The sequence below is a fragment of the Lissotriton helveticus genome, chromosome 9, assembly GCF_964261635.1.
Source record: "Lissotriton helveticus chromosome 9, aLisHel1.1, whole genome shotgun sequence".
Classification (NCBI taxonomy): Eukaryota; Metazoa; Chordata; class Amphibia; order Caudata; family Salamandridae; genus Lissotriton; species Lissotriton helveticus.
The window spans coordinates 983,506,710-983,578,798 of record NC_136070.1 but is presented as its reverse complement, the minus strand read 5'-3'; positions in this window follow the sequence as shown (position 1 = coordinate 983,578,798).

The window sequence follows — 72,089 nt, the reverse complement described above, 5'->3', positions numbered from 1 at the left end:
GTAGGAGTCACCCACCGCAGCATAGACGATCTGAAGAAGAAGTGGTATGACCTCAGGAAAAGGGCAAATGAAAGGATTGCAGAAAGGGTGAAGGATGCAGCTGGCACAGGAGGGGAAACATCCAACGCAGCCCTCGAGGACCTTGTTGAGGCTACCATTGAGCCTGAAGCTGTTGCGGGGGTCACGCAATTGGACACTTCCGGCGCTGCGGCAGGAGGACAAGGTAAGATGCATGCCAGTGCAGATACGCAGCGTGTTGTCTACCCCTGCCCATTCCCCTAGTCCAAACACAGTGCACATGTATCCATGCCTAACGCATATACCCTCACCAGATGAGTGTTGCATCATGGGAGTTGTAGTCATATCATGAAAGTATGCATGTCTGATCCCTGATGTAAATGAAATGAGACCAGCAGCACAGGGCCAATTGTCAGTCCAAATATGTCCTTTATGTAGATGAAAGTATGCAACACAGATACATCTTGACAAAATAATAACAATGCACTGTTTCACACACAGATGCATCACCCCTGGATTCAGATGACAGCAGACGCCTCATAATCTCTGAAACCCCAGTAGTGACCGAACTGAGACTCCGCAGGGACGTCAACCCACGACACCACCAACACCATCACCACCACCACCATCACAACCAGCGCGGACAACCCCACCACCACCACCGCCGACAACAACACCAACACCACCACCACAGCGGACAACAACACCAAGCCGCAGGGCAAATGTCCCCTCCCTGCAGGTGATGGAGAGCAGAGGCCAGCAGCCACAAATATTCCACGGCAGTCAGTTGTCACTCCGCCAGCTCAAACACCAGCACGTGTCTGAGTCTGACAGCGGGGCAGGCCCCTGGGTAGAGCTGCAGAGAGATCTGAGGATCCAACACACGGCTACGGTGTGGTTGGGACATGGATGCTGCGGGTACAGTGCCTGCAGGGGAGACACATGGGTGCTATCAACATTAATATATCAAAATTGGCAAACAAAATTGGCACCATGACTGACGCTGTGTGTGAGATGACCACAGCTGTTGCTGAGGGTAACAGAGACATGAAACTGTGCCTGCAGGATCTCACACGTGCTGCCATAGCAGGGCAACAGAGCGAGCGCAGGAGGCATCGGCAGAACATGCTCCGTTCCAATGCCTCCATTAGGGCCATAACAAAGCTGTGCAACAGCACAGCTGTACTATCACGCAGATCTGTGTCCCTGCAGGTCGACTTGGGCTATTACTGTGGAGATGTGGCAAAGTCCTTAGAAAAAGTGACCACTGCAGTGGAGCATCTGCAGTCTGGGACTTTTAGTGCCAGCAGTTTGGGAGTGGAGGAGGGGAGTGAGGCTGCTTCAAGCGTCAGCAGCGTCTCTGTGCCGGAGGCCAGCGAGAGGAGGCGCAGTGCGCGCAGCTCCACAGCCACTGAGACACATCGTGGTGATGTGGAGGAGTCACGGGACAGGAGGCTGGGGGTACGTGGGAAACGCAAATAGCCATGTTCCATTGGCTCCCTGGCCATGGTGACATAACCATGGGCCACCTACACTACCACAAGATACTCCCGTGATGACAACGGACATGTATCCCAACCTATTTTTTGAATCTGCATCATGTTGGCTTCTCATTTATATGCACCTGACAAGTGCTCATGTGCATTAAACATTTGCAAACAAGATCATGTTGTGTTGGCTCATTCATCCCTGTCTCAGAAGTGATGTTGTGTGATGTATCTCCACCTCCTTTGGCCTTTAGCTGTGTTAGGTACGTGTGCCTGTTGGTGTTGGGGGGGTTGCTGTGCACGTAAGTCGTCCTCTCCTTCCACCTCTATTGGTATCCCCCTTCTTATGGCAATGTTGTGCAGCATGGCACAGACCGCTATTATCCGGCAGCAGGTCACTGGGTCATACTGCAAGGCACCTCCTGTCTTGTGTAGTATCCGGAAGCGACTCTTGAGGATGCCAAAGGTTCGCTCTACCACATTCCTGGTGCTGATGTGTGCTGCTTTGTAGCGCAGCTCCTGAGGTGTAGCTAGGTTGAGGTAGGGAGTGAGGAGATATTCCCGCAAGGCGTAGGCGCTGTCACCTGCAGGGTGGGGAGCTAAGGGTTAGCAGCATGAATACAATTATATATGTGAGGATGGAGTTAATGATGAGGCATTAGTATGTACCTAGTAGGTGTCCCTCTCCAAATTCACCGTTGATCAGATGCCTGTGGATGCCACTGTGTCGGAATATGTATGCGTTGTGTGTGCTTCCTGGAAATTGGGCTACAATGTCCGTTATGATGTGCTTGGCATTGCACACGACCTGCACGTTGATGGAATGATATGACTTCCTGTTGCGGAAGATGTATTCGTTGGCTGAGGGGGGACAGATGGGGACATGCGTGCAGTCAACACATCCTATCACATGGGGAAATTGTGCCACCTGGTAGAACTCCTGTTTGGTGCGGTTCAACTGCTGTCGGGTTGTGGGGAAGGTGATGTGGTGATGTATCAATGTCAGCATGGCATCTACGAATTTGTGGAAGAAGCATGAAAGTGCGCTTTGCGACATGCCTCCGGCTTCTGCTATGACCCCCTGGAAGCTTCCAGACGCCAGCAGGTGCAGGCTGCATAGGACCTGGACATGGGCTGGGATGGCGTTGGTCCTATGGGTCTGGTGCTGAGGTAGTGGTTCAAGGTCAGCAATGAAGCGCATGATCATAGCTCGGTTCAGCCTGTACTTGTCGTAAATGTAATGTAAATGTAATGTAAATGTAAATTGATACTTATATAGCGCACTACTCACCCGCAAGGGTCTCAAGGCGCTTGTACGAATACCGCTGTGGAACCCATCCTGGCTTTCCCTGTGAGGCACCCCCAAGGTGGAGGCCAGGCATCCTTAGCGTTGTGGGGGCCGTTGTGGAGATTGAGCAAGCTATTGCCCAGAGTTGCAGAGTGGGACTCCATGATTGGAATAGGCACCGAGGCGAGAATTATCAGGCCCGTGGAATTTTTGAGCCCAAGACCCGCCGAGGCGGGGAATTGAACCCTGGTCCCGGGTTAGACCTCTGCATCAGGGTCTGCCGCTCTAACCATTGAGCCACACTTCTCCACACTCGTCGTAGATCAGTTCCTCTGTCTGGCCCAGCAATGTGATGCGCACCCTGAAAACCCTGTCCTGGATCATCCTCCTGCGCTGTGCAAGAGCGTTGATTCCCCTCCTCCTAGCAAGCACGTAGGGGGCAGCCATTGTGGTAGTCATACAGGGTCTCCAGAGGCATATTTGAAGGGTTTCTGATTGTATGCACCTGTATTCTTTTTTTTTTTTAATTTCTTCCTTCCAACAACTTTACCTCCAGTTAGAGATTCCCCTTATTTTGCTCATGCAAAACAGAGATTTTGGGCATTTTCCCTATTTGCGAGTTTTGATGCATTTCGTTGCAATTTTTTAATAGCGATTCGGTATTTCCGGGGGCTGATTTCTTTCTGGGTATTACCGATTGGCTAATTTGCGATTCGGTAATTTACCGCGGGGGTTATTTTGCGATTCTTTATTTTTTTGAGAATTGGGGTTGATGCATTGGGTTTTCAGGTTTTGCGTTCGGTAACGGCCTGTTTTACCGATTCGCTATTTTACCGGGAACTATTTTGTTTGATGCATCTGCCAGTTTGTGTCTTATTTAGAGTGTCACTGATGGGGTACTCTGTCACACATGAGGCGAATATTCAATCCACAGTATTACCATATTACAGAACATTACGGACTATCACATTTGCACTACAGAGGACCGGATATAAATGAGAATGGTGATATGTGTTTTATTTACAAACTTAAAATGCAAAGACTCATTAGAGTGATATTTAATATTAAAGGAGGACATATGAAGTATCTGATCTGCTTCTTTGCTATCCTTGCGCTTCCAGATGCCATGCTCCTTTTTAGGTCTCGCCTGTCGATGCGCATGCGCATCGAGCTTGCGAGCCTATTGCGGCTTAAACAACGTTTAACTAAGAAGCAAGGAATCGTGGCAATTCCTTGCAGTGCCCGTGACTTTTAAGCTCAATGCGCATGTGCATTGAGCTTAAAAGCGCGTGCACATCAGTTCCCTCAGCCGCACTCCAGGCCCCTGCTGTTTTCACACCCCCTCCCCGCTCCGCCCCCTCCCCTGCCCGCCGTGTCGCATTTCTCCTCCCCCCTCCCCTTCTCTGCCTTCCCTCCGTCTTGTCTCTTCACTTCGCCGTGCCTCCCCTACTCTCCTCCCCCTCCTCCTCCTACTCTCCTCCCCCCTCCTCCACCTACTCTCCTCCCCACTCTCTCTCTCCCAGCACAACCTTGTTTGCGCTTCTTCCCCGTCATTTGGCCTCATGTGTAGTCAGACTTCTCTTCCTTTTACAGAGAAGCACGTTGTTTAAATGTGAGGAAGAAATGGAAAGGGCAATTGCATTTCCCCATTCATATTTTGATCCTCCAAAATACAAACAAATGAACTATAGATGAGAGCCTGCAGCGTTTCCCTTTTCAAGCACGTTTTGAGGCTTCGGGGTTGTCGTGCGCTCACAGCACGCACCCCCTCCCCGCCCTCCATTGCACGGGCAGTGCGTGCTGTATAAACACAGTCAGCAACAGTGGTAACATCTCTTGTTTATTTTCTCTTCCTTGTTTGTTATATCTTCCTCCGCATTGCTGGCTCGCCCCTCCCCCTCCACAGCGGCCCTTATTGTCACCTCGGCTTACACTCACCCCTCCTTTCTCCCCTTTAGGCTGCTTTCGGATGCTTTGTTCGCAGCTTGTCATTTACTTTTGCATTGTGGGCGTATTATGATTATATTTCTTAGGGAAGGGTAGTGCTAGTCCAAGGTACATTGCGCGCTCCCACCTTTCTCTGGCCTCGTCTTAATTTGTCTCTGTAAATAATTAAAATTTAGCATCTGAGGTATTGCGGGTTACCTGTAAATGTGAAGCGATCTAATTTTAATTTCTGATTTGACGTTTCTGAATTTAAACGTTTGTTTTCTTTTATCTGAACAAACCTTTTACTGGCACAGTTGTAACTGTTCTCACTGTGGATACAATCATGTTTGCAAGCGCTGCTTCTAGTTCGAACCTTTGTAGACAGGGCCTATACTGAGCGTGTTCTTGTGCTAGGGCTTAATTTCAGCCGGGGTTTACCGGTGCGCACATTGGCGTTTAATTCCTGGCGCTTACTCTGGGCATGTTGTAATACATATTACTTAAGGAATATGCTGTTTCCGTTTTTTAACACCCAAAAGTGTAAGTTATCTGTGTTCTGCTTATTATGTTATTCATCCTAGGTGTCTGGGCCACGGCAACATTTGTGCTCTTGTGCTGCCCACACAGGAAGCACACCAGCCCCCTCACTGTAATAGGAGGCAGACCCAGCACCTCTCCCATACTTCTAACAAACAGCTCTACAGTAAACAGTCTGTGTACTGCTTCTTATCACTGCAATCTATCTCCGTTCACTGGCTCCTCACCCGCCCCCTTCACTCCTCTCTAAACATTCCTTCCCATGGCGTTTGGATCTCGGGAGAGAGCAGTGGCACACAGCTGCATTCCTCCCCTGTTGTTGAAGATTTTACCACTAATTAACACAGTGCAGTCGAGGTCGCTTTCACTTTTGTGTCCGCGCTTCTTTTACTGGTGAATTTCATGCCTATCTGTGCTCCTCACATTCACGCATAATAAAGTGTAATTCATAAAGCACATTCGGTACCCCTCACTGTGCAGGTCGCAATAACTGACTTACTTTAATAATTGGGTGGCAATAGAAATATCCAACACTCCAACATGTATCACAGTGAGCTGAGCACGTTGTTATAACTACTTCCCTTTTGACAAACTGCGATACACACTGTGACAAAGGCACACTTCCACGTCTCTCTGGCCTTCTTTTTTTGTGCCTCTGTAAATAATTAACATTGGCACCTGGTGGATTGCGGGTTACCTGTAAATGTGAAGGATGTAAATTCATTTTCTGTTTTCACGTTTCTGAATTTTAAAGTTGTTTTCATTTATCTAAACAAACCTTTAACGGGCACAGGTGGAACTGTTCAAACAAATAGATACAATAATGTTTGTAAGCGCTGCTTCTACTTAGAACCTTTGTAGGCAGCGCCCAGAATGAGCGCGTTCTTGGGCTGGGGGCTTAATTTCAGCAGGAGTCTACTGGTGTGACCGTTGGCACTTAATCATTAACACTTGCATTTTGTGTGTATTATGAAACATATTTCTTATTTAATCTTCTGGATACTGTTGGACTGCTGTAGTAGAGGTAAGATGTGTAGCTACCTCAGCAGTTCATAGTCTTCTAGCTGCCATTGGTAGGGCCCATAACTATACCTTTTTATATTGTAGTATGCTACATTTAGTTTGTCTTGATGAAGACACATGAAAAGGTGTTGCAAGGGGTCAAAACGCTTATGCTTCCACTGATACCGTTTGCAAATAATTCTATGCATTGCAGCCTTCACATTGGGTGAAGTCTGTGCCCTTGCAAATAATTTATTGTAGAAGCCAAAAAAGAGACGTTGTTTCTCTTTTTAATTAACTTTCTCCATGCACCTAATACTTGTTCACTTGCACTGTGCTGCGACTTGGAGCACATTTTGATGAACTATAGTTTTTGTGTAGTTGTGACAAATCTATATATAGCTTATTTTGAATTTTATACAAGTGTTTACTCTATATCAATTTTTTCTCAGCACTTCGTCGGAGACCATTTGCTTTCTTGCTCCCTCGTTTGTATACCGCTTCCCACTCACAACCACCAGTATTTTAATTTATTTTTATTAACATGCTTTCCTCACTCACCCTCACTCACCCTCACCCTCACTCACCCTCACTCACCCTCACTCACCCTCACCCTCACTCACCCTCACTCACCCTCACCCTCACTCACCCTCACCCACACTCACCCTCACCCTCACTCACCCTCAACGCCTCACCCTCACTCACCCTCAACCCCTCAACCCCTCACCCTCACTCACCCTCAACCCCTCACCCTCACCCACCCTCAACCCTTCACCCTCAACCCACCACTCACCCTCACTCTCACTCACCCTCACTCACCCTCAACCCCTCAGCCTCACCCTCACTCACCCTCAACCCCTCACCCTCAACCCCTCACCCTCACTCACCCTCAACCCCTCACACTCACTCACCTTCACCCTCACTCACCCTCAACCCCTCACCCTCACTCACCCTCACTCACCCTCACTCACCCTCACTCACCCTCAACCCCTCACCCTCACCCACCCTCACTCACCCTCACTCACCCTCAACCCCTCACCCTCACTCACCCTCACCCTCACTCACCCTCACCCTCACTCACCCTCAACACCTCACCCTCACCCACCCTCACCCACCCTAACCCACCCTCACTCACTCTCAACCCCTCACTCTCAACCCCTCACCCTCAACCCCTCACCCTCACTCACCCTCAACCCCTCACCCTCACTCACCCTCAACCCCTCACCCTCACTCACCCTCAACCCCTCACCCTCCCTCACCCTCAACCCCTCACCCTCACTCACCCTCAACCCCTCACCCTCACTCACCCTCACCCTCACTCACCCTCAACCCCTCACCCTCAACCCCTCACCCTCAACCCCTCACCCTCACTCACCCTCACAACACATATTGTGTTACAATAGGTGTCACATTTGCGAAAGATAAAACTATCTAGAGATGTAGCATAACGACCAGAGCTGCCATATAAGTCACGTAAATACAAAACATGTTGCATTCCAAATGCTATAGGTGTCACATTCGCAAAAGTTATAACTATTGGCATTGTAAATGACAAAGCCATCAATTTAGCAATTTTAACAACGAAAAAATAAATAAATTATGTCATTTACAAGACCAATAACTACAACTTTTCTAATGCGAAACCTATTGCATTCCAACCCCACTCACCCACGCAACGCCACTCACACACGCAACGCTACTCACACACGCAACGCCACTCACACACGCAACGCCACTCACACACGCAACGCCACTCACACACGGAACGCCACTCACACACGCAACGCCACTCTCACACGCAACGCCACTCTCACACGCCACTCATCCACGCAACGCCACTCATCCACGCAACCCCACTCATCCACGCAACGCCACTCATCCACGCAACGCCACTCATCCACGCAACGCCACTCATCCATTTGCAAAACGAAAAAAGTTAAACTCTTCTATTGCGAGACCTATTGCATTTTCAATGCTTGTTCTCCTGTGTTGTCTTAAGCGCCTTCTGTGCTGCAAAGATGATTTGCATTCTGCTTCCCATCTTGCTGTTGCCACCTATGAACTATGACTTCATTTCAGGGTTCTCAGATAGTGGTGTTGACTGTAACTTAACTTTGGAATCTGCTTTTGTCTGGATTTGCAGGCAGTGTACAGGTATACATGTGAGGTATGATTGCACCACCTGCATGGCCTGATACACATTGTGGCGCTATGTCATATATCCTAGTTTTTGGGCTTTGCCTGACTTTGCATGCCGCCTATCCTTTACCCCACAAACCTCTCTGCCAAGTTATGTGAGCCTGCTTTCAAGTTTAATTTAACAGTGAGCATCCTCACCCTTTGCCCATTGGCTCTGTCTATTGCAACATTGCTCCTGTGCCTGTCACCATGTGTACTGTGTCTAATTCTTATGTTATTGTGAGCAAGCATTGCACCTTGAAATGTTGGCAGAAAACGATGTTGTGATCTGTTACCTTCATCTGCAAGGAGAATCTGTGTGCAAGTCCATTCGACTTGTTGTTGGACTTGTTGTTGAGCATCTCCCCAGTTGCCTGTTCTCCAGTTCCTTCACCACATTGTGAACAATTATTGCTTGGTGTGTGCTTTTCCTTCCAAATGCATCACAATTCTGGGAGCAGTTACTGCCTTTGTGTTTGCAAATTCACTTATCTGGAAGAAAGGGATGCCAGTAGTGGTGATCGATGAGTAGATGACATCACAGAAATAATCAAGCAACATTACGATATTTTCAAAGGCGCTGCCAATATGTGTATTAGAGATCAATAAAATGGGACAGAGGTCCTAAGTAGGGCCTGTCTTTGTATTTGTGACTGATAGCTGCTCAGGAAGGCTGTGACAGTCAGGTGCAGAGCTCTCATGCTTTATTGTGTCCTTATGTTTGATACTCCTGGATGGAGCCAGCACTATTGCTACTTCTGTGAGAGACATCTCATAGCATAAAGGCAGTGTCTGAATGGGTGGGGGAGGAAAAAAGCAGTAATTGAAGGAGACCACCAGAACAACCAGCAGAAAGAAAAAAGTAGTTCCATAAAAATGAAAGAAGAGGAGGGACAGTCATAGCACAAGATTCAACCAAATGAGATTAACACGAAAGCCAATCAATGGCAAGCAATGAGATGACCCACAGACCACTGCGACTATTGATATTGATATTGTCCACAATAGACCTTCCACGGTTAAGCACTGCCTTTAGGGAGACATACAAATTAACTCAGTTTGCTAAATATTAAGCTTGTATTTTTTTTTACAAAAATCTCCCTGTTGCTTTCCACACCACTCTCTCCTCTGTTGGCCACTGTCCCCCCACACCCACTCCCAAAAATGTTTGGGGACAGAACAAAGCAGCAAATTGCTGCTGGCCCCGCCGCCTTAAAAAGTGCGTTTGCTGTATGTGTTTGTGATAATTCTTTTAATTTTTTTTCACCTATCCAGCTCAATCAATAAATAATTAAAGGTGCTCCCTTAATGACTCATTCGTATTCCATTATGCGTGGACACACCTACACAATAACGCAGCCGCGAAGTCAATGGGTCCTGAAGATGAGATCTATTGACCTTACAAATGGTGTTTACTATTGTAACTTCTCTGGCTGCTTATTACCGTACCAGGCTTGTTAGGATACTGATTGTCTTCCAAGAAAAAGGCCTTAACTTATCTGCAGGGCATCTTAGAGTATTGCAAAAGGAGTTCTGATAAAAGTCCATGGATGGAGCGGACAAACTTTCACATAGCTCATAAGCAGAGGGCTGGGGCAGCACTCAGGTACCCAGCCTACGTCCTGAGGGCTGGCATAGGGATTCCATAAAAAAAGTCCCAAGTGTTTTCAACACCCCTACAGAGAAGGTCACACTGTTTCTGACTTTCGGTGAGTATGTCATCTTGTTTTATCATGCAAGCATACTCTGCTTTTACAAGTGACTTGATGGCTAAATCAATCCAGGATGTTCCTGAAATTGACAGATCTAAATATAAATGGCCCTTTATGGACTGCAGTGAGGTTTGTTTCCCAGCATTAAGTGGTTAACTTTTAATATTGTCCAACTCTCAGATATGGGTCTCTGCTAAGCATCACACTAAATTCAGTGTAGTTGTGTCCACCTCTCTCCTTTCAGAAACAACACAGAAAGGTAACACCTATATAGGTGACAAGTACTGCTGCAGGCTTTGAAGACTTAGGGGCCCATCATGATGTCGGGCAGATTGCCCCCGCCAGGCTGGCGGTAGCCACCGCCGGCCTGGCGGAGGCAATCCGCCCGACATCCTCTCCAGAATTCCCCCCGCCATATTAGAATGGCGGGGGGGACCGCGGCGGACGGAAAGACCGTCCGCCGCTTTTACGCCCTGGTCGCCTTGCGGCCGTGGCGGAAAATGTTTAATATGGTGGCGGTGTCTATTAGCCATGGAAAGGCATGTCTGAAATGGGCTTTCAGACATGCCTTTCCGTGGCGACAATGCCCCACGGAAAAGCATGCGGTCTTCAATCTGGGGGCCCCCTGCGGGCCCCCAGAGTGAAGGAGGGGTGGGGGTTGCACACGGGGGGGGGTACCTGTGGTACCCCCCTTCATTTGCATAAACAGAGCGGCAGGCACCACGCGATGCCTGCCGCTTTGTTTATGCAAATGCTGTAATGCATTTTTAGCATTGTGGTGGGCGGTGCTCTCAGCACCGCCCGCCACAATGCTAAAAATGCAGGATGTGCCCACCACTGTGGCGGGCACATCCTAATACCCCCCACGGGACCCCCGCCCTCATAGCGGGTGGTCCCGAATTCCGACCCCTTTAGCCTTATGCCCAAAATCCCTCCTCCATCTCTCCTTCCTCAAGAAGCACTGTGATCAATGCATCACCCGATCTTCTATCTATGAACATCTGCTAGACCCAAATACTTTGATGATCATCACTGAGCAAAATAATATTTCACTGCATCGCCCAGTCATGACCAGGAGCTTTGGGGCTGAACATTGATAAGGTGACAATAAGAGGAAGAAGAAACAAACCTAGATAATCAATTACACTTCTTTAAATAGGCTATCTTTTTTTAGACATTCTACACGAGGGATATTAAATCGAACCAATAGTGCGTGTGATCTGTTTTATATATTGGTAATAATCGAGGGTGTTGTTTGGGTACTAAAACCAGTTCCGATTAAGCCAGCTCGAATATGACACCTGAACTTAGACTAATAAATGTGGCCTTATAGGTATAATATGTGTTACATTTTCCTGTTGCCCTCGTACTTAAAATACAGTACTGAATAACCAGAGGAATAGCTAGGTGCATTAAACCCTATCAATTGTTAATAATGTAACAGAAAGCATCTATGTTATTGGAGTCCAACCCGAGCAATTGTGCATTGAATTTTATATAGTAGAAAGAATCTCAAAAAAGAGCAAATGTTGTGTTAGGGATTTTATAAACCTGTCACACACAGGAGTGTCTGGTGACCTTTTAAAAGGGTGGGCGAGCGAAATGCCCCCACCGCCTCTAAAAACACACACTAACACATTTTTTCTCCCTACAAAAGTCCATAGTAAAAAAAACCTCCCTCAAAAGCCCAAAAACAACCACTCCCTCCAAAATAAAATAAACAGTAAAGTATTACACATTACATTAATTAATTAAAAATAAATTGTACTTACTCACCGGACTCCGCGTCCTCCTCACTGTCCTTCTGAAGCCTCTTGAATGAAGAACCCCCCTAACCATTCCAGGCACTGCTCTCATGCTACATGAGAGCAGCGGCAGGATTGGATGGAGTTAGTTGGTCTAACGCTCCTTCGGGCACTAGAGGCATGTGTTGGGTCTCCACACAGCTGTCTAAGACAGCTGAGTGGAGAGCTTCAAAGTGAACATGTCACTTTGGCCGGTACAAGACCGCTGGCCAAAGTGACATGCACACTTTGAAGTGCATGTCCTCCACAACTCCAGTCCTCCTGCCAGTCGACAGCAGAGGACAGTTAGGACACACCCTCCTGTTATGTTATGTTATGTTAAAATTTGTTTTATATAGAGCTCAGCTACTCCGAGGAATGTCCCGGCGCTAGAAAAACCCAAAGCGGTGTGGAGCGGGAGAGCCAGGCAGAAAAGAAACTACTGAACAAACAGCCATGATTTGAGATTCTTCCTAAATGCCAAAAGGTTGACATTAGTCCTCAGAGACAGAGGCAGAGCATTCCACACCGGGCCCGCCTGATAGCTGGAACAGCGGCCAAGGCCAGAGAAGCTGACCTGAGTGCCCTAGATGGCTGGTAGAACTCCATCCGTTTGCTGATGTACTGGGCGCCAGTGCCTTGAAAGCCAAAGTGAGCACTTTGAAGGTAATGCGCTTTCTGATTGGCAGCCAGTGCAGGGATTTTAAAAGGTCACTGGCACTCGATCTCCTATGGAGGCCAAATATTGCACGCGCTGCAGAATTTTGGATAATTTGCAGACGCGTTAGGAGGAAGTCCGGGAGGCCAAGGTAAAGCACGTTGGCATAGTCCAACCGTGAGCCTATCAGTGCCTGTACAGTAATTCTTCTGTGGTCCAGAGACAGAAGGGGCAGGAATTTCCTGAGCATTTTCAGTAGGCCAAAGCATTTACTCACTAGGCCAAGCACCTGTGGTTTCAGGGAAAGATCAGTGTCAACCTGCACTCCCAAATTCTTGGCTACCGTTGAGGCTACGGAGGGGGGAAACATGTCCGCCGGCCACCAAGACTTCCAATTCGGGTCCGGGGGACACCAAAAGAAAAGCACCTCCGACTTGTCGGAATTGCACTTTAGGCTGTTCTGTTGTAACCATTGGAATACAGCCTCAAGACAACCACCGATGCGCTCCCCATCAAAGTCCGAGTTTCTGTCACAAGCGAAGAGGAGCTGGGTGTCGTCAGCGTATGACACGATCCGGGCTCCATAGGACTCTACCAGTGCTGCCAGAGGGGCCATATAGATGTTAAAAAGAGTCGGGCTCAAAATTGAGCCCTGGGGAACTCCTACCTCCAATGACGGCACTGTGGCTGAGAAAGGTGGGGCCCAGACCATTTGTTGGCGGTCAGCTAAAAAAGACTCAAACCAACTATACACCGTCCCCCTAAGACCAATCTCCCGGAGTCTTAGAAGGAGACGGCCGTGGGGGACGGTGTCAAAAGTTGCTTACAGATCTAACATGACCAGCATTGTCTTGCCCCCAGAGTCCAAGATTTCTTTGATGGACTCCGTGACTTCCAGCAACGCCGTCTCAGTACTCATATTGGACCTGAAGCCCGGCTGTGACTGGTGCAGGAGGTTATTAGCCTCTAGGAAATTTGAAAGAGTCCGGTGAGCGTGTTTCTCCGCAATCTTTGCGAAAGCCGGCAAAAGGGAGATAGGCCTATAGTTGGCATGGGCCGTGGGGTCCAGATTGGGCTTCTTCAGGAGTGGCACGATAAGGGCCTGTTTCCAGGACTGAGGGACCACCCCTGTACTAAGGGATAGGTTAAGCACCGGGTTAACTAAGGGGTTGATTACTTGTGGGACTTTGGCGCAGAATTTCGCCGGACAAGGATCCAAAGGGGAACCAGATTTTAGTTGCGTGAGGAGATTCAAAGAGGCTTGTGGGGAGAGGGGAGGGAAACATGAGAGAGTCGGGTTCTCCTCAATTGGAATCGGTGGGGGCAGCACCGCATCCTGAGCAGCCACCGCACCCAGTGATGAGAAGGAGGCCTGGATGGTTTTTATTTTGCTTGCGAAAAAGTCCGCTAGCTCAGAAACCCAGCTTTCAGAGTGAGAGCTCTTCGGCATACACAGAGAAGGAGAGGAAATTCCTTAACTATCAGGAAAATTTCTTTACAAGAGTTAGTCGCTTCCTCGATTCTTCTTGCGAAATAGGATTTTTTTTCCAAGATGATATTGCGATGGTATTCCTTGATGGATTCCCTATATTCCTCCTTAGAAGCCAGATCGTAGTGTCGACGCCACGCTCTTTCAACTTTTTTGCACTGCCGCTGCTTCTCCGCCAAGGCAGGAGAAAACCAAGGGGCAGATGCCCGAGACGAGTTCTTATGGTCCGCACGGACCGAGGCAAGTTCGTCTAATCGTTGAGCAAGCCATGTCTGCAGATGTTTCAGATCAGTCTCAAGTGAACCTGACCGCTGGCAGGGATAAGTAAATAGAGCTTGTGCCAGCATGTCAGGAGAGACCAGGTGGAGAGCTCTGGAGTTCTGCCCCTGACGAAACAACCCACTCCGAGGTGCCCTATCAACGTGGGTGATTTGAAAATTCACTTAGAAGTGTTCAGACCACAGAACAGGTAAGGGAGGGGAGGTGTCTAGTGGAACAGTAGAGAACACTTGGTCAAGCATATGGCCCTTAATGTGGGTAGGGGCAGCAAGACACGGAGAGAGTCCCAGCGACGTGGTAGTATCACTGAGTTTAATTGTGTCTGCCTCCTCTTCCCTATCCATATGGATATTAAAATCACCTAGAAGCAGACAATGCTGTGTTCTAACGCATAGAGCGGAGACCACTGAGTGGAGCTCTTCATGGAAACGACCTATGGGACCTGGAGGTCGGTAGACCAAAAACCCCGAGCAAGATTGATAAGGGGACAGTGTCAGCGAAAAGCCCAGGGTTTCGTGCCCCTGAATGTCGTCGGTGGGAGTGATAGAGCACGCAAAGCGCTTACTCACTACCAACGCAACACCCCTGCCCCTGCCTTTGGTTCTGTCCTTCCTCAAGATCACATAGTCAGGAGGGAGAGCCGAGGCTATATCAGGGCCCGAACATTCCCCTAGCCACGTCTCAGTCAGGAAAAGACAGGTGGGCTTGATGTCAGACAGCAGGCTGTAGATGTCTAGAGCATGCTTTCCTAGAGACCTAGTATTTAGGAGTAAACAAGTACTGTTGTTGGGAATAGATTTAGGAGTGGAAATGGAGCCCTTACTTGGTAGCCATCCACAGTTAGGACAACGCCCTTTGACCCTACGATATTTGGGAAATACAATACAACAATCTTTCCCCTTGCCCCTAAGCGCCAAGAGTTCATCCCGGGTGTATATTAACATTTTCCCCCCGGACAAGATCGCCTCACCCGACCTCGTCTGCTCCCGTCCGCCTCCGGGACGCTGACGGGCGCAGACGGGCTTTCCTTTGGTGCTCCTTAGGCGCGTCCGCTGCTCGCGTCCGCTGCGCGGAGATGACGGGACCTAGTTTTAAGGCGTCGCCGGCGCAGGCAGCAACACTAGTCTGCCGCCCAGCGCGCCTGCCTCCCCCCAAGATAGCCGCAACAGTGCGGGGTCTCCAAGTCCCAGAACACCCTTCAGCACCTATTCGTCTGAGTGGGTGACGGACAATGAAGGCTGAGCAGCGCGGCAGAGGTAGTAGGGATGCGAAGGGTTAATGGAAGATGGAAATGCTAATAGTGAGAGGGAGTCCTAGAGTCACCCGGCTTTCCGCCTCAGGTGACTCGAAAGAGCGAGAGGAGCGTGAAATATAGCAGTAGAACAAAACACAGTTAAAACGCTAGTAGTCAGCGACAGCAAACAACACTATTTTTTTTTAAATCAGCTGATGTTCAGCGCAATTTCACACACTCGCCCGCACCCGGCTTCCGTCTCGGGTTTAGTGGGAGGGATGAGGATCAGAGGCAGGCGGCGGCTTTGACGCACCTTGGCTAAAATTAAAATGGCAATGAAATAATTTCATTGCCATTTTATTTTTAACACCACGCAGCTCGCATCGGGCAGGGGGGCAACGCTCGCCTGCCCTCATAAAGATACAGCCACTAGTCACACACCAAAAGTTTCTTGACACTAAGAATGCTGAGAGTAGAGGTCCTTCAGCTTCAAAGTCTTCTGCCTTTTGTCCTGCTGGTAAATAACCAAGTCCAGAGCTATTTACTGAAATACCTACAATGTTCAGGGGTAGATGTTTCCTCTCTTTTTCTTTTTCTGGCACTTTGCAGCCTGGTGGCTAAGACATACAGTCTTAGTTATGAGGAGAATCTTTGAAGATCCTCTTAATTCATACCAATGGAAGTTGGAGGCTACAAAATAGTAGATTCCGAAATCTTTCAGTGATAGCTAAGCCAGTGCAGTACAACAACGGCCAATGAGACCTGATCAAACTTTTATAACACTCACAGTAGTTTGAATTTGGCATTTTGCACTACAAACAGAATGGTGTGCATCCTAAATATCAAAATCACAATGTCAATGGGACATAATAATGAGGATATGATATTGAAAATAAAATATTGACAGGTAAGTAAACTAGACTATCTATGCCAAGCTCCATATATGTTCTTATGCAGTACATATATCTTCAAGATACGTACATGTGGAGTTAGGGATAATGAATCTATACTTCCCAGTCAATGTCAATGTCAAACATTCTTGTATAGCACGCAACTCACCGTGAGGTCTCATGGCGCTAGCAGCGAAAGAAATGGTAGACCAGACAGCAATCCAAGACTAGTAGGCTACTGAGGGAAAAGCCAAGTTTTAAGTTTTTACGGAAACATTTGTGATCAATTGTGGATGAAATGTGTTCGGGTAGTTTATTCTATAACAAGGGGGTATGCACATACCTTTCGATATTTTGTCCCTAAATATTCTGTTCTGGATATTATTCTATCTCGATATTGTTGGTGTCAATATTCAGTCGTACAATCCTATGGAAGAACTATGACAAAGAGAATGAAATCCTGTGGCAGCTTCACAGGCTACCCGTATCACAACATATTTCAACCAATCAATCAGGGGGTTATATAGCGTGGCTGCTCACCCATGAGTCTGAAGGCACTATTTGGTGGAGGGCTCTGTGTTTCACCTATACTGACTTTAACCAATTAGATCCCCCCTTTTCTGATTGCCAGGCTCAGGCCAGACACCCCTCATTATTACTCCACCCAGCATCAGTGGGATGATGAAACTTGAAGGGGCCCCAATGCAAAGTACTTGGAGGGGCCCTACTTCGTACCCAGAGAGGAGCTCACAGGCCAGGGTACTGTGCAGAGGGGGCCCCCTGAAGCTCCCCCCCCCCCCCCGCACGACAGGAGCTGTCGGGGCCTATGTACGCCACTGCTCAGCACCCGGCCATTTACTCCCACTTCCGGGTTACTATGACACCACACCTTTTCTGAGGCTGGTGTCGGACTGATGTTGGTGTGGAACTTATGCCAAATACATACCTGCACAGGGCCTAGCCAATCATAAGGCTACATGCACAACACGTGGCTGTGGTCTAATGCTATTTAGCTCCTTTCAACCTTGGGTCTAAGAAGCCATTTGATGCTGAGAACCACTGAGAGCTAAGGGGTGAAATACTCACAGGCCTGCAGTGCGGTTGAAGGAGCTGGACTCAGAGTGGACGTTTAGAAGTATGCGGAGATGTTTATGAAAAGAAACGAGAAATGGCTGTGGAAGAAACTTCAAAAGAAGATCACCACAGAACTCCAGCTGTTCAAGTGATAAAACATCTGCGAAAGCAGTGAGGCCAGGGGAGCATGTCTCCGGGAGAGCCAGTCTGCTTTTGAAGTCTGTGCCTTGTCTCTCCCTGATACAGGTGTGCTGCTGACGTGTCTTTCCTCAGGTCGATGGAATGCAAGCCTCTGCTTCGATCAAAGAATCTTTCTCTTTTACAAATGGGCCTACCAAAAATAAGAAACCTTTACACAAATGCTTACGAAATATCAAGCAGTTTTCACAATTTTCATTGGAAAACAATGGGGCAAAATTAGGGTAGGAGTTTATGTGCATTGAACAGGTGAAAATATAAGTTGTAAGTTTCAGTCACGAGAGAAGTACTTCCGGAAATTCCAGTGACCTGCACTCCCACACGCCTGCATTATCCAACCTCCACTTTGCACGTACTCTTGAACTGTAGTGACACACACAAGGCACTTTGTGAATGTAGTTTGCGCACTTGCAGCTCTGCATTTTCTAAGGTGCATATTTATCAAGGTTTTTGCGTCGCTTTTGCGTCATGCAAGGGAGCGCAGACTGACACAAAACATATAGGGCCAGATGTAGGTAGCCAAATACTGGCCGTTACCGACCGGTATTTGGCTTTTGAGATGTAGGTGGGTCGTTATTTACAGAATCGGTATATTTACCGATTCGGTAAATTTACCACTTCGGTATTTTACCGAATCGGTAAATATACCGATTCTGTAAATCCATATGTAGCTGACACTCCTAAGAGTGCCACAGGCCCTTAAGAGTCGGTATTTTACCACACAATCCGATTGTGTGGTAAAATACTGAATTCAGGTGTGCATGCACATTTGTGCATGCACACCTGTGCAATGTGACACACAGACATGCCCTTAGGGCATGTATGTGTGCCACATGTCACATAAGCCTGTACTTGGGGTGCTAGAGGGTGTCAAAGTGACACCCCCTGCACCCTTGCAGGATTCGGTATTTACCGATTCTGTAAATACCGAATCTGTATTTGCCATTGATTCCTATGGGCTTCAAGGCCCATAGGAATCAATGTGAAATACCGATTCGGTATTTACAGAATTGGTAAATACCGAATCTTACCGAATCGGTAATTGGAAAATAAGATGTACCTGCATATGCCTCCTTCCTATTTACCTACTCTTAAATACCGAATCGGTATGATTCGGTATTTAAGAGTCGGTAAATAGGAATTACCTACATCTGGCCCTTAATGATATTTACCAAGTTACGCAAGGCCACATTGGTAAATCTTGAGAAACGTAAGACTGTACAAGTCGCTGCCTTGTGTTACTCTGTCCCAGGGAGGTGTTCCATGGGTGGAGGGTGGGTGTTGCCACACATCCACCAATGCATTCCCAGGTTTACCAATAGTGGTAGACATGGAAATGCGTCAGAATGCTACACCTTCCCAGGGGAGGCTTAATGAAGAGAAACATCTTGATTTCTCCTGATATTTTCCTCTTTCTACGTGTGCTGCATTTCGCAGAACACATAGAAAGAGGAAAAGGGCTCTGTGGATTGTGTTTGGGAAGAAAGGTGTCCCTTCCTGTACAAAAATATCCTGCTTCTAACGCAGGAAACCTTGCACCATGGGGCAAGGGTGCCTGCATTAGCGCTATGTAGCAGTTTGTGCGCCAGCACAAGCGGAGAGCAGGAATGCGCCATATCTTGATAGATATGGTCCATTCTTGCCCTTTCACGCAGTGCAGTGCAGCAAGGTGTCTTGCTGAATTGCGTTGCGTGAAATTATGATAAATATGGTGCTAAATTAATAGATAGTGGTATAGCAAGGATGTCATGGCAACACACAAGCAAGACAAATAGGTCCCCAGCTTTGGTTGAATAGAAAAATGCAAATATAATTGAGGTGCAGTGGGCGCCTCACACTCCTGCGGCATGGTACCACTACACCTGCAGCACTATTAATAGTAGGCCTGGGTGGTGAACCCCACTCCTTTTGCAGAGTTTTCGGAGTGCAGAAAACGCTTCTCAGCGTAGTGCAGCTGAGTTTTTTCCCCGCTTGCACTCCCCAACGGTAAGCTAGGGAGCGCGAGCTGAAGATTGGGTACAATTTCTACTCAAGTGGCGGGAAGACCAGCACGAGCGGCAGTTTGCACTGCACTCCGCCACTTGCGGAACTCCACAGAGTTTTTTTGTGACTTTGCGGTGTTCCACAGAACTCTGCGAACTCTGCTCAGGCCTAATTAATAGTCTCACCATTATACTTCTCTCGGTTTTCGCAGGCATACTTTCTTACAGCTTTAGCTATGGTTTAAAGCCATGACACCCTTACGAATGGGAGCCCTTAACCACATTCTGCGGAATTGGCAATTTTTGTACAGAAGTCAGTCATTGTTCTGATTCAGATGGCATGATATTATGATAGAGTTCTTTTGTTGACCCTCCATCTTTTCTTTTTGATAATCGAGTTCTGCCATTCATCATCTTTTTGGGGGGACCCAGGGGCATCCAGAAGCCACTAGGCTGCATTTTTTATCAAATAAGGTTGTTTACCTCTGATGTACAGGGCCGCTTTACTTTTGTCACCCTAAATTAAAATCACACAAGCGCTCCTCTTCAACACTTGACTCCCAGGATAGTGACCTCAGAGCCGTCCAAAGATCCCACGGGGAGGTGCTGCAGGGTGGAGACTCTAAACTCAATAGCAAACATAATAACACTCAATGAATCATTGTCCAGTCAGTGTTTTTTCTTTAAAAAACGAAAAGTACTACACAGAGGATCACAGATTTATTCAAAGTATGCAGTTGGCAAAATAGTATATCAAACTGTAATCATAAAGAGAGCAGGAATAGTGTTTTGAAATCACTCACAAAGCGGACATTGTAGGTAACCACTGTTAAGTTAAGGTGAGGTTAGCTCACAGTCAATAATGAAGGCCTATTGCCTTTGGCAAGACATATGACATGTTAAAACATACGCCAATTGAAGTTACTAGTAATATATTTGCATAACGTATCAAAAGCCACACCCATGGCTTTTCCTCTCTATCTGGCACTCGCCTCCCTGAAGCTTTGAAGAGAAGTGACTCGATCCTGCTCACCTGCTGTGGATGCAGGGAGCAGAGAAAAGACAGAGAAATTGTTTTCTTCATGTTTAAACCCTCTGCATCAGAGTACCATTCTGTACAGGCCCGGGAGGCTCTTTGAATTGTATGAGTTTTATGAAGATTGCACCCCCCCTGTAAAGGGAGTATTTGAAAGAGCAATGTGACGGTTCTGAGACCCACCCACTATCTCACGGGTTGTCCTCGGGTATAAAATAAATGCGGCTTGGGATTTAATGACTCAGTCGGCCCCTGCTGCAGCCAGGGCCGGACTGGCCGTAATGGGCACCGAGCGTTTCCCCGTGGGCCAGAAGGGTAGGGGCTGGTTTTGTACCGGTGGGTGACGGTTGTTTTGCTGGGGGCCGGTGTTGTGCCAGTGCTGCAAACTCATCGTCCCCTTGTAACAAAAGCGCAGCAGCAGTGGTCCAGCCCTGGCAATTACATACAACCCCACCCGGGCCAGTTGGACATAATTGCCAGGGCTGGTTCACAAACCCAGTCCGGCCCTGGCTACAACAGTGAAGATGTAATTAATGAGCAGCTATTTCTTTGTAGAATATCGTTGTTCTCATGAAGCGATTTGCACATGGCTTTTAGCCTTTTGCTCATGGTGGTGGGCTCTATGTACCAGCTGCACCTTCCCGGGAGCATCTGGTTCTCAGTATCAGTTAGCCTTCCTTTTTTTGTCTGTCATGCTCAGCTTGGCTAGCCTTTCCTAGACAGTGTGTCCTTAAGGACACTCTGGCAGCAACCTTGTCCGCAGTGAGCTAACCTCTTCCCTCAAGGCAGATTCATATCCTCTAACAGGTTTAGGGCTGAAGTTTGTTGCACAACTCCTTAGTCACTAGGAAGCTAGGCTGAAGACTTATCTAGGCAGACTTCTCCTCAAGAGGAGTTCCACAATCCTCTTTCTCTGGCAGGCAGTCTTCCTTTTCTCCATGTAGTCTGCACATCCCCTAGTATGGGTCTTTCCTGCATTGTCTCCACCTGGAAGGAAGCCAGCAATGAGAGATCCTGGCTCCTGCACTCAAGTAAGGCCCATCCACCTATCTGGGTGGATACTGTCACTGGTCCATCAGAATACTGAGACACTGACCTAGGTTTCCACCCAGTTTGTACCTGAGGTTTACAAACAGCGTGTTTTCCCCTGATTCAACTCTAGCATCGGTTTAAGGCAGTTCCAGACATTTTGTGTGTCCATTCCAGACTGATCAAGCAACAGTTTTTGGCCTCTACTGTCGTAGCTGAGGGGTCCGCCCCGGGAAGCACTTTTTTGGGGGCGGCGAGCTCAAGGTAAGTTTTCTTTTTTTGCTTATTTTATTCTACCTCATCGTCTGTCGCCTCCCCGCTCGTCATCATCTATCGACCCCCCCTTACCTGCAACTGCCATCACTGGGTGGCAAACTCAGGGATCGCCCCTGGCTGCTAAAGATCTAGGCATCCCACTGGTACGCAGGAAGGAGGAGAAGGGCTCGGATCTCTCGCAGGCAAACCCAAACATAGACATAAAAGAGAGAGCTTTTCTCCCTCATCTTTCTCTCAACTTGTTGGGTGTAAACCTTCCGAGGAAGAAAAAAACAGGAGTGGGCAAGACAACACTTCAAAACAGCATGTGTTTCCATTCTTCCTTTCACAGGAGCATGGTCCATTCCAAAGAGCTTTAGAAGTGTTACACAATCTAAACCCTTGTCCAGCAGGTTCTCTCTATTGTCAATCTTATGTACCATTCCCACACAGGGGTTCCAGGATGGGTTTCTTTCCCCTTACAGTTAAACACAACAGGCGCTTTTCAGAGTTCACACAACATCTACAGGATAAACTTACTCTCCATACATGTCCCCTTCAAACTATCCAGAGCCCTCTCACACAGATGCCCACAATCAGTGGGTCTTAAAAAGTAGACACTACTGGTGATTGCTCACAGTGCAATTTAAACAGATTTTACAGCATGCAAGACCCTATTTGGTAAGATCACTACACTGCAGAGGTCCATATACAATTGTACTACTGAATATCAAGGCTATGAATATCGTGATAAAAGAATATCATGGCCGTAATGTCGCAGACCATAATATTGAAAGGTAAGTGCATATAGAGGAGGAATAGTTTTACTATGTCTAACTCCACATCTCTTTACTTTGATGATATATATATTGTCAAGGTACATAAATGTGAAGTTAGATATAGGAACTGTGGGGAAAAATATAACATTTCATCTGTTTCGGAGCTCTGCCTGCTGTCTGCATTTTCTTTGCATCACTCTGAAGAGTGTTATTCTTTCTTGCAGTTTCATATAGCACAAATACGACCCGAAGGTATTGGAGCACCTTACATGAGCACCAGTTACATTACACAAGGATACATTAATTTTTGGTAGGCACAGGGAGATTAAGTGGTTTGTCCAGAGTCATAAGATGTTGAGCCGACGTTATGAATGTATGACGTTACAATTCATACGTTTACAACGCATGCCTTTACAACGCAGTTTTGACACCGCAACATCCTTTACAACGCATACATTTACATCGCTTGCCATTACAACGAATTTTTTAAAACTACATTTACAACACATTCCATTACATTGCATTATACCTTTACAATGCATACCACTACAACGCCCACCATTCCATTGCATTTAAGGTAAGTGTTGGATAGTGTAGGGGTAAAATTTACTATTCTAACTCCAGGGAGTGCAACAGTAGGTAAGTGTTGGATAGTGCAGGGGTAAACATTTCTATTCTAACTCCAGGTGGAGCAAAAGTAGGGTAAGTGTTGGATAGAGTAGGGGTACTATGCATTGTAATGGTATGCGTTGTAATGACAAGCAATGTAATGCCTGCGTTGTAGTGACATGCATTGTAGTATCATGCGTTGTAGTGACATGCAATGTAACAGCTGCGTTGTAGTGACATGCGTTGTAAAGGATGTTGCGATGTAATTACTGTGTTGTAAATTTAGTGCAATGTGATGAATGCGTTGTAAAGGTTGTTTCCCGACGTTATGCCACATCCTCTGTTGGAAGCTTTATTTCCCTAACAGGAACTTAGTTTCCTTTAGATATTTTGGATTCAATATTTGTCCATGATACTTGCATACCTCTATATTCTACGTTGATGTTCAAGGGGCAGACACAAACTACCTGAGGTCAGAAAGTGAAAAGGGATGAATTTCCACAGGTTAGACCGCATTTTACTGACAGTTCTTCAGCAACAGTGAAAATGAACTCAATATAAGGCATAACAATTACCTCTAACTCAAAGAGGTGAAGTTTGTGGTGATCAATGATTATATGTTATTTTATGGTATGTTATATGAAGTCATGATAATTTTTATAGTGCATTGTCTGCCATTAGCAAAGTCTTAGAGCGCCATCATACTCCTGTTACCTTTCCATTTCAACCCAATGGTTCTACAGCAGACCAAAGTCGTCTGAGACTCATATGATATAATGCTTATAACACTAAAGAAGAGATGTGACAGATCCCTGATAAGAAATATACAAGACTTTTTTTTTATTCCTGATTTCAAAAACAGTAATGCTGTGCATGGAGATCTCTGGTTAGGTAGATAAGGCAGACAAGGTAGACAAGACAATGCTGGTAAAATTGTGTTACTTGCTCAAGGCAAAATAATAGAGGGTAATTAACATTTTGAAAAGGAACTGCTAAAGTAGTATTTATTTTATTTAACGATTCGTGAACCACGACTGCTGCCCTTGGAAGTGTGCCCTGTGGCTGAGACACAAAACCAATATAAGACAGGGAAGGCCACAGATTTTACAGTTCTGAAACTGCAGAGTTTTAAAAGATTTCCTGAGTGTGGCAAAATCAGCAATGTTCCTAAGGTGCATATATTTATTTCTGAAGAGATATACTTTCTGTAGCATTGACATTCCCTTTGTATCAACACAAGTGTGTCAAAGTAGCCAAACAATAATGATACAAAATGTAGCACATAATTCCTCTGTAGTGCAAAATATGCTGCATATTCTGGCTGTAATTGATAATATTTGGCGTAATTTGGCTTTTTTTCCTGTCATTATTTATCGTTCTTTATCGCACTGTCTCGTGAAACGTACTGTATAGTGTGTCCTTCCATTGCCGCACAAATCCATTCGACCTGATTCAAACAAAAAACAGAGGGGTATGGGTCTGAATGTAACATACCAACTAGAAGTGTACAAATATTTCTAAATGCAGGATATAGAAATGTATGTGAATACATCTGGTCATAACACAAAATTTCAGTTTTGTAATCTCTCAGTGCAAAACACAGATGAGACGTATGTGGAGTTAGTTGTCTGATCACACCACCAAGAGCCCAATTATGGATGCCCCAGATTTGGCTGACAAGGATACAGAGTTACCAGGAAATACATGTGGAATTCTGTCCCCCTGAGAAATGAGGCATTCCAGGGGGGTCAGAGTCAGTAATTTTGGGTACCAATGCCTCTGCTAATTCCTCTTTGCCCCCCAGAGTGCCACCGGAGATTTCAGCTACTTTAAGCAGCCACAATCATCGAGTGAACCAAATTTATTTCAGGTTGTTCCCACAAACTCTGAAATTCAGATTAGACCACTAACTCCAATTACCAGCCCATTGGAATTAATAGATCTCTCATAAAGTTGGCCTAAGCATCTTTGAATATCCGTGGTAAGCAAGAGTCAGTGGATGGCTTAACTACTGTTGGCTAACTTAGACCCTTTAGACCAACCAATATCCAGGCACTCCCGCTCGGCTTTTCCTACAACCCTGAAACGGTCTGTCAACCCTTGTGGAACCAGGTTCAGCTGGGGCAGGTTCCCGGGGGCAGACACCTGCTGGTGTCCCCAGCTCTGTGCTTATCAAACAGATTTTCCTCCTTGAGTAATATCGAGTCTTGTGATGTGATTGCTATCCCTGATTCATCCCTCTCATGTATTAGGTACACATCTCTCACCCCAGGGACATCCTGACTAGCAACTAGGGAGACCTGAAGTTGTTATCCTGGAACATTAAGGGTTTGTCGGCCAATTTCAATGATTGCAGTTGGGCAGGTTATATCAAGTCACTCGCTTGCAAGAATATTGAGAAAAGAAAAATACCTTCTTTCTTGAAGGATATAAAACCTATTTCTCCCTTGCAGTGACATCAGTGGCGGGGAGGGCTAAAGGGGTACTGGTTATTTTTGTTGCAGTGCAGTTATGTGGGTAGGTGGAGGATGTTGAATGGGACTCACATTTGTTGCAGGTGTTGAAACTATCCGTCCCTAGTTTCACACCGCTAGAATTAATTTATATAATGCGAAAGCTGGACCGGGCGAGGTATCCAACCTTCCTTGTCTATGCTCCGCTACTGAATCCCTGACAGGGCATGGCTCTGGGAGGGAGAAGCTCATATTAGTGGGTGATTTTAACTGTCACTTGTGTGATTGTACCTTAGATCCTGGTACGATTAAACCGAAAAATATATGTTGGTTGGAGGGCTTCACACGGTTCACACAAAAGAGGGCTCAGAGCGTAATACAATCTTATTCATCTACAAACTCGTCTTGGCTATGGAGAAGTTAGTAAACTCTTCTAAGCCACATATTCTCCCGATGTTCAGAGGGAGGGGTTGTGCATCTATTATAGATGCTATATTTCTATCAGCTCCTTTGTTTTTGGTTATTTCTAATTTTTATATAGTTCACAGCCCTTTGAATGATCACAACACTCTGGGTCTGATTCTGATGCGGTTAGGAAAGCATTCCCACCTAGGGCCTGATTCTGATACGGTTAGGAAGGCCTCCTAATGACATTTGCTCCTTCCAAATCGGAACGAGAATGTGTCCTTCCGACCCAGGGCCCAATAATGATGTGGTTAGGAACATATGCTCCCATTGAAGTCAATGGGAGCCCAACCAAATTGTATCTGGAAGCATCCGGATGCATCGTACTCTGTCAGTCGTACTCTCCTGATCCGAGTGGGTCGGAAACCATTTCCAAAACGATTTGGTTGGGAAGCTTTCCAACTCGCATCAGAATCAGGCCCTCTGTCTCTAGCCATCGGTGGGGTAACCTCTATTAGCCCCCTGGTTGAGGTACAAAGTGGGCTCTCGCTCTCTGCCATCGTAGGTGACTCAAATGTTCTCAGGTGAACCCTATGCAATTTAACAAGTGTCCCTTTTTGCAGGCTGCTAGCAGGAGATATCTACAGGCCTCGATCTAAGCTCTTTGGATGTGGCCATCTTGTCAGCATTTGTGAGTATTGTCCAGAAAGTGTTAGCACTACTAAGGGTCACAAATATTAGTTTGCAGGACCCTAAATGGTTTGATTGTGACTGCTCTAAGAGCCTTCGCTACTTGAAGGCTGCCTTAAACGACACTCCCAGAAATAAGGATCATGTAGTCTCCTGTCAGAGGGTATACAAAAAGGCTTTAGCTAATCGTAAACTTATTTTACTCAAAAATCAGTGCGAGGTGCGAGCTCAGATTTGTGGGACCAGAGATGGTTCTCTCTTTTGGAGGGTGATAAATAGGCCTTTTTTTACTGATGTAACTGGACCAGTCATATGTCACAATATCTCAGAGCAACAATGGATTGAACACTTTGAAGGGATTTACAATTTATAGATTAGCGGATGTGAAGTGGACAGGGTTCAATTAGCGAGGGGTCGTGCCAACATTGTTTTCACAATACATGAACTATCCCAGGGTATTTGGGCTTTATCTCGCTATAAGGCTCCTGACCTGATGGGATACCCCTGACTTGTTTTTGGACAATATTGAGATCTGGGGCCCAACCTTGATGTTGATTTTAAATGATGCAGTAAAGGAGGATGCACCCCCCTCATTGTCCACAGTTGTAATTGTTCAGGTCTTCAAGAACTGTAATAAGGACAGCACCCAGTGCTATCACCTGATATCATTGCTCTATGCAGCAGTGAAGGTTCTGGAGAGGGTACTTCTAAACAGGCTGAAGGGGTGGGCTTATGTGAACAACATATTTTCAGAGGTTCAATATGGCTTTAGGCCAGGCAGGTCAACATCTGACCAATGTTTGAATCTATATTTAATTATTAACAAGTATACTGTTGCCCGACTCGAATCACTTCACCTGGTATTTATGGACCTCACGTCCACCTTTGAATGGGTTAATTGAAGAAAAATGTGGGGGTGGACCCGAATAGTGTGTCCCTCTTATCAGCTCTTTATGCTAACACCGCAGGATTGCTACAGTACCCCCAAGGTGCAAATTGTATCCAATTGTTTACTACCAGCAGGGGAGTCCTATCAGTGATGCATTCTCACCCTCTATATCAATTGTCTGGAACAAGTTCTTCTCTCTCTACAGGCAGATTGCCCCAGGGTAGGAAAGAGATTGCTTCCAGTTTTATTATATGCCAATGTGGGTCTGTAGTCAGTACTGAACAAGTTTGTTGTCTTTATGGGCATCTTGGACCTAGCAGTAAACTTTACGAAATCATATGTCATGGTAGTTGGTCGGCGGTCCACCAGCTCTAAAACCTCCAAGGTAGCTAACCACACTTTGGCCAAAGTCCTGGCTTTTCCTTTCCTTAGGGTGGTGTTTGATGTGAACAGAAATCGGAAGCCCTTGATTGAGGGGAGGATGTATGAGATTGCTAAGGCTACGAGGCAGTGGCTAGTTTTGCCCAGAGGTTGGGCTCCCGTTCACCACATACTCTGCTTAAGATCTATCAGGCTGAATGTGTCTCAGGTTTTATATGGCAGTGAGATATGGGGGTACACAAAGATTGATCAAATTCAGACCGCCAAAAATCTGTTCTTAAGACGCCTGGTGCAGGTCCCTAAAAGTACCCTGGCCTTCTCTGTCCATGAGGAGCTTGGAATTCAATATATAATTGACATAGTTGCTCTTAGACCTTTGATATGCTGGATTAAGATCTGGCCTGGGAAGGGACTCAAGCTGAACAGACAGATCCTCTCTGATTGCCTGTCCCTTGAGTATGGGAACAAAATCCCTTGTATTGCCTATGTGAAGGCAGCTCTTGTCAGCTTGGGCAGGGAGGGCCTATTTCATAACCCCCATTCCCTGTGCCCATTAGAAGTGAAATGGGTAAGGGATCTGTTTTTAGAATGCAGATCATTACAAAGAGGCCAAGCTAAGCTGATGAAACCCATGGTCCAGGGGCATAGGCTCTTGAAAAAAGTCAAGGATATGGAGCCATATTTAATTAATGTATTCAATGTGAGGATTAGATTTGTTTTGTCAAGATTCAGGTTTGAACTGTTGCACCATCTTCTGGCCTCACCGGATGTATGACGTTACAACGCATACTTTCACAACGCATACCATTACAATTAAACTTTTACAATGCAGGATCCATTACAACGCATGCCATTACAACGTAAGTATGGGTAAGTATTTTTTTTTTTTAAATAATGGGAATGTAATAGTAGTGTAAGTGTTGGATAGTGTAGGGGTTAAAATTACTATTCTAACTCCAGGGGGGAGTAATAGGAGGGAAAGTGTTGGATAGTGAAGGGGGTTAAAATTACTATTCTAACTCCATGGGGTCGTAATTGTAGGGTAAGTGTTGGATGGTGTAGGGGTTAAAATTAATTTAAATACTTACCCATACTTGCGTTGTAATGGCATGGGTTGTAATAGCAGCTGCGTTGTAATGGCATGCATTGTAATGGATCCTGCGTTGTAAAAGTTTCATTGTAATGGTAGTGCGATGTTTTAGTTGCGTTGTAAAGGATCTTTCCCGGCCTCACCCAGAGGATGGTGGCAACCTGGCGCTTTGGCACTCTGTGGCTGCAACAATATGTCTCTGCAGTACGCCTTACATTTTATATTGTCCTGCAAATATTTTAGTGTGCCCAGAAAATTGTTTATCATCCTGTTATTGAAATCCCTGAATTTTATGCAAACTCGTCCGACGCTCATGTTTTTGCAGCTGCTCCCTAATGAACATGTTTTATTTGCTGTCTACTGTTTCTTACTAGCTGCGTTGAGATCGAGGCATTCCAGACCTGACTGATTAATTTTGTTGCTGCTAATGGGGTTTCTTGATTTTCTGTGATATAAATGCTGTTTCTCACAACTTTTATGGTTTTTGTGTTTGTTTTTAGCAACACCATGTGTATATTTTTTTTACTTTTATCTTTCTAAGTGTTATGCTATGTTTATGGTTGCATTCACAATTGAATAAAGATTTATGAAATGAAATGAAATGAGCCAGTGCACTGAAAATCGCTGAGTGAAACACATGAAATCTTGAAAGGGGTAACATGAAATCTGCTGGCCTTAGTCTCTCCTCAAGATCAATCAGAATGTGTAAGAAAGTGCCATCTTTCTTGCCTTAGTATGCTCCCACTTTTTTCTGAACTGCTGATGTGCTTTGACTGAGTGTGCCCTGGGTTCCTGCCAACCAGGTACCCAGGGCCTGTGTTCCTTCCCTAAAACTGTGTTGAAACTAAAACCCAATTGGCATCTCTGGCCACCTATCAGCCCCTAGTAAATGGTACCCTAGGCACCCAGGGCATGGTGACCAGAGAAGACCCCTGAGGGCTGCAGCACTGGGCCCTGTACTCTGACACCCACACACTGCCTTTGCAGGCTGAGTGTCTAAGTAACAGAACTAAATAGAGAGTCGACATGGCACACATCCCTGTGTGCCATGCCCACAGAACCCACTGCCCTGGCATACTTCAGTCACCCCTCCAGCTGGGTGCCCTATGCCAGAGGTGTGGGCACAGGTGCATGAGCCCTGTGCCCCTACAGTACCCAGGGCCATTCCTGGGCACTGTAAGTGCAGTGATGCCATTAAGAGTATATGGTGCTGGGAGGTTGTCATTACGAACTCCACAGCACCATAATGACTATACTGAAGACTGACAAGTTTGGTACCAAACTTCTCAGCACATTAAACCCGCACTGATGCCAGTGTGGGATTTAATGTAAAGTGCACCAGAGGGCATCTTAGAGATGCCCTCTGATAACCTAACCTACAATCCACATCTGGGCTGAGTGGCTCCAGAGGCTGCCACACAGCAGACATGTTGCTGGACCCCTGGGTGGAGAGCTCCCACTCTCCTTGGCCTACAACAATGCACCTCCTGGGCGAGGTGCTAGGTTTCCTCCCCCAGGATGGGCAGGGGGAAGCTTCAAAGGTATGCCGCCTCTGTGAGTTTCTCCAGACTATTTGCTGCACCCAGCAACAGACCTCCACCACTTCTGACCCCCCCTCTGTCGGGAAAAACTACGTCAGGAAGGAGGGTGTGCCAGCCTATGCCAACCTCACCCCTCAGGTGGGGGAGACGAGGTGAAGCACGACCCCGGGTTCCGGCCATCTTGAAGATGGGGAGCCCTGCCCTATCACAGCTAGGCTCCTGCCCCCCTCCCACAGGAGAGGAGCAGGCTAGGGTGTGTCCCCACCCCAGGACAGGGACCTATTGGTCCCAGCCCTTGCCCTACTTGTAACGCCCCTAAATTCAGTATTTAGGGGCTCCCTGAACCTTCCTTCCTCAGACCCCTATAGCAAAAGAACAAAATAGATTAAGAAGGAGAAGACCCGCCGCGCAGCTGATAACAACAGGACGACAACAACTGACTTGGCCCCAGCCCTACCGGCCTGTCAATCCTGCAACCTGCTCCTGCCTAAATCCCGGCGACTCCTGCGGACAGCAACCTTGGGACACCCAGAGGACCTGCCTGCCTTGACCCTCTTGAAGACTGGGACTCCCATCAGCAGAGGCTCTGCTGCAACAACACCCTGGTGCCAGCCAGGAAGCTCCGGACCAGCCCACTCTGCACCCGCCGAGCCCGGCCTGTGCCCGAGTGATCCAAGACCACGAGGACTTCCCCCTGGCAACTGGGACCCGAAGTCCAGTGCCCAAAGACCCTCCTCGATGAAACAGACGCCGCCTGCAGACTCAGAACCAGGTGCCCCCCAACCGCGACCAGCTGAGGGTAAGCTTTTCCGACACCGAAAGACACCCCTGCACCCGGTGCCCTACAGCCCCCTGTGCCATGTCTGACCTTGGGTGGTGTGGAGTGCAAAAAAACGATGGGTTTAGGCCCAGATCTCTGTACTGGGGTGAATGTATAACATTGTTCTGCATTCTGTCCATCAACTGTTGTTTTGCATTTGTCACCCTGAGTGGGATGGGTATGCTCAGACATGAGTACCATGCTCTCCACACCACTGGAGTCAAGCTATCCTGGCTGAAGATGGCTGATAGCCAGACACCGGTCCTAGGATGCTTGATTCCGATCCAGGAAAGACATGGCTTGGCAGTTCGGGCTGGACTGTTCCCATGAGGCACAGGGTCAAGGCTGATTTGCATATGGCCATGTCTGACCTGGGGTGGTGTGGAGTGCAAAAAAACGATGGATTTAGGCCCAGATCTCTGTACTGGGGTGAATATATGACATTGTTCTGCATTCTGTCCTTCAACTGTTGTTTTTGCATTTGTCACCCCGAGTGGGATGGGTATGCTCAGACGTGAGTCCAATGCTCTCCACACCACTGGAGTCAAGTTATCCTGGCTGAAGACGGCTGATAGCCAGAAACCGGTCCTAGGATGCTTGATTCCGGTCCAGGAAAGACATGGCTTGGCAGTTCGGGCTGGACTGTTCCCATGAGGCACAGGGTCAAGGCTGATTTGCATTTGGCCATGTCTGACCTGGGGTGGTGTGGAGTGCAAAAAAACAATGGATTTAGGCCCAAATCTCTGTACTGGGGTGAATGTATGACATTGTTCTGCATTCTGTCCATCAACTGTTGTTTTGCCTTTGTCACCCCGAGTGGGATGGGTATGCTCAGACGTGAGTCCCATGCTCTCCACACCACTGGAGTCAAGCTATCCTGGCTGAAGACGGCTGATAGCCAGAAACCGGTCCTAGGATGCTTGATTCCGGTCCAGGAAAGACATGGCTTGGCAGTTCGGGCTGGACTGTTCCCATGAGGCACAGGGTCAAGGCTGATTTGCATTTGGCCATGTCTGACCTGGGGTGGTGTGGAGTGCAAAAAAACGATGGATTTAGGCCCAGATCTCTGTACTGGGGTAAATGTATGACATTGTTCTGCATTCTGTCCATCAACTGTTGTTTTGCGGGTGTGCCAGCCTATGCCAACCTCACCCCTCAGGTGGGGGAGACGAGGTGAAGCACGACCCTGGTCTCCGGCCATCTTGAAGATGGGGAGCCCTGCCCTATCACAGCTAGGCTCCTGCCCCCCTCCCACAGGAGAGGAGCAGGCTAGGGGGCGTACCCACCCCAGGACAGGGACCTATTGGTCCCTGCCCTTGCCCTACTTGTAACGCCCCTAAATTCAGTATTTAGGGGCTCCCTGAACCTTCCTTCCTCAGATCCTGATACCAAAAGAACAAAAAAGATTAAGAAGAAGAAGACCCGCCGCGCAGCTGCTAACAACAAGACGACAACAACTGACTTGGCCCCAGCCCTACCGGCCTGTCAATCCTGGAACCTGCTCCTGCCTAGATCCCGGCGACTCTTGCGGACAGCAACCTTGGGACACCCAGAGGACCTGCCTTCCTTGACCCTCTTGAAGACTGGGACTCCCATCAGCAGAGGCTCTGCTGCAACAACACCCTGGTGCCAGCCAGGAAGCTCCGGACCAGCCCACTCTGCACCCACCGAGCCCGGCCTGTGCCCGAGTGATCCAAGACCACGAGGACGTCCCCCTGGCGACTGGGACCCGAAGTCCAGTGCCCAAACACCCTCCTCGACGAACCAGACGCCGCCTGCAGACTCATAACCAGGTGCCCCCCAACCGCGACCAGCTGAGGGTAAGCTTTTCCGACACCGAAAGACACCCCTGCACCCGGTGCCCTACAGCCCCCTGTGCCTCCCTTTGGGGTACCTATCTGTGCTCCAAGATCCCAACTTACCTCTCGACGTGCTGGTCGCCCCTGGAGAGTCTCCGCCCCGAGCCTGCAGCCTGTGTTTCCTTTTGACCTTTTCCATTGGATAACATTGAGCGCCTGTCGGCTCAAAAGCACCCTGCACCCAGCCGCCCGAGTACAGCTGGCTGTGCCACCTTTGTCCTATCCTGCTTCCCCCTTTCCCCTGAGCAAGTGACCAGGACCCCAGCTCCCACAGCCGCGTGGCCTGCTAGCCAGCAGCTACCAACCGGTGGCCCCCCGTCCCCCATTGGATAACATTGTGCCTAACTACCTATGCACCCGGCCGCCCCTGCGCCGCTGGGGGTGAACCAACTGTACCTACCCGACCCAGGGGGACCCCTGAGTCTATGCCCAGAACCACAATTTCACCAGTCGAGGACTCATCAGAAAACCGGTAACTCACTTACCTGCCAATGAATTACATTGACTGGTTTGACTCAAAAAATCTTCGGTGTCTACTTTTGAAAACTTGAAATATTCATATAAAATCATCCGAATTCCGAAATACTCACCTGTGATCAGGAGAGGAGCCAGTACTGTACCTTGTAGCTCAGTGCTGAAACGCAAAAGTAATCCCTGGCGGGTTTACTAGTAACTTGTATTTTCTCCATAGGAATCCATTGTCTGCTTTTCTATGAAATTTCTTTTGCCTACTTTTGAAAACTAGAAATATTCTTTAAAAATCATACGAAATACTGAAACGTAATTACTTACCTGTTTTGAGTTGAGACCCCAGGGCTGGCCCCAGGAGACCAGTACTGGATTACAAAAGTAACGAGATCGTACTTTACCTGCAACCTGAATTTTCTCCCATTGGATAACATTGCCAGATTTCTGTTGAAAAGTTTCTAAGTGTAAACTTTTAAAATAGGTTTTTATTCCTGAAAAATCACTACAATACCTAAAACGTTTTTGCTAAACTGGTTTCAGCTTAGACCCCAGGACTGAACCCAGGAGCCAGTCCTGGGATTACCAAAGTAATCTACAAAGTAATCACCTGTTTTTATGTAAGGAAATCCATTGAGCTCAATGCTAAATTGTGTGTATAATTGTGTTGCCTACTGCAACCCCTGTACCTATTGTCTTTCCAAAGTTTATTGTCTTTCTGCAAAGTACTCATCTGAGGCCTCTCATATTGAGAGCAGTATATTTTTTAGGCCTGTTGGTTCTAGAAATAAAATAACTATATCTTTTGATATAAAAACAATTGGCCTGGAGTTCAGTCTTTGAGTGTGTGAAACCTTTTGCTGAGTGTGTACAACAAACGCTTTACACTGTCCTCTGGTACTGCCTTACTGCTCGACCAAGCTACCACTTTAGAGAGTAAGGTCACACCTGGCTTTAACCTCTGTTATACCTCTGGGGTGTGTGGACTCTATACACACTGTACCTTATTCTGGTCCAGTATATATAGAGCCACTTTCTCACAGAATGTTTTGGAGCTAACCACCAGTGGCACCTCAGCGTCGCCTCACTGAGCAATTAAAAACGGAAAAACAAAATGATAATAACAATGTTATTATCATTTTTATTTAATTAAGCATACTGTCTGAGTTAGTTGGCGGAAGGGGTGGGGCTGGGCAGTTGAGAGGCCGGGGCAGGAGTGGTAGGCATGACATTCTGGCCAGCTGTCTCGGCCAGACAAAATGTCATGCACACTTTGCATGTTCTCTACCCAGGCTGCATTACAGCCTCGGTGGAGAACATGCCTAGCCTCTCAGCACCTGTCTGAGCCCCAAATTTCGGCGCTCAGACCAATCACAATGCTGCTGCAAAGAGCAATGTTGTGATTGGCAGGGGAGTCGAGGAGGCTTCGTACTTCGTGCTGGCCCAGGAGAAGAGAAGAGGACAGAGGAGAGGCGACGGCAGCAGGCTGGCCAGCTGCATCCAGGTAAGTTCTTTTTTTTATTCCCTCCTCCCTCAGCTCTCCCACCCAAGCCCATTCCGTAGCAGCCGCAACAGCTAACCACAGGGTTTCCGAGACAGCCCAACCAGAAAATTCAGTGCTTAAAACGCCACATGGTCCACCATTCTCAAATCCCTTGAGAGATCACAAATAGTCAACATGAACAGATGGTTATCTGCAGCGGTTTTCAAATTGTCTTATAATGCTTTCATCAAAGTTATAGTTGTGTAACAATGACTAAGTACATAAAGTGGAATCTGATGCTCAAGGAGAGCATGGTTGCCTTAATGTGATACAGAATAATTAATTCATCATTTTCCATGATCTTGAACATCCATGAAAATGGGGTGTTTGACCCCTAGTTGGGGAGGGGTGTGAAGCAAATGGATGTTGTTTTTATGGAACATCTACAACATAGCTCTGAAGAGGCTATTTAGAAGGAGTCCTTGATGATTAGCACGGCTTTAAAGAACAAATATGAGGTGGTAATTAGCATAGAATGTTTCCTTCTGAGAAAGAGAAACACTTCTTAACTGCAAAGCTGCAGTTCTCGTTAGACATTTCTGCATTTTAACCTGCAAATAAAATATGAGGCGGTACCTGGCGCTTAAGAGGATCTGCTAATTTAAAACACTTGAGAGTGAAGTGCTAATTATGAAATAGAGAGCGAAAGGGTGCTGGTGCTCCCAGCAACCCGTGATGTAGCTTTGAATGTGGAGGACACTTGTGAAGCAGATCAAGAAGAGTGTGTTGTGTAGATAAGGGTCATTGCCTACCATATTTAAGGGGTCAGCAGGCTCAGAAGACTCTATGTGTTGGAAGGAGAGTTTGTCTCCTGTGCCGTAGTCATTGTTATTTTTACATTAGGCTTTGAGTGTTGAGAGGAAATCTACTACAAAGCTTAGTGAAAAACAAAAGGTTTGTGGAATTCATTAAAAGAATTCATTTTATACAGAATGGCTTATCAATGGCAAATATTGGACTTAATATGTTGGATGATATTCTGGTTTGTAAAAATCCCTTGTCCATGTGGTTTAACTGTGTGAGGTAGGTATGTTTTGGCTGGTAGCACAGCGGACTAAACCATACACTGGTAAGAGCAGTTTTTTAGGTTTCGCTGGAGGGCGGAGTTAGCTCCGCCTCCAGAGAAATCTCTTGATTTCCAGTAAGGAGAATGGAATACGCCCCCCTGTCCCATTGGCTAGCTCCATAAATGGAGGCTAGCCATTGGAACAGAGATCTGTCCGTCAAGGCCGGACCAGATTCGGGGGCGTTCCTGAGATTTTTTCCCAGGGCGGAGTTACGTTTTTTCCCATTCCCTCCCCTTTCACTGATGCGCTGTCCATTCCCGCCCCCTCTGTGTGCCTTTCCGCCCCCCCCTCTCTGTCCTGTGCACGTTTCCCGCCGTCCGTGTCCTCTCCCGCCCCCTCCCGCTGTCCGTGTCCTCTCCCGCCCCCTCCCGCCGTCTGTGTCCACTCCCGCCCCCTCCCGCCCCCTCCCGCCGTCCGTGTCCACTCCCGCCCCCTCCCGCCGTCCGTGTCCACTCCTGCCCCCTCCCGCCCCCTGTGTCCTCGTAGGTGCTTGTTGTCTTTTGTTTCCTCCCTCAGAGCTCCGTCCAATTACTTGTATCTTTATGCTTCTGTGTTTGTGTTGTTTTAGGGGACAATTTTTTTTTTTTATTTGTTCCTGCCTGTGTTTTGTCATTGCTTGTTCAACTTGTTGCTCGTGTTGTGTTTCTTGTTTCTCCTGTCCACACACCCTTCTTGCTTCCACATACACGCACCCTGCCCTGTCTTTTTATTGTTGTTTCCCTCGTTTCCCTTGTCATTAGGCCTCCACCACTCGTCGTTGCTGTTCAACCACTATCTTGTCCGATGATAAATGATCACGCTGTGGCAGAGCTGAGCGGAGGAAGTTGGCATTTCTAACTGCCCCGCAATGCAATAGGGGGGTTAGGAAAATCTGGTTATGCTAATTGGTCAGTGTGTGTGCGCTTCATACGGCTTCAGTATGCCTCCTTCTGCTTATTTGGAGCATAGCCCAGGTACTGATGGTTCCGGTGATTACTCTTCTTCTGTCCCTCATCCCTCCCTGTCCTCGATGCTTGCCCATACCAGAGCCATCTTCTCCCCTCCTTGTTTGGCCGTTGCACCCGCAAAAAAATAAATGTTAGTCGTGATGCGACCGCCGCCTCTGTTTATTCGTTAATATGAAGGTGTATTAATTTGGAGAGAAAATTGTAGTCTTCGCTCCTAATAAGATCAGGCAGTAAGAAAAAATACTTTTTGACACTAACATCTTCTCTTGGCCTTCTCAGTGGGTCCAAATAAATGTTCTGGCCCCTTCTACTTTACTTGTAAAGCTGGGATACCACATTTAAACAAATCGCAGACACGCACACAAACTGCTCCCACAAACACACTCCAAAACGGGCACACACCCATCTGCTCACTCGGACAGACTGAAAGGAGCGCATGGAGAAAGGTTCAAACATGCTCACCCAACAAACACCAATCACAGATGCAAACAAAAACCGTGGCTCATACGAACTCACAAGCTAAGATTAACATACATATGTACTCTGGGCCACAAGCACATACTAGGCTAGACATGCAGACATGTATATTGACTAACACTCAAATGCACATAAACACAAAATTCATAGATACATAAAAAAAACACGCCTAACTGTATACACTAACAAAAGTGCTTGCTTACTCAGTCATAGAAACATACACACATGATGTTCACTCTATCAAACATAAACGTTAACAGACAAATATATATAAGCACTAACTGACCGACACACACAACAATAATGAGCTTCAGCTCATACATACAAGATGCAGACAACTGACTCATATTCACAGGCATAGACAGAAATAACCACACATGCCGTGCGCTGCCCATCCATCTCGGGAGACTTCTGTTTACATGCAACAGGCTGACGCTACACAGCAGAGCTTCCCTGAAGGAAGATGGGGAAAGACCTTACTTCCCAGATGCCAAGAACTCCTCCTATAATAGTAGTTTCGCCTCTTCGTCCTTGTTTTTTAAGAATGCCAATGAAGCTATTCAGCTGGTTTCTAACTGCTCCAGAACCACCAGAGATAATGCCCAAGATCACACAGTCTAGGCATGCATGGACGCCAGGATTAGACTTTCGAGTTCTTCTACTTGTTAAAGATAAAGTCATGCCAGTTCATGTTCAATGAAACATTTAGTAGATTTACGTTGCTAGATTGGGTGATTGGTCTTGATCACTTTCTAGCTTCTTTGAAAGGTCGCAGCATTTTACATGTGCTATACATCCAGTGGTTGTTTTATACATGGTATGTTTTTACCAATTTGAAAGAGCATTGTCTAAGTAAAAATATTTTTGTAATCTAGCTTCACAGACCATGTATTTGCCCTTTTTTCACAGTGTTTTCTGTTTTGCAGTGGAGTAAGAAACGAGCACTTTAGATTTACCCGAGTTATACATATTAAGCTATGAAGGATGAAACCCAAAGCCAGCACTGCCGAACTTTTCACTCACATGCCCAGTTAATGTTTGTACACTGTCATCATATGGTCCTGTGTTGCAGTTACAATCAGCTCGCTCTGCCTTGTCAGGCGACAACACTAATGGGAAAGTGAAACTACAGTCTGTTCCACACGTTTAGTGTTGTTAAAAACAATCTCAGCATCGTGTGGGTATGGTGGCGGGGGAGAGTTAGTTGTGAAGTTATGTTTCAAAGCTGGAGCGTACACTCTTTCTATGCAGTCCCCAAGTTCGGCCGTCTTAGCTCTAAAAAAATGTCTTCTGTGTCATGCAGATTTAATGTGATTTATAATGTATTTGTATGAATAGTCACTCTATGTTATATCCTTCGCATTGGGAGTGGGGAACAGATACGGCATCATGGAAAATTATAATCAAAGCAGGAGTCCCCTGCATAATGTTTTAATCATTAAACTGAGCAACCGTAGCTACTATTAAAGCGCATTTCAGATTAGGGTGACCAACTGGGTTGGGTGCAAATTCGGGAAGGTGAGCGTAAAAATTCAGGACAAAGGGTCGAAATTCAGGACAAAACTTCAGGACAGGAGGTCCAAATTCAGGACAAAAAGTAAGTTTTACAGACACATCAGAAGAGGTCACACAATAGTATATATAATAAGTAAATAGACAACCACTTAAGTACAAGTGAAAGGAAGTTTATATTAGGTTGAGACAATTGTGCACTTCATGTTTTTTTTCAGTATGTGCGCAGCTTTGAGCAAATGTGCAGGTCTTTTTGTGGTAACAAACCGCCCCCCCTCACTTTTCCAGCCTCCCAGGAAAACGCTCTATGCCCTGTCCGGCCAGTCCGGCCTTGCTACCACCCTCCAATGGTGACCCTCCTCTTCACATAGACCCTCTCTCGTGTATTTAATTTCTTTTATAGTGCTACTCATCCCAGGCAAGTAGGAAAGGGTGTCGGAGTGTGTTACATCACACACATATTATATAGAGACCATGACTCATAAATGTGAAAGTCAATCTATAGGAAATGTACGATAATGGGGGTTACAAGGTGTAATTATTCTCTCATCCATCATTCAGTCTTTCACCATTCATTCTGTCCTTCCATCTGTGTGTCCATCCATATCAATATTCAGCTATTTGCAAACCTATTGATCATCTCTCCTTCCATCCATCATTCCACTCATCCATCCCTCCATCCACCCTTTCACTCATCCATCCCTCCATTCATCCTTTCACCTTATCCATCCATCCACTCATCCATCCACTCGTCCATCGATTCATCCATCCAGCCATTTATCGTTTCACCCATCCAGCCATCCTTTCCCTTACTCATTCATCCGCCCAGTCACTCATCCTTCCACCCATTCACCCTTTCAGTTATCCATCCATCCCCCTTTCTCTCTCCATCCCCCTTTCATTTAGCCATCCATCCTTCCATCCACCCACTCATCCATTCATGAATCCATCCATTGACCCTATCACTCATCCACCCTTTCACTCATCCATCCATCCCTTCTCTCATCCATCCATCCTTTCTCTCATCCATCCACCCTTTCACTCCTTCACTCATCCATCCACCCTTTCATTCCTTCATCCATCAATCCTTTCTCTCATCCATCCACCTGTTAACTCCTTCATTCATTCATCCATCCATCCTTTATCTCATCCTTCCACCCTTTCTCCCTTTCACTCCTTCACTTATGTATCCACCCTCCTGTCCTTCCACCCTCCCTTTCACTCACACAGCCTTACATCCATCCTTTCACTCATCCATCCATCCATTCCACTTACCAGTTCATCAATCCATCCATCAGTTCACTCTTTCAGTTATCCACCCATCCCCCTTTCATTTAGCCATCCATCGTTCCATCCACCCACTCATCCATTCATAAATCCATCTATTGACCCTATTACTCATCCATCCTTTCACTCATCCATCCATCCTTTTACCTCTCCATCTACCCTTCCACCCATACATTCATCTATTTACCTTCTCTCATCCATCCTTCCACTCATCGTCCATCCTTTCTCTCATTATCCATCCACCCTTTCATTCATCCATTCACTCTTTCACTAATCTAGCCATCCCTTCACTTACCCACCTTTTCACATTAATTATGAGCTGAGCCTTTGTCTGCTTATTTGCCGACAGAAGAGGCCCATCAAGGACTTCACCCCTGCTGTAGTTCTTAAAGCAAGGGGTGGAGCAGGGGAGGGCTCACTATGCCCCTGTACATAGGCATTCCGTAAAAGTGGAAGTCATGAGTCATGCATAATGCACAGTGCTACTGTGACATGGTGTTGTTTCCAGAGCTTTAAGTGGGATGAAAAACTGGGGGTCTCTCCAAAGGGGGTGTTCGATGTAATTAAGGGCATGGCTTAAAACACCTAAGCTAAAAATCTGTGCTAAGCATAGTGTGCTGCCCAACTGGTAATTTGCTGCTTCTGTCATTGCATCCAGATATATAACACAAAAAAATGCCAATAGCTCTAACTTTAACAAAGGCGAAACCATTGCATTGTAAATGCTTGTTTATCTAGGTGTCACAGGTTCAAATCCTGTGGAGTTTATAAAGCCAAACCAGCATAATTATTTTTATAAATCAATGTATTTTATTTTATTGACAAGGTAACAGACTACGTATGCAGTACACATGCCATAATTGCTGCTATGATTGTCCCCTAGACATTTCTTATTATACAGCATATCATTCACCTGCCAATTCAAAGTATTCTCACCCATCCCCAAATCTTACAGTGATCATATGGGCTTCCTCTAGCTCTTTAAATAGGCTCCATCTTCTTTACACTGCAGTACATTCCTGCTTGCTATTCCTCAATCCTTAGGGAGTCTGGGTTTTCCAGTGGCATGCAATGTCTCTTTTGGAAATTATTTTGGTCATTCCTATCATCCAGTATTCCCCGACAAAGCCACTCTAGGTGATCATTCTGTCCGGCTCTGCAGTACTCAGGTCAATATATCCCCAATTGCCAGACAGTATTAAGGCACTTCCAGCCCATGTGCAGGAAGATGGCATTTTGAAATGCGCATTGGAAACAGGATTGGCTAGATATTCCATCAGCATGCCACAGCTGTGTGTCTGTGCAACATGCTACATGCAGATATTTACAATTAGATCAGTCTCAACATAATAGCGATTTCGCAAGGAGCCATTTTGACTTCACTCCAGTCCGTGCCATTAAGGGGGCCAGTTCCCCCTCTTCCACCCCAAAACTCTCTTTGGGAGCTGCAAGCTTATCAGGGGCATTGATAACTAAGGAGCAAGGTTGTTTCTTCTAATAGACTATATTCTGGAAGTTCCAAGAGCTCAGTTTGGTGGCTAGTGAGGGTGTGGCAAAGTTGTAAGTACTTGTAAGATTGTGATCTTATTAGGCCAAAGAGGGCCTGAAACTCCTGAAATTACTTCATGTGCGACTCTTCCAGGATGTCCCCGAGGTTTGTAATGCCAATCGTTTCCAATTTCATAAACCCGGTCAACCGGGTGTTGTGTTTCAGCCATTGTACTGTAAAGGGGTCTGTTGTGCCAGTCTTCAATAGAAATACGCCAACCTGAACAGCTATGCTACATCCCACTGAATGGGATTAACCCCTTCGCTGCAGCGGCTATTCCGCCGCAGCGCTAAGGGGGAGGCGGTCCCTTGCTCGTGACGGAACCGCTCCGTAACGGCCCTAAGGTGAGCTGTGCTTGTGCCGAACGGTTCCGTCACGGACCCGCCCGCCCATTAGCACATGCAGGCGCGGCGAGCGGGCCATGACGGAACCGTTCCATCACCAGCACAGCCCACCCGAGGCTCGTGACGGAACAGTTCCGTCACGAGCATGGGAGGGGTTAATAGAAGCATTCCACCTATTACTTTTTCATTTTTCTCAGTCACCCTCAAACTTAAGGTCATTAAAATCGAGACACAATGGGTTTGGGCAATAATGTCGAATTTTACCAACAATCTTTACCTCACTATAATGCAAAGATATCCCTATGAAGTGAAGGATTAAGAATATTGTGGTCCTGAGGAGAACCCTGCAAAGTCGCCAGGGTTCGAAACGCGTCGACCTTTCTTATCCCACGGCAAACAAAACATTTTCTCTGTATAGTGAATTGACTCACTTAGTCATATTATGATAATATACATTTGGTTTCATGACTCTACATAATGTTTTGAAGTTAGTTCATTTTTTGCTGGTGGGATTAAGATTTTTTCATTACCAGGTTGCAGGTCAAGTAAGACTGAATTCTGACTTGCGCTGGTGTGTAGTATGAATGAGGTGAGAGTGAGTGGAAGTGCTGTTGGCCAAATTGTTCGGGGTATGGTTGCTGGTGTGCATTGGATGTAGGTGTTTTTTTGACATTGTGATTTATGTGATGTAATTATTTGTACATAGTGTGTAATTTTTGTATATATTTGATACGCATGCAAAAAAGATTGTGTTGCAAAGAAAAAATAATTTCTTCATTACTTGTGAAATAAACCAAGTGATGGTGGTGTAAGAACGTGGACCTTATTGTTTGATTCATAAGGTTGTGTGGCAAGCATTATTTGAGTATATCTCAGTATTGGCAATTGTGTTGTTCTTTAGTTATATGGACTCAGCCTTACTGAGTTGAGTCAAGACCCTCTGTTGTTTTTCCAAACTCTCTGGAGGAGCAGTGTCGGTTCTTCAGGTTACATATTCCCAATCTCATCCCCAGTTTTAGTGTCCTTCCAAGCCTCAGAGCATGTAAATGATTATGCCACCTATATAACTTGGTATTACACATCTTTATTCCTCAGCGTGTAACTGTTAACTGAACATTCTACATCATGAATTCTATCAACCACACCCAAGCACTTAGGTCATTGTTGTACAGAGTCCCTCAGGAACCAAAAGGGTCCCGTCATGTCTAGCTCACCAGACCCTACACCGTAGACATCTCAGGAGAACATTGACACCGTCAGGCTTTGGCGTGACCCTGTCAGTCCTTGGGTAGGTGGTGGTCAAGCACAGAGATATCAAAAGAACACTGATCGGGCTCTGTCATGATTAGAATCGGGGAAAAGGTAGATAGAACATCATCCCAGTCGCACAACTAAATTCCGTTTGTGAAGAAAGAGCCACAGGACGCATGAACAATCTATTTGAAAATCCCTTTCCTTTATAAGTAGCATCTAAGTACTGCTGAATTACCAGTGTGTCCTAGGAAATACCACAAAATCTCATAAATAGTATTACTTTTGAATATTTAACCATTTTCTTTTAATGCAGGATTATTTCCTTATTATCCTATCTCTGTGTATTTCTCTCTTTCTCTCTATCATTCTCTGTCTATGTTTTCCTCATTTTCTCTCACACTGAGTCTCTATCTCTCCCTACTCCTGCTCAGTAGTCATGAATCAAGTCTCTTTCATTGGTTGTCTAGCTTGCCAGTGTTTACCTTGTATGACATGGCCCAGGACATTGATTGGATGTTACTATTCACAGGCCAGACTAGTAACTTAAATACCACCACATAGAGAAATCCTGAAACACTGTAAGGACAGAGGCCGTTTTTGGGGAGCTGCTATCCATCAAGTTCCAATAGGACATGGATCATCAATGGTTACGGTTCACAGAAGAGCAGTTTGTCACTAGACACTCTTAACATGTTTAAAGCATGCAGAGTCATTTTTTGTGGGAAAATCTGATCACAACTCAAATAGGTAAGGTAAATGGATACTTCTGAACCGCCCCTCTGGTTTGGTGTCACCAGTAATCCCTGCCTCAAGTGGCTTCACTTACAGTTGGCAGTGGCACTCTTGGTCGTGGTAATCAACATGGCAATGTCAGAAAAGGTGATGACGGCTGAAAATGCCTAATTTACCTTGCTTTTCTGCAGGATTTATTTTATTTTATGTTATCTTATGTTATGTTACGCTATATGTCATTTCTACAGATATTTGTAGAGGGTGGTATTGCCATTGGTATGGGAACCTTCTTGCCAGTGGGGTTAGTATTCTGCTATTTTGCTTATATTTTATTTATGTGTGCTTTAATATGGCCTTAGAGTCCGCCGTAGCAGGCTCTACTGGCCATTAAAGGACCGCTCCAGCGTTCGGCGAGGGCCTTTAACAATGGAGCGGGACTTTAATGGCCAGTAGAGCCCGCTGTGGAGGGTTCTAAAGCTATTAGAACATTCCGCCCCTAGAAGGCAGAATGTTCTCATTTGTGAAACAAAGGCCTCATGAAGCCCAAGGGCCGTTGGAAATGTTGATGATCTGGGCGTCTACCAGCCATTAGAATCCGGAGCACTTCATTGTCTTCAACAGAGCGGTCAACATTCCAATGTTCTGATAGTTAGTTAATTTTGTTGTGATTAGCCAAAGCTCTTTACCAATTCAGGTATGTGCCTTGTGGAACGATGAGTATGTGCATTGCTGGGCTTGAAGTGTTGGAGGCAATCGTGAGCATAGTATATTGTTAGCATCCATAATATACCTTCTAAGGAGATTAGGTAAGAGTTTTTGGATATTGGTTTAGTACGTTTTGTGTTAATGACTGGCATATTGTTTAGTGAAGAGTGGGATGTTGTTGTGTATTCAGGTCCAACTTTATGTTGCCTCTGAGGTGTGTTGCATATGTGTGTTGCGATTGTGATAGGTTAATATCATGGTCTGCTCTGTTGTGATGTCACTGTTGCCCTGGTTACACCATCATCACTACCACCTAACTGATGCTTCCAGTCACTTCCGATACAAACTGCTGGTCCCACAGATGCTTCCAGCTGTGAAGGAACACTTAGTGTCTATTCAATCTTGTCTTGCATTCATTATTTATAAGCACACAAAAACATATTTTCTGAAATTTTTAGAGCATGCATTTTTATGTACTGTTTTTGTAGAATAATTTACCTGATTGTTCATTCTACTTCATCGCTATAATGTCATGCATAGTCTGTCTGTAATGCTAAGAGTCAACTTTTTGTGATGCTCATATATTGCTGTAATAAAGTTGATTCGACTTAAAAGCCACTTGGCAGAATGTGAATACATAATAGAAAATCTCACAAAATTTCATTGTATGGCAGCTTTTAAGTAATAGCTTCCTTTGGAACATTTCACTTATCATAATGCATAAAGAACAGTTTTACTGATCTTTACAAGACATTATTAAACTTGAATAGGGTATTTAATTAACAATTCATACAGATAGCTAATGCAAAGGATGCAAATGTGAATGCCTATAATGTAATCTAAAAAGGAAGGGATCTTAAACAATAGATCTCAATTAATGTGTTAAAAGAAGGGGATTTGGACACGCATTCAGAGGCCCCAGAAAGAGGTTTTTTTACCACCAAATGCTAATGTGGCTCTAAAGAACAATTTTATGTCAAGTCTAATCTCATACTGATTTAGAGCAAGAGGATGGATACATCCCACAGGCAATGTCTAATATGGCTACCTCAATTCTTGTCATCGCTGTCTTTTTTCATTTGATATCTACTAAATCTTCACGGACCAGGGTTGCTTCCAGACATGCTCTTGCATGCATATATCGGACAAGAAATATACTTGGTGAGGTAGCTCAAATAAGCCATTTTTATCAGTATCTTCCCGCACTGCGGACAACTTGTTATCCATAGGATTTCTTAAGTATTAGGGAAAAAAGTGTACAGTCCAGGGAGCTCATGAATTTCAAAATGATCTCTATTGCAGCCCTGGAATTGAGCAGGCACTTTTCTTTCGAGACCACGGCATAATGCAAGAATCCCTCCCCTGCAGTGCTCCTTCTCAAAAAGTTAAAGGATGTAACAAAATAGTAATATGCAGTCAGTGATTCAATCAAAATGCTATCATACGATAAGTGAGTAGGCACTGTGTTGCTTGTGCGGTCAAGGGAGTTCTTTCTGAGAACTTTGGTGAGCTGCAGCATTTGATGTTTAATGGAATACATAATCATGACAAGTGGCCCGGTTAATTATGATATGTGTGGTAACTCCACGTACCACATATATCACAATTAGATGTTTTGTGGCTAACACCACACTTCCGCAGTTTTCCACCAATAAAGTGTGGCAAGTCACACCTGCTGAAAAGTATTTCCGGGATAATGCTTCATAATTACCAGGGCATGGAGATTTTGGCACGTTGAGCAATCATTTAACACCGTCAATGGTGTTCAAATAGCGTTGTTTCAAATTTTCAGCCACTTAAGGCACCATTCAGCCCAAAAAAGGTTGCAGCGATGGTGGGCCGTATACCGACAAAGTGAGCACTTTGAGTGCTAAGTTTAGATTTAGGGGCATATTTACAAGCCCTATCGTCAGCACAATATCACTTTTAAAACCTTGGCCGCGGCTGGAATTCCACGCCGGTGCTGGACATTCCGATCGCGGGCGTGGTCATGACAGCTCCCAGCCGTCATTAGCACACACCCACCGTGACTCATGACGGCCGGGAGACGTCATCAGCACCGAAGGAGTTAAATACATTTTGGTGACAACACGGGCTTCATGTTATTTACAAGGCAGTGTCAAGCCACTTGACATGGCTTAACCCTGCCTTGAAAATAAGGCACCCTTTCACACTATACTTAGGGTGAAAAGGGTGGACAATGGGTGTGGCTGTAGGCGTTCCACCGAAACACCCATTAATTGTGATGCTGCTCCATATTTACAAGGGTGGTGTAAATATGGGGCAGCGTCAATATTAAGACCAGGGGAAACCTGGTCTTACCCTGGCGAAACGAGGAGAAATGTTTAATTTCTCCTCGGTTTTGCTGTTTCCATGTGTGCTCTTGTGCAGCACACCTGGAAACAGCAAAACACCTTTGATTGTTTATGTGCAGGAAGGTATCCCTTCCTGCACATAAACAATCATTAAAATAATGACGTTTTGCAGCTTAATGCAGCACACATAAATGTTACAAATCGCCATTTCAGATTGTTTATATGCAGAGACACCTTCCTGCGCATATACAATCACTCCCTTCAACGCAGGCACCCTTGCACTTTGATGCGAGGGTGCCTACTTCGCCCTAGGCAGCTAAATTTAGTGCCAGCGCAGGAGGAAATGCAGGGCTGCACCATATCCTTGTAAATATGGTGCAGCCCTGCGTTTCTAAAGTGACGGAGCGTGTCCTTAGCCTTGTTGGCATAACGACACGCTTCGCCACTTTCCTTGTGGATATGCCCCTTTGTTTCTGTGGCATTAGGGCTGACTGGTGTCTTAAATAGAGCAAGAAAAGAGCCATATAACCAGCTTAGACATTGGTATATGGTTGCTTGTCACTGGAACTTTCAAGGCTTTGGCTGCTTTTGGCTGAAGTATAGCAACCTTTATTGACCTATCTGAAGTAAACAATTGAACATTCCGCAATAACATACACATAGCAAAATATCAATACATTTAAAACATAACAGGGAACTTCACAACAAACAGTCAAAACAGAGCGCAACACAACACCATAACACAGTTGCAGCAGAAAAAAACAGCAGTGTAAAAACAGCACACTCATCACCACCACAACAAAATACCACACACAAAATATACACAATGCTCTTGACATACATTACCACCCCCAGGATCCTGTTTCATAATAGGGTAGTAAAAGGTGCTTGAGCAAGCACTTCCTCAACTTACCACCAATGACATGAAATAACACAGGTCAAAACTGTTTTGTGACGTGGCCCCTTGACTCTTTCCCACAATCTTTTGGGTTCTTTTGTATCTCTGCTTTCTCCTAATCTTATTATTTTAATTTCCCTCTTATTCCTCCTTATTTCTCCCTTTCTGCATCTCTTTCTGAAGGTCAAAGTCTGATTAGAAAAAAATAAGTCCTTGCCCCCAAAAATATTGTTTGATATCCACCACCCACAACCACCAGCATAACTTAAGCACTGCTTTAAGGAAAATAATACTGTGTGTAGCAAAAATATGTGCTTTACAAGAAAAGTTGTATGAAGTGTCTAGAAGTTTATTTCAAGCCAGGCTACTGTTGAGCTTTAGGCTGTGAATGCTGTGTCTTCCTAAAGTGAACGTTTTGTTAAAGCCAAAAACTCTCTGAATTTGCAAAGTCTTTCACCTTGGAAAAAGTTTACCAGTGCATTATCACTTCTGACACCCCTAAGATTATGATTTATTTCAATGTTTTTTTAAACATTTTTCATTCTATGCTATTCCAGGTGAGAAGTCTCAGCAGTATGAGATATGAATTTTTGACACTGACCTCGGGAAACCATCATAATTCCTAAAGAATTATGTGTATTTTAAAAAACGTAGCCTCCACCTGAGAGGTATTTAAAGACTGAGGTCATCTTAACAATATAAGTAATAGTCGACCAAAATTGTCTATTATAGAAAGAGGCTATTACAATCTGAAGGTCAATATATTGCATTGTTTACCTCTTCCACTTGAGAATTAATGGTCTTATTTTTTTTATTTTTTTTATTTTTAGCAGCAAATAAATCTTTATTTGGGACCACGGACTGGACAGTTTGGCTGTCGGAGTAGGTCAGCATGCATTCTCCGCTTTTTTTTTTTTTTAATCTCTTTATTGAACAGATAATCAATCCACTCTTTCATATACAAGAATCATACAGATGTATGCTGGGCTACTTTCGGAGCATTATATGTAAAATAAACAGCCGTGCGGAGGGATTTCTGACATCATACATGATACATTTCCATTTGGTATTCTCTTTTTTCCTTTAAAAAAAACCCCACAAAAAAAACAGATTTGTGATAATGTAATTCAAAGAGATATAAAATAAAGAAAACAAATAATGGGGCCTATTACGATTGCGGTTTTTCCGCATCCTCCGGGCCGGTGGAAGCCACCGCCGGCCCGGAGGATGCGGAAAAACCGCAGCGGACCCACCAAACACCCACCGCCACATTAGGATGGCTGGTGGGTCCTGGTTTCCGTCCGCAGCTTTTCCGCCGCGGTTGGCTTACAACCGGGGTCGGAAAAGCTCTAATATGGTGGCGGTGTCTCTCAAACACCTCCAGCCATATTAGGATGGGTATAAAAAATGCTTTTCCGCGGTGGGTTTTCCGCCGTGGAAAAGCATGTGGAACTTCACTGCGGGGGCCCGTTGCGGGCCCCCTGGGTCAAGGGGGGTGGGGGGTGCACATGGGGGGTACCTATGGTACCCTCCTGCATTTGTATGCAGAAATCGGCAGGCACCGCACAGTGCCTGCCGCTTTCTGCATACAAATGCAATGTATGCATTTTTACCATTGCGGCGGGTGCAGCTTGAAGCCGCACCCGCCGCAATGGTAAACATAGAGGATGTGACTGCCAGGGTGGCGGTCACATCCTAATTGGACAGGAGGGAACTCCGCAGGCCATGTGGAGGTTCCCTCCTCCTCTATGGTCGCAGACGGACTCAAGTCCGTTCGCGATCATAATGGGCCCCTATATGTGCATGCTTGCGAGAGAGAGAGAGAGCAGTTCAAACAGTACATCAAATACCATAAGCAGTTTTCGTACGATGGTCAAGGACAAACAGCGTCACATTTTGTAGCAATTAATGGCCTTATTTAGCGGACAAGATATTCCATCAAAAACATGGTTGAGGACAGGTCCCATCTTCCATATTATATTATAAGTGTACTCTAATATGTGGATGAAACATTTGGCACATTTTGACTGAATACTCTGTCCGCCAAACTCTAATTAAGACCCTAAGGGCCAGATGTATCAATAATCTGTTTTGTGATTTCCTAATTGTGAATCCTTGTTATTCGCAGTTAGGAAATCACAAAACGGCATTCATGAAAGCGTTTTGAACACTTTCTGCAATTCCTAATGGGTCGCAAATGACCTACCTCATGAATATTAATGAGGTAGGTCGCAATTTGCAATCCATTAGGAATTGTAAAAATCACAGGGAAGGTGGCCTGCTGAGATCAGCAGACCACCTTGATTGCTTTTAAATAATGCAATCTTTTTTTTGTTGTAAAGCAGCCCATTTTCCTTCAAGGAAAACGAGATGCTGTACAAAAAGAAAAATGAAAAGTTTTCTTTTCATTTTTAAGAGTAGGCAGTGGTCCGTGGGACCACTGCCTGCTCTTAAAAAACAATGTAACGGATATTCAGAAAGGGGAAAGGGTCCCTTGGAACCCCTTCCCTTTTACGATTGGGTTCCACCTACTTAAAATAGGTGGTAAAATGCGAATGTTTTGCGACTGCATTTCGGTCACAAAACCTTCCTACATACCGTTGAGATTCAGTATTAGAAGGGACGCCCTAAACACGCCCCTTATTAATAGCGAATCTCAAACTAATTTTGCGGTTTGTTAACAGGTTACCGAATCGCAAAATAGGGTTTGCTGAATCTGAACAGCATTATTTGTGTTTGCAAATGGGCCGAATCTGCTCGTTTGCAAAGACAAAAATGCTTGATGCATGTGCCCCTAAGCCACTAATGAAATTGGAAAAATCAAGCCCTTATGAGTTACATTTCATTGATGCAACCTGTATCATCAGATGTCTTCAATCTCCAATCAATCTTCTGTTCTAAAACTCTGTTTAAAAAAGGACCTTTTACCTTATAGTTGATTAGAAATAAGGTAGATTTAATTGATGCAAAGTCCACTAGTGCTCTCTGTATGAGGTGGACTAATTCACTCCCAGTAGACTATGTTATTGGTAGGTTATGTATTTTATTGAGAAATGTTTTAATTTGTAGAAGGTATGGTTACAAATGTTTAGTCCTGTGTCTTCTTACTAGAATAGTGTGCTTAGTCTTGGCCTCAGACCCACTAAGATAGGAGTGTGTCTTTCGGAAAGATTTAAAGACACACTGGGCAAAACGGTCAAGCAGGAGTGATAAGTTAACTTAAAGTTAGAACGAGAAAGACTAGACACTTTGAAAAGATGTATCACCTATGATTGAACAAATGTGTACTGTGATAGCTTGAAAAAACCCAGTGGCGGCTCCTCCGTTAAGGCGGAGGAGCATCTCCCACAGCTTTGAACCAGTAAAATAAAGGAAAAATAAAAGGATAATAACTTGATGTTATTATCATTTTATATTTTCCTGCTGCAGCAGCTTGGCGGGTGGGGGGGCTGCTCTTCTCTCAGAGCACAGCAGGGGGAGGAATGGTGGGCACGCTGAAGTACGCATGACGCTTTGGCCAGCCCCAGAGGGCTGGCTAAACAATCATAGTCACTTACCATGTGTAGCTTGTTCTCCACCAAGGCTTCATTAGAGCCTGGGTGGAGAACATGCCCAGGCCCCCATTCCCCTTCTGAGCACAGAACTATGGCGCTCAGACCAATCACAAGGCTGCATTGCAGCATTGTGATTGGCTTTGGGAAGCCAATCACAACGCTGCAATGTGATTGGCTCGGGGAGCCTGGATGTGCTTCCTGTTCTGCGACTTCGGCCTCACATGGAAAGAGATGACATGGTAGAGTAGCGGCAGGAGGTAAGTTTATTTTTCACTTTTTTTTAGACCCCCAACCCCTCCCCCGCCCGCCCCCACCACCTCACCATCCCAGATCTGTGCTGGCTGCCACTGAAAACCCCAATAAAAATATATCTAATAAAAAAAACGAGAAAAGGTGCATGACAAGCTGGGCACTGCCACAACATCCGAGGACAGGAACACGGCCCGGGGAGAGGACACGCTGCATGCCGCTCTTAGAAACATTAAGACTCTGGCGTCCTCTCAATAAGAACTGAAGTCGTACCCGACTCCAGGCTGGGGTTTTGTAACAATAAGACCCCTTACTTACTGCAAATAGTGTACATCTCCACTTATTCAGTAGACTACTCAGTCTATCGACGTTACTTCCAATACTTGACGATTTTGCCTACAGCCCCCTCATACTGTTCGGAGACCGGTTCCCTGTTCTCTCCTCGTCTCTACACCGACGGTCACGGGCCCGGCTGGGTTGGAATTATCACCAGCTGCGCGACCTTCTGGTTTTGACACAGCCATTATAGCCCTGAGGATTCGCAATAGCGATAAAACACGTGTCGGCTGGCTGTTTGACATATTAAAGGACTCCAGCGGACTACTCTCGCTCTGGAGTTTCCGAGAATCTTCTGTCACTTTGTTTTGTGTACTAAACGTTTGGATGTTACATAACATATGTTCTACTGTTGTTTGAGTGCATTGGGTAACCCCATAATTTCTACAGTTGGTAGCTCAATCTACTTAATTTTGAGTGGTTCCAAGGGCTCTCCACTCGCCCATTTGCACCACCTGATAATAGCATGTTAATATCCAGTGCGCTCACATAGGCTGTGCACCCGGTTGCTTCTCTGACTAAAAGCCTTGCGGGATCCCAACATCCGAGAAGCTATCACTTTGGAAAAGAACAAATAGTAGTGGTGCCAAATACCAAGGCTGCGTAATCCTCCACCTCATGACTCTTTTATTCACTACCCCACACTCTCTGCCTCTTTATCTCACATGTTCTTTTTCATCCCTGCTTTCTATCTTTGTCAATATGTTTCCCTCTTCCTCTTCCTGATTTCCTTCTTTTGTGTTTTTCTTGATCTTGCTCTGGATTAAAGTTTAATAGGGAAAAATAAGTGTCAGTCCCCATAAATTAGTGCTGGTGGGTCCATGTGGTTCGTATGAAGAAAGAAGACTCCAGATTGGTAGGTGACTACTTAGCCTCACCACTCATACGGAGGCAGATAGGACAGCGGGCAGCCTGGTCTTTGATTTGCCCGAGGTTAGGCACGGATTGGCCCAATGTAACAAGGCTAAGGCTCCAGGACCAGAGGGGGTCCCAATAGATTTCGTTTTGGAACTCCCAGACCTTTGGGCCCCATCACTAACTAGCATCTTTAATGCTATTGGTAAGTTGGGTCCACCAGAGTCATGGACAAAAACTATAATAATCCTTATGTATAAGAAGGGTGATAAGGCCCTACTGAGTAATTATAGACCCATCTCCTTGCTGGATAGCACAGCTAAATTAATAGGCCAGCTTTTATTGAATAGGTTAGAGGAATGGGTAGAAGCGAGTGATGCCCTTATTAAGACACAATACAGTTTTAAAAATGGAAAGGGGCAGTTGACAAATGCCTTAATCTAAGCTTGACAATAGCTAAGTATAAGTCAGCAAAAAAAGGCTGAATGTAGATGGCCTTTATGTACCACTTGTCGGCCTTCGACTGTTCCCATTCAAAGATATGGCAAATAATGGAAGATATGGGTATAGATACAGTTATTATCAATTTCATCCGAAAGATCTACTCTCAGGCCACAGTAACAGTGAAGCTGTACTTAATGTCCCCCCAAAATCCCCAACTCATTTACTCCTATCTAGCCATTGTGTCTAATACTCAGCATAGGTTTATTTTAACAAGGTTTTGTTTAAATGATATCCCCTTGATGTTGGTCCATCCTAGTAACGTATTTTCCGTAGACGATTTGACTTTATGTCCTTGCGATGGGAGGTCCTTACAGACAGATTTGCATATATTATTGTTTTGCTCTCTCTATACTGCCCAGAGGAAGAGTTTTATATTTCCCATTTTACATAAGCTTAATTTTCTAATTTTTGAAATTGCAAACCATTTTACTTTTTCCAAATGTTGGGTGAACCCTTTGGTGTGTTACTCACTAGCATCATTCCTTTGGGCCGCATTGAAGAAAAGGTGAGCTGAGTCACTTTATGAAATCTGGTCTTAGAGGTTCTTCTATTCTTTTTTTTAAGATCTGCTAATTATGTAATTTTAATGATTGGTTTTAGCGATGAGATCGCTTTTTAGGTTTCGCCTGTCGAAAGCTGCAACTTTTGTCTAGAGTATGTGTGTGTAGTCCCGCCCCTCTGTTCCATTGGCTAGCTCCATAAATGGAGGCTAGCCATTGGAACAGAGATCTGTCCGTCCAGCAGATTCGTGGGCGTTCCCGAGAATTTTAGGCTTTTGCCCACGTCATGCGGCTGTGGGCGTGTTTTTTGGGGGGTTTTTTTTAGCTTTGTTTTCGCCATTTCGGAAGTGTCCTTTGCAGGGGTGGGTTGCGCGATGTCGCGCTGTCCGTTCCCGCCCCTCCCGCTGTCCGTGAGCCTGTTCCCGCCCCCCCTCCCGCTGTCCGTGAGCCCGTTCCCGCCCCCCTCCCGCTGTCCGTGTGCCCGTCAATCTGCCATCAAACTGCATGATTTAACGGCACATGCAAAGCAGGTTATACAGTGTTAGTAGGTATTGAAAAACCCGCAGGTTTCGATGCCTCTTTATTAGACAGAATGAAAATAGCGTGAAAACGAGGCACTACGCGCACACCTCTTTAATGCAGCGCTTGAAGACTGGCACGGCGCCCGGACCACTCGAGCGCCCCACCGGCTCAGCGGATGTGCATATCCAACGCCGGGCATGTACCGCACACAATAACGCCCCCTCGCCCCTTAGGGAGGCCCGAAACACAAAAAAGGCTAGAACTTTAAGAGATCCTAAACAAGCCCAGGGGCAGGAAACAGGACACCGGGCATCCGCTTCTTCTTTAGTCCTGTGTGTACCCTCCTTCAGTGCCCCTCCCACCGTGCCCGCTCACCTGTCGGCATCAGCAGGCACCCCGTGAGGGAGAGGAGAGGCAGCATGAACCCTGCGGCAGCCATTCGTGTTGCTGCTGCCGCCCCGCTGATGTCACCGAGCACCACAGGCCTGGCCCCCGAGCCCCACCACCGGCAGAACGAGCACGCACCGCCTGGCTCTGCTCCGGGGTCAGTGGGGGTTGTAGTAAAGGAAGATGCACAGTCCAACTGTGTAAGTAAGATCCTTTATTGTAAGTTCCTTCCAAGATGATAAGTACAGAAGTAAAACCCCACCAGGAGCCAGCTGTTAGCAGCTAAGCCTGAGTTAACCAACTGCCACAGTCAGGTAGAGAGAGACACTGTGAGCCAGAGAGTCACCCAGGCATTCTATGATGTCACAGATGACATAGTACAGTCTATCTAGTGAAGAACAGTGGAGAGGACATTTACTACAGGTCGACCCAGTGAGTGCTGCACCATGTTTCCCTTGGAGAGGTCCTGGGCTTCCGGAGTGTCCCCTCGAGCGGTCCAGAGTCCCACTGGAGAGTGCATTCAGTGCGCCTGTGGCAGTGGGGCAACTCTCCCTTCAGTGGTGTTAATTTCCAGGCGATTGCAGCCTCACCCTTCAATGATTGTGCCCCTCGGGGGTTCCTCTTTAGTGGTCCTGTGTCGTTTGTGGTGTCTCACTTGAGTGGTCTAGTATCCCTCAAGGTGCGCCCCTTAAGCGGGTCTTTATTCCAGGGGTCTACCCCTTCAGTGGTCCTGTATCCGTCGGGGCTTTCCCCTTCGGTGGTTCCTTATTCCTGTGTGTGTACCCTCTCAGTGGTCCTGTATCCGTCGGGGGTCTCCCCCTCTGTGGTTCCTTATTTCCTTATTCCTGGGTGTGTACCCCTTCTGTGGTCCTGTATCCTTCGGGGGTCTCCCCCTCGGTGGTTCCTTATTCCTGGGTGTGTACCCCTTCTGTGGTTGTGTATCACTCGGAGGTTTTCACCTTCAGTAGTTCCTCGGGTCTACCCCTTCAGTTGCCCTGTATCCCTCAGGGGTCTCCTCTTTAGTGGTTCCTGGGGTCTAATCCTTCGGATGTGCTGTGCTGCCCAGGGGTCTCCTCCCGGCTGCCCTCCTGCAGTGCCCCTGGGTCACAGAGCTCTCCCACTGATGCCCGCTTCACTGAGCCCTTTCGCGCCTCTCTTCCAGCAGCGCCTCTGGCTTCAAACGCCGTCCTCCAGGTGAAACCTCACCAACCCTGCCCAGGTCTGCGCATCCATTCACTTTGGTCATTTGTATGGCAAGTTCGGCTCTAGTCAGTTTGCTTGCTGATTTACCTGACTTTTTTTGTATATTTATTATTTCACTTCACTTAATTTGGTTTGTGGGGTTGTTTATGATTTTGCTTTTTTATTCTTTTTAATTGAGTGCAAGCCGCGATTGGCAGATTTGAACGTAGACTTTGCACTGCGGATGTAAGTTCATGTGTAGTATGCATCTATTGAGCTTTTACAATATAGATTTGTTTTTTAGGTCTCGGCCTGCGATAACTTAACAGTTGACAATGGTGCAACATCTTGGATGCATAAAAACTACTGCTATTTTAAACAATAGACACTTGCATGACGACCTTACTGAGCTATGGATTTAGGCATGCCACTTGGGAGTCCATAGCCCCTCAGACTGACTGTATGGGTAGGGAGAGACAGCAGTGTAAGAGACCTTTTATTTATGTTTTGGTTTTTCAAACATAAATAAAACGTATTGTTATTTGCAATGTCAATAGCTCAAACTCGCGTAAATATGCGACCTATTGAATTGCAAATGCAATAGGACTCGCATTTGCGCAAGATTAAGCTATTGGCATTGTAAATGACAATGCCATTTATTTATCTGTTTTCCAAAGCAACACATAAATGAAAAGTTTGTCATTTACAATACCAATAGCTCTAACTTTTATAAAGGCGAAACAATTGCATTGTAAATGCTTGTTAATAATGAAAGATGATTTTTAAAGACATTTATTGCAAAGTTTTTATTGTTGGTTGATACATGTTATTGTATCTGAGTTTTAATATGAATGTTCTTGTAACTGTACTTTATATGCTTTGAAATATAGGAAAATAAAGGAAATTGACTGACTCCAAGTGAACCAGTCTCTGGGGCTGCTTATTATTTCTTTCACAGTGTTGTACCTGCAATGATATTTAACACCATGGATTCCGTACCTCTAGCTGGGATGTGCCTCTTGCCTGCATGCAGCTGAGAATTTAAGCCCCCTTTTTCCCAGGACCCCAGTTTATAGAACTCTCAGATCATGTCATCCAGACCTTCTAGAGAGCAGAGGAGGTACGTGCTTATTTCACGTGCTCTGCTCTCCAAATTCATCAAATTTTTTCCCTCACATATTTTCTGGATCATGGATGCAACCTTGACAAGACGCTGCAACTCACTTATCCAACAGACTTGTGCCACTATAAAGATTCGCATTTATTTGTAATTTTGGACCTGGGAGAACTCAGCTACATTAATATATGGCACCTACATGGTTCCATGCAGTAAGGTAAAACCTTGCCACCAGGATGACCACCGCTGTATCAAAGCAGCTTTGAGGTGCAATACAAGACTACTGAATCAACAATAGCCATTGTATAAAGGGTGTCTTGGGACTGAGAAGCCTCTTAGTCCATCAGTAATGTGCATTCTATCATGAGTGTTGTGGGGTGCAGTAGAGTCCCACTACATAAATAATTGACATTGTACATAGAGTTCCTTGTAGTACAGTAGCACCCCACTTCATCAATATTATGGCTTGTGGCAAGAATGCCTTGGTGTACAATCAGTGCCTATTAGACCAACAATGGTGCCTTGGAGTAAAGAAGAAACTTACTATATTAATGGGCATTCTAGAAAGGGTGCATTGGGGTGCAATAGAGCTTTACAGCATCAGTAATAAGCTTTGTATACAGGGGTTCACAAGACAGAGAAAAACCCATCTAGACTGGGGAAAGTAAAAGAAAACCTACATTTGGCATTCTACAAAGGGTACCTTGTGGTACAGTAGAAATATGCTGTGTCAATAAGTGACAACGCAAAAAACATTTTATCTTGTAGTAGAGTAAAACCCAAATAAAGAAGGTATGACATACAGGACATGTATTTTTACTAACAGTCTTGAATGATCAACCAATTAATTTGAGCTCTAAAATGGGATAAGCCTGAAATTATATGGCCTCTCCAAATAGATGCCATGCTTTCTCTTTGGGACATGCTCCTCGTCGGTTGGGGGTGCAATACCCCACGGGCCTCCTTTTGGAGCTCTCTACAGAGATCTTTTATCCCAAAGTTCAAACAAACCATTATGGCTTCTTGAATTCCTACATCTGAGGACTACCTTTTTTTTCGTTTTGAGAGAAAGTGGTGGAAAATTGGGTACAAATGAGAAAAGGGATTACCAAAATTGCCTATGAAATGTTTAATAACCAGGTTTTTAAAAATGATTAAGAAGCCGTACTAGTTTGTTTGAACTTTGGGATGAAAGTTCTTAATAAAGAGCTCTGAAAGGTTGCCCGTCGGGTATTGCAGCCCCCACCCGATGAGGGGCAGGTCCCAATTATGAAGCATGCCACCTCGCTGGGTGAGAGACCCCATCTCCTAATTGGATAGGCCTTATAATTTCTCTACTCGAGCTCGGCGGAGAAGGGTAGGTCATGCAGCCAAGGCACAAGAGACTGGAGTTTTGACCCATGGACACATCCTTGATGCCTTATCCCGCCGACCCCTCTGGTGGCTGGTAGTTCTTGACTGTTAGGCATAGGACAACCCCCACAGAGGTAATACACACACCAACTCACACATGACACCAGCATGTTGTAAATCACCTTTTTATAGGTCCTGATGAATCGCGGGTAACTACTGCCCACTGCGAGAAACATGTCGACCGTCTTCACCACTAGCCCCATCTAGGTTCACCTGACCTTACTCGTTGACTCCTAGTGAGCTAGCACCCTGTTTTTAATTGCAGCCAGGGGACCCCCAGAATAAAGTTCATTCCGGTACCCTTAGCTACATTTTAATATCCCTTTTCACTATCACATACCACCCTGCCCACACACCCACACCTCACCATAAGGCTGTTGGAAAAAAGATCTCCGCCAAAGAGCCCCTCTTTGAGGTGAGCCCGTCGGGGATTGCACCGCCTCCCCGACGAGGAGCAACCGCCGATGATGAAGCATGACACCCTTCTGGGTGTGTGAGGCAAATCCATCCAACAAAATGGATGCCCTAGGGTGTTACACTTACACCTTTGGTCACGCCAGTTAGTTCTTCCCTTAGTCACGCATAGGAACAGTCCAGCAACCCCTCCTTCTTATAATTTCATGCTCATCCTATTTTGGAGGCCAAAAATCATTGGTTGACCAATCCAAACTGTGACTAAAAACGCATGTCTGGAACGTCATACCTTGTTTATTTGCTTCATGAATTGAAGGTCGTATGACGGACCGCCCAACCTCTCTTGCCGTCTTTAGTCGTACAGTAAAACCCTCCAACTTCCTCAATAGTCAGTGTGTAACGTGTGCCTGCCCTGATGCCCAGTAGACACCAACTACATAATTATTGAAGATTCTGTTATGGGTGCCTTGAAGTACAGTTACTGCTTATTATATCAGTAAAGGGCCTTGAATGAAGGGTGCTTTGAGGTTCAATAGAACACTACTACATTATTATTGAGGATTACGTTATGAGTTTCTTGACGTACAGTTATGCTTACAATTTTAATAATGGGCATTGTACAAAGAGCTTCGTGGTGATGTAGAAACTTTCCACATAAAAAATGAGGATTGAGTTATCTGGTTAGCACATGCACTATGGGTATTCTATAAAAAGTGTTTTGGGAAACTGTAGCATGCTGCTACATCAATAATTCGCTTTGTAGAAAGGGTAGAACCCTACTACATTAGTAGTGAACATTGTGAATAAAGGGTGGCTTGTGGTACCACAGAAATCCAAGTCCTCAAATATGTGTCTTGAATATATTATGTTTTTTGGTACAATTAAAGACTATAATTTCTAAATAGGGCCATGTGGAAATCGACAAAGTGGTTTATATAGCCACAGGCAAAATGTCAATGACTACATTGTAATTTGCATAATATCCAACATTTTTCCTTACCCTTTTTATGCGAAATGACACCATACATGGCGTAATTGAAGCACCAGTCAAAACACGAGTGGCTCTTTGCGTTTTGTTTAATTTGTCTGAAACTTCGCGAAATTAATAAAATGGGTGAATTCTGCAAATTCCCTACTTACAATAGAGCCCTGCTGTGCAATTAATTGGCATTGTAAAAAGGAATGTCCTGTGTTATTGTGTAACCTTTCTATTTCGATAATTGGGGCTGGAAAAAGACAACTAATTTGACATGGAAACCCCCAAGTGGGCCTTGTATTAAGTAATGACTCGTAGTAGAATATGGTGGTTAAGCCAAATCAAGAATGACTCCTACCCGGCAACAGTTACGACGCACAACTTTAGATAACAGCCAGGCCTCACGAGGCCCTTCTCATGTGAAGCACTAGAACGCTGCACTCGTTGTCCTGAAGGTTTACGGCCTCCATAAACACGTGAGAAACAGAACCGTCCCCCCAATGCTCCACAAATGCTTTATTGCCGACCTGCCCTTGTCTGTGTTCTTTTCCGAGAGCGTTTCTCGCAGGCGCTCCTGTAAATGTCTTCTCAGGGCTTTGACAAACATCCCTGCGGGGGCAGCGAGCGGCATTTTAACGGCGAGATGCAGAGCGAAAAGCTGTGAACCAGCGCGCGATGGCAGAGGACGTGACGAGGAGGATCAATTCGTCAATGAGATTGTAATTACTACTGATTCTATTCATAGTAACAACAACAACGGGCGAAGCACGCAGTCCCCTGTGGTAACGCTGGCGGCGGCTCGGATGCTGGGAGCGCAGCTCTGAGAAGCACGCTGCCAGCCGCTTGAAGGTCTGGGGCGTTACATCAGAGCAGGGGGACATGTTATATGAGCAATAACCAAGGCCGCTGTAATTATGACAGGAGTGGAGCAAATTATGCGGCGGGGTTGACTACATTATGCGGCAAGAATTGGCAAATTATGCAGTATAGTGTGCCATATTTTGTGATAGTTTTACCTCTTATTTGTGTGATGTTTACAAGTTAACACTATCTGGGCAAAGGTTCCTCTTATTAATACTATTTTATCACCCAAACACTGTATTAGGCAACAGAAAGTTGACCAGTCAACCTTTGCAAACGTGCCCTCCACTCTGGTGGCGACATATTGCTGCGTTTTTAGTAACTTTTGATCTGTTTGAAAACATTTTTTTTTTAAATCAGTAGATTGTGCTGCAGCTCGTGATGGATTATGTGGCAAGTGTGACAAATCTATAAATATGCGGAAAATGGCACAGCTGCAAAATCCATAACTCCAGTTGCCCAGGCAATTATTAATATTATTATAATTACATTTGTTAAGCGCGCAGCTACCCGAAGGTTTCCCGGCGCTAAAGAAAGACAGAGAGTGAGTAAGTTTAAAAGAAGGATCAGGACACAACTAAGTATTAAAAAGCCAGGTCTTAATTCCTTTGCGGAATGTAAGGTAGCAGCACTCAGATCGTAAAGATTGAGGCATGGAGTTCCATAGGGACGGTGCCAATAGAGCAAACGAGCGGCCGCCCATTTTAGCTCTATTGACCCGAGGGATCAGAAATTTGTTTTGAGTGGAGGATCTCAGTGTACGGGAGGGGACATAGTGCTGGACTAAAGAGGAAAGATATTTGGGAGCTTTGCCCATTTTAATGTGGTGCATTATGCATAGAGCTTTAAATTTTACTCGGTTCTCAATGCGCAACCAGTGCAACTTGCGCAGATGGATAGAGGCCGATGCCCTGGCCGGCAAGTTACAGAGGAGGCGGACTGCCATATTCTGGACCACCTGAAATTTCCTTGTTACCTCCTTACAAGCACCCAGAAGCAGAATGTTCCCGTAGTCCATGCGAGAGGTGACAAAGGCCTGGACTACAATCCTCAGGGTATCAGCTGGAAGCATCCATGTGATTTTTCTCAGCCATCTTATGATGGTAGTACAGGTGGCAGAGACTTTTACAACATGTTGCTTAAATGATAGTTGGTTGTCAAAAGAGACCCCGAGGTTGCGAACTGAGGCTGAAGGGGTGGGAGTAGGACCCATCTGATGAGGCCAATGTTGAGGGCCCCAGAGAGAGGTGAGAGGACCGAATAAAAGTAGCTCAGTTTTATCGCCATTCAATTTTAATTTATGACTGTGCATCCAGTTGGCGATTTGCTCCAGCCCGGACAGAAGAGAGGACGTCGGAAGGTGTTTATTGGTAGATAATGAATAAATGATTTGTGTGTCATCTGCGTAAGAATATATAGTGAGACCTGCTTGCTCTGCCAAAAAGGCAAGAGGTCTCACATAGAGATTGAAGAAAAGAGGACTGAGGATAGACCCCTGGGGGACACCGTGAGAAGAGGAAAAGATGGAAGAGACAGACGAAGAAGAAAAGACTTGAAAGGTGCGATTAGAAAGAAAACTAGCAATCCAGGCCAGGGCAGGGCCAGTGATACCCACCGAATTCAGGGTAGACAGCAAGATGGAATGGGAGACGGTGTCAAATGCGGCACTCAAGTCTAACAGAATGAGTGCCACAGTCTCCCCGCTGTCCACCTGTTTTCTGATGGTCTCAGACACACCGAGGAGTGTAGTCTCGGTGGAAAAGCCAGCCCTGAACCCAGATTGCGAGCAATGTAAAAGATTAAAGGATTCAACGTAAGAGGTAAGAAGAGAGTTGACGTGTTTTTCCAGAACCTTGGAATAGCAGGGAAGTAAAGAAATAGGGCGAAAATTAGAAGGATTATTTGGGTCTGCGTTAGCCTTTTTTATCAGTGGAACCACCATCGCATGCTTCCATTCATTGGGGACCGTAGATTCAACCAGAGAAGCATTTAGGAGATTTAAAATGATCTGAAGTATGGCTGGGTCCAGAGTACGCAGAATTTGAGGAGGCATGGAATCAAGGGGAGATCCGGATTTAATTTCCTTAAGATAGTTTTGAAAAAGTGAAAGCGAAATCGGCTCCCAAGAGTGCAGTGAAGGAACAGTAATAGTTAGATTAACAGTATCAGTAGGAACAAGATTAGGCAAATGAGACACGGAAGCAGAGAGAACCGAGGGAGTAGCATCGAGAATAGCATAAATCTTATCAACTTTCTCTAGAAAAAAGGTTGCCAAGGCATTACATTGGGTTGTGTGCAATAATGCAGGCGGGGCACAATGCCAGCCTGTGTGTGGTTGTCTTCATTCTTCTCCTTGTCTTTATATTAACAAGCTTCCCTGTATAAATGTCATAAATGTTTTTACATGTAAAATCTTGTAAAGAGGCATTCTGAAGATTCACTTGTTGCTTCCCGTGATGCTGTGCGAGTTTATCAGCATTTCGCTGCTAAGGCTGCTTCCTGCTGCTTGCCTTTGGCAGAAGACACATTAATGTCAGTGCTTTCCTCTGGCGGTGGAGGCAGACCTCCCTGTGTCACTCTGTGCTTTGTTTAAAGGTCTTTTGTCTCCTGGCAGTAAAATTACATTGTTAGAACTTGGAGCAGGGTTCTGAGCTACTTACTCTATTGGAGGCCCGAAATGAGACAATTACCGCCTTCTACAGACCTGCCAACTTCCTAAGTAAAGTCACTATGTGAGAGGAGGGAACCAGAAGGGGGTGGAGCCTAAGGAGGGGGTAGGACTTCAAGTCCATTACCTCAGGAGTGCTTTTGGGGAGGTCTGTCTCTCAAAGATGGAGGCGGTGTTTGGGAAGGCCTGTGAGCCACTTTGACCCCACCCTTAAACAAGCATTGGCATATAAGGGGGGAGGAGTTGGCCTAACGGCTAAGGCGCTCGACCTTGGACCTGGGGATCTGGGTTCGAGTCTCGGTAACGACGCCAAAACCTCCTGTGATTCTGGGCAAATCACTTAATCTCCCCGTGCCTAAAAATGAAAGTGTGTGTCCTCATGTAAAACGTAACTTGTGCTATGTAAAGCGCTCTGATACCTGATTCAGTTCGGGTCTAGTTTGCGCTATATAAAACTCTACAAAAAAAAAAAAATATCCAATAGGTCTCGCCTTTGGGACCTTATAAGTGTTTAGCAATGCAGCACGTTATCCTGGGTGTTACAACATCTACTACTGTAATTTCATGTGCCACTGGGGATGTGAGGAGGCTATGTACAACAAGGATTCACTTATACTGAATGATAGGTGCTATAAACGACGGGAATAATTAACAATCTGTGTTTTATTAAATAAAGCTTCCTAGAATGTTCTGAGGCCGATGTTGTGCACTGTAGATAGAGATTACAAAGAAAGTAGGTTTTCTTATTAGAGGTCTGTTCTATAGTTAACTGTGACCTTACGGCAACTTCTAAACATTTCACCGGAAAGAATGCACATTGATGTAGCTACATATTTCGACAATGCACGGAGTCAAAGGAGAGGATCAGTATGCGTACCGTATGACCATCAGTACAGTCAGTCCAGCTTCCATCTTGTTTGAAGATTACATCGCTTTTCCGTAGGCAGGAGTACGTAGTGCAGGGACCTGGGTAAAGGAGTAGTGGCAACTAAACTCCGGTCAAAATGAACCGCAGTAATAAGTTACATCCATCGTTTAACACTTAGTTATAGGAGTTTAAGTATTCTCGTTGCAATTTGTGCTTCAGTGAATGGCACATTCTTTATCTAAAAGTGCAGCTGCATGTTTTGTTAGTTGGCAACTTTGTACAAGTTTAGGAATCCTCGGAAACCACTGCGATAAGTTGCTTTGGTTGTGTGACACGTGGTCATGTTAATTAGCTTTCAGCTCCGTTGCGGGGATAAGAAACCCCAGAATGAACTGCAACGGTAAATTACTTTCATCTTATGTTGTCTAACACTCGGTTGTAGATGTTTAAATGGCCCCAATACAAATACTGGCTCCATGCACAAGAATATTTGAGTTGAAACGCCATATTACGTTAATACGCCTGCAGCTTTAAAAAGGAAGGGGATGGGTGTATGTGTAAGCAAGGATGCCAGCATGATAGAAAACGAAACTGACATCTGACACAAACCTTTGGCAGTATGAGCTGGATGAGGGCCCCCATGCTGAAGTTCTGCCACAAACAGATGGGCACCTATACACAGAACAAGCGGAAGCGCGAGAACGAGGCTGCAGTGCAGCCTTCACTGCAGCACTGGGCCGAGACTCCACCTGAAGAATACTGGGCTCGACGGCAAGGGCTACAACATAGTGAGGGGCCCCCAGGTCAAGAGTGACATAAAAATAAGAATGAAATGCACGGAGCAAGGTAACAATAGAATCAGATCACCCAGGAATTCCCCCACTGAGGGAATCCTCCCAGCGCCTGCCTGACTCCAAGACGGCGGCCGGCGGCGACTTTCGGATGGTGATCGCCGCTTCCTCTGGCTCGCCCCAACTTCTCTCCGGCCTCTTGTTTATCCTGCGGCCCTCGCTCAGACTGTCTGGCCTGCCACTCGACCTGCTGCCGTTTTGGGGGCCACTTCCGTAATGCCCTGTGGTCCTGCAACACGGGCCGGATCTCCGGATCACTCACCCCTCCCCCACACAGCACCTCACGGCCAACGCGTAACCACACCAACACCTTCACCACCTTGCGCACTCTCACGCCCACCGAGCCGGATGACCGCAAGCTCTCCAAGATGACGACGCGCCTGCGGCTGGCCTCCAGCTTCATCTCCCACCTGGACTCCCACCTTCTCTCCTGGACTTCTTGACTTTTTGTTCTGTCCTGGCCGACACTTTGCTGCTGTATTCGGACAGTTTTCTCTGGACTCTAGCCCTCCTTCCATTCCCTTGCCCTTTAACCCTTTTTCCCCGTGAATGATCGTCAAATGTTTTCTCCCTTTTCTGCTTTCTCTTCTCTCCTTACCCTTGCATCCCTCCCACCCTCCCTTTGTGCTGTGACTGCATCCACACTTATGGAACTCTGCTCTTTGACTTATTGAAATAATTCTAATCACTGGTATTTGCTTTAGACCTTGCACCATATACCATTCCTATGTGACTCTTAGAGTATATCCAGTCATATCCCCTCCCTATGTATATAGAGATAACTCTAATCACTAGTATATGCAGTAGACCTTTGTACTCTCTACTATTCCTATGTGACCCTTAGAGTATATCCAGTCATATCCCTTCCTATGTATATAGAGATAACTCTAATGACTAGTCTCCTATGTGACTTTTAGAGTATATCCATGTGTATCCCTTCCCTATGTATATAGAGATAGCTCTAATCACTAGAATATGCAGTAGTCCGCGTTGCTCTCTACCATTCCTATGTGACTTTTAGAGTATATCCAGTCTTACCCCTTCCCTATGTATATAGAGATAACTCTAATCACTAGTTTATGCAGGAGTCCGCTGTGCTCTCTACCATTCCTATGTGACTCTTAGAGTATATCCATGTGTATCCCCTCCCTAAGTAGATAGAGATATCACTAGTATATGCCTAGAGTTTAACCATTTGTATTTCCTCCTTGTGTGACTTTATCTCTTGTACATTTGCAATTTTTTCTGTTTGTATCTTTTTTATAACTCATGTAATCCTAAATTCGTATGTTTTCAACTGGTTCTTATGTAAGTCAAAAATTTGCAATTTTTTTCCGCATGTAACCTTCAGTCCTTATGTTTGCAACTGGATCCTATGTAAAGCGCTCTGACACCTTCGGGTAAAGTTCGCGCTATATAAAATCGCACAAATAAATAAATAAATAAATAAATGGAATAAACCCGCATTATAACAAGATAGCCCTAAGCCTGGAGTACAACTGCTTGATGGGGAGACTTTGCTGGGTTGAAGCAGACCAGACAGAAAAAAAGTGAAAGCACAGCGCATTGTGTGTATTTAGTAACCTGACCCACGAGGAATGCAGCCGCTACCCTGCGCGCCTCTGCTCACTCCAGAGAGCAAAACGCCGTGGGAGTGAACATTACAAAAGAGGTGGGACATGCACCCGCCTTTAGCCATTTGGGTGCTTTCATTATTGAAAGACACACGGAGAAGCCAATCCAATGTATGGGAGAAGCCAGACCCACATGGAGTAGACACAAGAAGCCTCACATAGGCTCGACATAAAATCTACAATCTGAGGTTTAAAAGGCTGCCAATGATATCTTGGGGAGGTTGTAAAGCATTGATGGGTATCAGCTGCACTAAGCTTTGCACACAATGTGAGTTGGAAATGCTCAGTGCAGGAGTTTCCAACTCACATTGTTTGCCACCTCCGGGACCATGTGAAGGGAGCCGCAATAGTGTGTCACTGCTTCTACATGGTAGCAGCTGGTGTCCGATAAAAATGGTGGTGCAGTTCGGTGGCAGTAACAAACAAACAAAATAACACTTACCTGGCGCTTAGCGCTCTTCTCCTTGCTGCTCTTCTGCTCCTCAGAGCATAGGCTCCCAGAATCCCCTGCGATCAATCCCGACACTGCTCTAACCATGAGAGCAGCGTCGGGATTGGGTGGAGCGTACTGGTTTTGCACTTCATCAGGAGCTGGGAGCCTGAGCCTGCTGGTCAGTTGGAGAGAAGCCAGTGCACATGACGGTTTGGCCATCCTAAGACGGCCGGCCAAACCGTCATGCGCACTGACAGCAGTGCCCGACACTCCCCTTCCCCCTGCTTCAGTGCTGTGGCCCCACCCACCAAACTCAGACTGATGAAAAATAGAATGATAATAATTTTATTTTTCGATTGCCCCTGCGGGTAGAAGGGCGATGCTCCTCCACCATAGCAGAGCTATGCAGAGCATAGCGCCGCTGCTTTCACAGTTTCTAAATTCAGTCCTTTATTTAATTTAAAAAGAACTAAAAAATGTCGTAGGAACCGGCCCCTTGGCACTGCCAAATGCCAGGGTTGTTGAGCATCACGGCTGATTAGTCTTAATTTCTCCATATATTTTTTTCTACAGCCGTCCGACACTTTCTGTTTCTTTATCTCACTCTTTAGGCTTCTTTTTTTATCACTGATTTTTTTTCCTACATACTTCTTCCTTGTTCATTCGCCCTTTTCTACCTTTGTCTATATTGCTTTGGTTCAAATTCCGATGATAAAAAATAAGTCCCAGTCCCAAAAAGATCTGTGTCTGTGTCCATCACCTTCATCCATCTGCACAAATTAGATACAGCTTTTTTTTTAGTGATGTTTTTCTTTGCCGGAAAACCTGGGCTCCTGATGACTGCAAGCCAGAGAGGTGGTTGAGCAAGGTGCAGCTAAAAGTTCATGGCTTTCTCTTGACTTAGGAGCCTTGTCAGGTTTGGATTGCAAATGTTAACATAAAGCAGTGTTATTTTCTGCTGCCGCTTAGGCAAGCTTGTGGGGCCTAGGCTGGTTCTCTGCTGGGTAGGGGGTTTACCCAGCTCCATAGATCGACCACACATGAATAACATTTCAGAGGAATCTGGGGTTGTTTGTGGTGGCTAGGTTCATCTGAGGTGGGCTCTACATTCATAAACGTAGAACCCATGCACTGTTTCAATTAGTGAGGTGACTGTGGAGTCGGGGAGAGAATGGAATATTGACAGATCATGCTCTGCTGAGATGTGCCCATTTTAATAGCATTGAGACCAAAACAGTAGTAAGCCAGGGCAAAATGTCCATTACTCCAGTAAGTTTGCATTTTGCTTGTTACACAAAGTTCACAAAATTATGCTATTATGCCACATTGTGCAATTACGTGCCATTAACTGCAAACATTTAGCACATGCACAACATGAATGACCAGAATGAGAGTGGATGCTGTTTGTTGCCCTTCTGATTTTTACACTATTTTATTAATGTGAAATGTGTCCTTGCTTCCGAATTGGACGCACGGACATATTTTTCACTAAAATGTAGCACCAAATGCTGGTTTGACATGTCACGTAATGACACGTACTTTTGTGTAATTTTTTAATGTTTTGTATTATTGCGCAAATGCAAATTATTTCACACACCTCTAAACGCCACCAGTACCAGTATGCTTGGGGTGGGCAAGAATGCCAAATAAAGAAGCTAGGGGCCTCATTTATGAAAAGTGACGCATCGCTGAGTGAAAACAGCGATGCGTCACTTTTCACTGCACCCTCCTTGCGACACCAATGATGCGTCATATTTACAGTATGACGCATCATGGCGCAAAGAGTTACAGATACGTCAGTATTTCTGACGTATCTGTATGGCGCAAAAGTGACGCATTGCTGGAGTGTGTCACAAAAATTACGCAACTCCAGCAATGTGTCCCTTCACATGGGGCAAACCCCATGTGAAAGGGCCTGCGTCAGTCTTACGCCTGCTGTGAGGCAGGCGTAAGAAATTGACGCATTTGTGTTCTAGAACTTGCTCAGTGAAATCTTATAGATTTCACTGCGTCACTTCCATGACTCTTTCTTGCGTCAAAACGCCCCCCTTGCATACATTATACCTGGCGCAGGTATAATGTGGCGCAGGGGGTTACAAAGTGACGCATCTACCTAGATGCGTCACTTTGTAAATATGGCGCAACAAGGCGCATTTTTTACGCCACTGGTGCGTCACAAAAAGTGACGCACCAGCGGCGTAAAAGTGACGCACAGCCTCATAAATGAGGCCATAGGAGTGAACTGCCAGAATCTGCAATAAGTAATTAAAACAGGCTTGTCTGAGCTCTCTGGCAGTACACATTATTTCCTGCTGGGTATTAAATTGAAACTGAGTAGTGGAACATGTTACTTGTGCCTTAACCCTAAAATGTTATCATTATCCTTCATGGATGATTGCCAAAAAGCAGGAAGTGCACCTCTGAATGTTTCTAGTGCTTACTGAGCAGTAAATGACAGCAAAAATATAGAACATTGAGGATTGCACAATGACTTTGTGGAACTGTGTACCCCAGCTTTAGCAGCATTTTGAATGAACCAAATGAACAATTCAAGCAATTGTTTGGGGTGGCGAGTGGCTGTGTGAAATTAAGGACATATTACAATATGTTGAGCTGTGAGAAAGTTGCAAGAACCTTCAGTACTTAAATATCACAGCACCAACAGCTACAGTGCCCTAATACAAATACAAATATGCTGAATCTTAAAAACATAAGTAGCAGATAAAGGCATTAAATAAAGGAAAGGTGTAGTGGAATTGTGTCTTCTGAATTTCCCATGACCTCATCAGAGCAGGGACCAAGGGAATCAACAGATAGTATCTAAGCAATATGCGATACATGTTTACAAATTTAATGTGGTTCTTCAACAAGCTGGTTTCGCTCCCACTGTACAGACTGCCTCGCCCTGAGTGGCGCTGCTACAATGTCAATCAATCAATCAATCATAACATTTGTATAGCGCGCTACTCACCCGGAAGGGTCTCAAGGCGCTTGGGGGAGGGTTCCGCTACTGCTCGAACAGCCAGGTCTTGAGTTGTTTCCTGAAGGCGAGATGGTCCTGTGTCAGCCGGAGGTGGATGGGGAGGGAGTTCCATGTCTTGGCTGAGAGGTAGGAGAAGGATCTTCCTCCGGCGGTGGCTCTTCGGATGCGTGGTACGGCGGCGAGGGCGAGGCTCGTAGAACGTAGCTGGCGGGTGGGCGTGTAGAAGGTTAGGCGGTCGTTGAGGTACTTGGGGCCCAGGTCGTGGAGAGACTTGTGTGCGTGGGTAAGGAGCCTGAACGTGATCCTTTTGCTGACGGGGAGCCAGTGCAGGTCCCTCAGATGGTCGGAGATGTGGCTGCGTCGGGGGATGTCCAAGATGAGTCGGGCGGAGAGTTCTGTATGCGCTGGAGTCTTTTCTGTAGTTTGGCTGTGGTTCCCGCATAGAGGGTGTTCCCGTAGTCCAGTCGGCTGGTGACGAGTGCCTGGGTGACCGTCTTCCTGGTTTCGGTCGGGATCCATCGGAAGATCTTTCGGAGCATATGCAGGGTGTTGAAGCACGATGAGGAGACGGCGTTGACTTGTCTGGTCATCGAGAGGGAAGAGTCCAGGATGAAGCCCAGGTTGCGTGCGTGGTCTGTTGGCTTGGGAGCGGTTCCCAGGGTGGGAGGCCACCAGGAGTCGTCCCAGGCGGAGAGCGATGGTCCCAGGATGAGGACTTCCGTCTTGTCTGAGTTCAGTTTCAGGCGGCTGTTCTTCATCCACTCGGCGACGTCTTTCATCCCTTCGTGTAGGCTCGTTCTGGCGGTGGCGGGGTCTCTGGTGAGGGAGAGGATCAGTTGGGTGTCGTCGGCGTAGGAGATGATGTTGAGGTTGTGTTGGCGTGCGATGGCTGCAAGAGGTCTCATGTAGACGTTGAAGAGGGTGGGGCTGAGTGATGATCCTTGCGGTACGCCGCAGATGACTTCAGTGGCCTCGGATCGGAACGGGGGGAGGCGGACTCTTTGTGTTCTTCCGGCGAGGAACGAGATGATCTACTCCAGTGCCTTTTCTTGGATACCGATGTTGCTGAGGCGTTGAACTAGGGTGCGGTGGCAGACGGTGTCGAACGCTGC